This window comes from Diadema setosum, chromosome 7, assembly GCF_964275005.1.
Source record: "Diadema setosum chromosome 7, eeDiaSeto1, whole genome shotgun sequence".
Taxonomy (NCBI): domain Eukaryota; kingdom Metazoa; phylum Echinodermata; class Echinoidea; order Diadematoida; family Diadematidae; genus Diadema; species Diadema setosum.
In genome coordinates, this window is record NC_092691.1 from 4,841,531 (window position 1) to 4,913,619 (window position 72,089).

Consider the following 72,089-nt stretch of genomic DNA (forward strand, 5'->3'; position numbering starts at 1 on the left):
GGGGTTACTTTTTTTTTCTTCCAAATGTCGTGGAAATATAATTTGTTTCTACAAGACAATAGCATATCATATATTATACTCTCGCTGATCACTGTTTTCACTGCTCCAGATCAAGTTTCATTTTCTTAACGAATTTACTATGTAGTTACATATAAATCTATATAGTTCTTCATATTCATTACTTATATTACTTATAATTCCTTCTTTTATTTTGTGTGATGCTCGCTTGCCGCTTTTGATGTCTTTTTCATTTTGTTATAACTTTAATTGATGGAAAATGGAATGTAATAATCTTGCGAAATGTTAATGAAATTCATGGGTTTGAAGAGATTATCGCGGTTAAGATATTTTTCGGTTTGCAAGATATTGATTTTCACAGTGAAATACCGGTTAAGGAAAACCAAGTATAATGATTATCATACGTCGTTGTATGTCAAAAGAAACCGGATAATCCATAGCTCGTGCGCGCAGACGCGCTGAAGAAAATATTGTCGTTAGCAAATTGATTTCGGCCCACGGTGGTTGAATGGAAATTACAACCAGGCCCCATTTATCCGCTCATTTGCGACATGTGACCTGCCTAAATTTCAACATTTAACCCCGATTCACTAGAAATTTCCAGACCTTGCGTAGCGAGAGAGACTCGCAGGCCATTGGAATTTCAAATGCCTCGTGATTCGGCGATCCGATTGTGGGGGCTGGAAGGCCGAAGCGCTCCCTGGGTGCCACGTTTCCGTTCCGGCGTACCCCATTTCCAAATTTGCGTCACAGTTCGCATTGGAGTGCCACGGCCAGCACACGGGGGAAAACGGGAGCATTTTGAGGGTGGATTGCCCACTTGGACACCATGATGGGCGTTGCAAGACAATGCATCAGTAAGATGTGATATGCTAGATGGAGTAGAGAGAGAGAGAGAGATGATGGGGGGGGGGGGGCTAAAGGGATAGAAAAAGAGGGAGTGGGATGGGGAAAGTTAGAGATACAGAGGAGCAAGGAAAGGAGAGAGGGAGAGAGAGAGATGAATAGAGCCAATGGAAAAGAAAAAAACCGAGAAAATAAAGTGGGAAAATAATAAGCCTGCAGCCTTTATGTTATCACCCAGGAGTAAAATCTGGGAGGTAAATGGAGAAAAATAACAGCATATTAAAACAACAACATCAATGTTTGATCTGACTTGAGAGTGGAGACTGTCTTGACTAAAAATAAGAACATAAGAATTGTTTATGTCTAGTTTTTATGTATGTATATATTTTTTCCTTTTTTAACAGAAGCTTGGACTGTTGGATGTTCTCAATCTTAGTCACACTAAAAGCGGGGTTCTGCCTTGCAATTTTTTTATTTTTCTTTATTTTTTTAGATAAGTTTCAAATGGTCCATGAGAAATGATAACTAAATGACAGTATCATAACGTGCCGAAATTTCCCAAGAGAACTATTCAACTGCAATAACAGCATTGCATGAAAATGCAGCAAACAACGGAGAGCTACAGCTGCCATATGTATTGACATTCTAAAAGCAGGCAAGAGAAGTCCAAAATGAACAAGAGAAGTCTGAGCACGATATTGTGTTTCTCTTTTCAATACATGCTTTGAATGGAGGATGAGGTTGGACAGAAAAAATATCGTTTATGTCTAGTGGAGATGACGCCTGTCCGGTGATCAGGAGGTCGTAGGTTCGAATCCTGCTCGAGTATGTACGCCCATGATTTTTTATCATGGCTACTACTAAAACACTGATCAATTCAGTGCTTATTTACGTCGATGTAGGGCAATTTGTCAATCAGTTGCAATGAAAACATCTCGACGGAAGAATTTCATGAATTTGAATAACAAAGCAGTACCCGCTGCATGCTATAAGGATTAGAACCAACACTTGCTGTCGGGCGAAAGCTCGGTGGTCTAGTGGAGATGACGCCTGTCCGGTGATCAGGAGGTCGTAGGTTCGAATCCTGCTCGAGTATGTACGCCCATGATTTTTTATCATGGCTACTACTAAAACACTGATCAATTCAGTGCTTATTTACGTCGATGTAGGGCAATTTGTCAATCAGTTGCAATGAAAACATCTCGACGGAAGAATTTCATGAATTTGAATAACAAAGCAGTACCCGCTGCATGCTATAAGGATTAGAACCAACACTTGCTGTCGGGCGAAAGCTCGGTGGTCTAGTGGAGATGACGCCTGTCCGGTGATCAGGAGGTCGTAGGTTCGAATCCTGCTCGAGTATGTACGCCCATGATTTTTTATCATGGCTACTACTAAAACACTGATCAATTCAGTGCTTATTTACGTCGATGTAGGGCAATTTGTCAATCAGTTGCAAAGAAAAAATATCGTTTATGCCTGTGAATGTGCTAAATGTGGACGAGTATTTGCTGTGTTCTGTGTTTGTGTGTTTGTGTACGTGCGTGTGCCAGTGTCTGTGTCTGTGTCTGTGTCTGTGTCTGTGTCTGTGTCTATGCCTATGTCTGTGATTGTGTCTGTGTCTGTGTGTGTGTGTGTGTGTATATATATATATATATATGTGTCTGCATGTCTGTTTCTGTGTCTGCTTCTGTGTTTTTTTTTTTTTTTTTTATCGCATACCTGTCTCAATAACCATGTTATAATATCATGTAGTTCTTGGAAATCACTCATACTATCTCAAGATCTTGCTAAAAGTGTTGAGTCCTAAAATAAACACGAATAAATAAATGAAACAAATCAAATTATATACTCTTTCGCCTTCAAATGGAGAGAAAAAAAAATATGTGTATTGATTTTTGTCTATCCGTGGTTGGTTTTACGATCTTAATGGTTAAATTCAAAAATATCTGAGTGTGCATTAAGAATTGCCAAACAGCCGTGATTCAAAATGCTCTATTCAAGAAAAATTACGAAGTCTGTAACACGCCGATATATTACATTATTTCATTGTGAAGAACATCTACATATTATATGCGTCTGAACTGTCACGGAAATGTTCATTTTGTTGCAATAGGTCTTTTTCGAAAGAAGCTTCAGCAATACCAAAGTCTGTAACACGCCTGTATATTACATTATTGCATTGTGAGGAACACCTACATGCGTCTGAACTGTCACGGAAATGTTCATTTTGTTGCAATAGGTCCCTTTCGAAAGAAGCTTCAGCAATACCGGTAATACCAGCAATACCAAAGTCTGTAACACGCCGGTATATTACATTATTTCATTGTGAAGAACACCGTCCTACATCTTATATGCGTCTGAACTGTCACGGAAATGTTCATTTTGTTGCAATAGGTCTTTTTCGAAAGAAGCTTCAGCAATATCGGACTGGTAGGGTTAAAGCAGCTCACGCAGGCCGAGATGGCGATGTACTGAGTGACGTTACTTAAATCGTGACAGGAGAAAATGAGGAGAAGGCAAACACGGAAATAACGTTGTGATGGAACCATGAGTACGTGGAGGATTTAAACTGATTGATCGACCAAGTCCCTAACTAGAACTTGGCATTCGCGCCGGGTGCTTCTCCCGGCCTACGAGGAGTTAATGAGTAGCCGAGAGGCAGGGAACTGAAGTCCGGTTCTTTTTCCCGCTAAAATTCAATTCCACGGGTCAGCCCGGATCGAATTGTCGTGACTCGTCGCTGATGAGTCGCGGGATGAGGGAAGATTTTACCCTTGAAGGCCCCTTTTCCCCAGCCAAAGACGGCACTCGTGCCCTTCTTATATATACGACATTCCCCACCCCTCGCCCTTCCCCTCCCCCACCCCCAACCCACCCACTTGTAGAGTCCCAATATTGTGCATTGTTTCACCCTCCACCATCTTGGCATTTCTACTCTTCCTCCTTCAGTCCACCCCCCTCGCGACCGCTGCTTGCTCTTTTCCATCTTGAAAATATTCCCTCTTTCCAGAGTTAACGCCCCTGGTTATTTTCTGCATTGCAAAGAGTTCACGGCGTCATCGTAAGTGTAAGCACAAAGTAAAAAGAAAAATAAGAGAAAAATTGTCTTGACCATAAACTCATCGCATGTTGCTCCATTTTCTCTCCCAATATCTCTTTTCTCTATACATTTCTACTCTCTCTCTCTCTCTCTCTCTAATCACTTCTTACGGTGTTTTATTCTGGGTTTTTTTTTTCAGTTCTGTTTGACACGGTGATAATTATGGTTCGCCAGATTGAAAAACATCCACTCCACAACTAGATGACTAACGCACATGATTACGTACACTACATCGCAGCTCTTACTGGATGTGGATGCCATATTAATGTGCATGAAAACATAGTAGGGTTCCTAATGATGAAGAAAATGCAAGTGAGTTCGTGAAGCAATTTCTACAATAAAATTTGCAAAATTTGATGACACAATGCATTTCAATTCCCAGTCGTAATCATAATACACCCAAAAAAGTTGGTTAACCTAAAGAAAACAATACCAAAACGGGATGACTTTTTTTTTTTTTTGCACTTCTTGGAAACTACAGGCACAAATGTTTTATGTGTATCATCATTCTTTCCCTGTTTTTTTTTCATATTATTTTATCAATAATCACTGATAGATTCCAGTTGTTTTTGTCTGCTCTTTTGCGTGTGTTCTTCGAGATTTGAGTGGCTTTGTATCATGACAGCGATAAGTGAAGCTGTCTAGTAGAACACAAACATGATACGACACTTTTGATGATAACATGTCAGAAAACGTTACAGGTGACACAAACAATGACCAACGAGATAGAGTTATTCAAGTGAATATCATTCAATGTTACTTTAGTTTGCATCAGAACAACTGCGATTACAAATCAGACATATTATCATTATTTTGGTCTGAAAATGATAGGAACATATCATCATTATTGATGTTAATGATCATCTCTGCATCTTACATTACATTCTCTTGTTACTACAGTACTTGGCAAAAGTTATTGATAGCATCTATATTCAACCTTTGGAAGTAATTTTCTGCGTTCAGTTTCTATGACGGTAAAGACTGGTAGTGCTAACCCCGATTGGTAGACTGTATTGCCTATCCTTAATCGTAGCTTTTTCAACGGTGAGAGGACATTTGCTCCTGCGACAATCGCTTCGGTCTTATTTTCTCCAAGGACTTAGGACCGGGTTAGGTTTAAGGTTAGGACTGTGATAGGGTTTTATGTTTAGTTTGATGTGTGGATTAGGATGAGGGTTAAGGTTATGTTTGCAAGTGGACGTGTTTGGCTCTAGAGTGCAGATACTTGATTGCGGCAGCAATCTTCATCGCAGGTCTAGAGCGAACTCATGTCATGGAATCCTTTGAACACACACCTTTCAAAAGCGCACTCACCTTGACATGGTTCGGTACACCTGCTCGTGAGGGTTCAAAGGGCACGGGTGTACGAACGCTTATACAAGGATCTCGACTTGATCCCGAATTCACGAAGGTGATACAAATGAAACCATGGTTTAAAACATGGACAAAATCCATGGAGCGCCAAGTGTCGCACGGAATATTTCCTTATGAAACTTGTCATTTCGTCGACAAAATGACCGTTTCGTTAACGAAATTATCATTTCGTGGACGAAATGTTCATTTAGTTACAAAATGTTGTCATTTCGTTACAAAATAATCATTTCATCGAAGAAATGACTGATTTCGTAACGAAATATTCCATGCGACACTTGGCGCTCCATGGTTTTTGTCAATGGTTTAAACCATGGTGTCATTTGTACCACCCTCGTGAATTCGGGCCTATTAGATAAGACATATCATTGTAATCATTGCCAGTCGCAACCAACGACGTTGCTGTGGAAACTAGTAGTTTGCATGCAGCAATAAGGGGTGAAAATTATTGCACATAGAGAACATACCATCCTAAATTGAAAACAAACAAACAAACTATTACAAGTCCATTGCTTCTTGGTAATTCGATGTTTTCATTGGAATATAGGTTTCACTGTTTGTTTGGTTTTTTTCCTTTTGTAATCGCTTTTGTGTTTGCTCAATTTGAATACGACTAACATGAAATAAATCATTCCACACAACTCTGAAGTCGATATAACCTAATTATCTACATACGAGGAAAACTCTTTTTTTTTCCAGAATTTTATATGGAATATGTTGTCATCGTATTTCATATGGAAATTGATCATTATCTGCAGGGGAGGGGAGGGGAGGCCTTTGGGATTGTTTGCGCTTATGACGAATTACAGGTATCGTCGCTTTTCTGGGATTCATCGATTGCATATTCTGTCATCCATTATCTACTCCTTAATGTCTGCGGAAACGGTTTTGATATCCATTTATCTGATCTGGAATTCCCCGAGCATGAAACCGGGTTGTTTGCATCTTCAATCACAATTCTTAATCATCTCTTGACCGTTTTTTTTTTCAATCTCGTATGTATTCATCTAGATCTTTCCATCATCAATCGTGACTTTCTACGATGTGATTTGAATGTTCTCACTTTAATCTGCAACATCCGATTTTCTAATGGAAGGCATAACGAAGTTCCCACCCCGCGATGTTGTTCAAAACCAGACTCACACAATAACGACGCATTTGTTTCATGACCTGATATTGCGCTATGAAGTGATTTATTAACAACGTGCATCCTGATCTTGTTCTCTCTTCTTTTTTTTTTTACCTATTTAGCAACTCTTGAATAATCTATCTTCAAAGCCACCACATACTGTGAAAACAAATATTCTGTCAATGTTTCTATTTATGCATGCCAGTATGTTCACATCAACATTTCTACGAGACACGGGACAGACTTGCGTGGATGTAGGCGAATTAGGGTGACACGTAATTGATTCACGCTTTCTATGTCTGACGTAGACATACATCCAGCGTATAAACGAAAGGCTATGGCAGCAAAAATCGTGATTGCCCCCTTCGAATTGACGGGCCAGGATAGGGTAAGACTGCCATGGTTCCTCCCACGCTTCAATGATTGGACACGGCTCTTGTTCGAACGAGACAGAAGGAGAGAGATAGAAGGAAACCCAATGCATGGAGGCCAATCTTCTGAAGATTGATTACGTTCAGAGCGATTGCATGGCGGTTGAGTATCAAAAAGCCCGCTGTTAAACCGGTGCGTGTATGTCGTAAAAAAAGACGAAAAAAAAAAAGGAAAAGAAGAGAAATCAAATCGGAAGGAGCTGCAGGAAAAACAAACCACCACCCCTAAACCGGTTTATGGCAAGCAGGAGTGGCAGGTGGTGCAAATTGGAACATTAATCAGCGGAACGCTTTCAGCGAGTGGGCAAGGTAGCCTGGGACATCAAGGTTGCTATAGCCGACCACGCAAGCCGTAAGTAATGGTCATTATGGTACGACGACCGCTGCCTTCTCTAACCCATTGTGATGTCCTTTTCAAACTGACCCAATATTGAATATTTGACGAAGAAACCTTTACCCCCCCCCCGCCTTTTTCCCCACATTTACTTCCCATCAGGCGATAAACAGGAAGCGATTCAGGGCGTACGATAACAAAACAATCAAACAAACAGAAAAATTGTATACTATACAGCTTTATCATCAGGTTTTGAACAGACATCGCTCTCTCGTGTTCGATTGTTGGACGTGTCCAAATTAGATGAACGCGTGTCAAGGTATTGTCAAGGCATTATCAAGATTACTTCTTTCCTCGCTGAATGGACCATCAAAGTCGAAAATACGATCACAATCATTGTGCTAAGCGCAAATGACACTGACCGATGCATATTATTATGAGAGCACAAGCCGTTTCATATTTTTAAGATGATACAGGTACCACAGTTTGCAATTGTTGTGGAGTAAATTAAAGGTATTACGCCTGTCATGACGCCATTTCATGTCCAATCTTTCATCGGCTGTTACTCCACTGACGTTCAAAGTCTGCAGGATTACACGAAAGAAAAGCTGGGGTAGCCAAAGGGGGCTTTAATAATGCTGGAATTGTCGCCAAGCTTCTTACAAAGTTGTACTTCCGCAGCTAGCTACTCTGAGCCTGCGAGCAGGGGCCTGTTCCCATCTTCGCTGTCCAGTCTCTTGTTGACATCATGGTGAGCTTCGACCGCCAGATGATAAATCCACGCCCCGAGGGGTCCGCCCACGAATGGCCCTAAGACTGGAATCCACCAGAATTGATCCCCAGATGGCCTGATTACAAAACAAACAGAAACCAAAACAGAAAAATCATAAAAGAAAACATTACAATGCTAACAAAAAAAAAATGCTGATCTTATAATACCCTCAATTGGACGACATATTCATTGAAGATTAATACACATAATATTTTTAACGAGTTGCATCTTGGCTCAAATAGAAATATTACATCGTGCGATTTAAAATAAGATTTTGATACGTAGCAAAATAGTCAAATCTTTGCTCTATGTTAATCAGATACCGCTAGTATGATGTTGGGGTTGTGATGTCCGGTAAATGAAAATCAACTTACTTTCATTCCATAAAAGCAAAAAAAAAAAAAAAAAAAAAAAAAATGTTACGAATTGCACACACGTCATCAACTTATCAGTATGATTTCTGGGTCTTTGGTGTTTACATAAAATACGTCTGGCCGGCTAGGGCTTATATATACCGAACAGTAAAAAAAAAAAAAAAAAATCGACGTATTCCCCCAAAAGTGCAATTAATTCTGGGATGCAGTCGCACTGACATTCACAGACAAATTTTCTCGAGTGAATCCGCACAAAACACAATTAGGAGCTACTTCTGGGAATATAAGAACATTACCTACGGGGCATAAACGTTTGCATTGATCGGTGGTGCCCGCCAATTCTGGAGTTGATGAAGACCGAGGGAGTTTAACTGTGCGCCATGATTGACGGAATTTCTTAAGTGCCACGAATTGTCAGTGGCGTTTTACGTTCGACACCACGGAAAGTGCACTGACCGCCCTAAACGTCTATTTGTTCTTTACTCTTTATGGTGAGCTAATGATTGCAAATCCGGGAAAGGGAAAAGAAGAGAGAAAATAAACAACAACAACAAACTAGGAGGAGTATTCTGTAACCAGAAAAACAAACAAGCAAACAAACAAATATGAAGTCTCATTCTTCTTTATGCTACAGTCTTTTGCTGTAAAGTAGAGTGTTGGTGTGTGTTTGGTGTGTGTTTGTTTGTGTGTGTGTGTGTGTGTGTGTGCTTGTATGTGTATTATTGCATTAGTTGATTTTGTGCGCACATCTGTGTGTGTGTGTGTGTGTGTGTGAATGCGATTGGGAGGGGGAATCTTCCCATGATCACAATCAGATACCCAACCTACAGATTTCACTATTAAAAGAAGAATAAAAGAGACCATACACAGTGGCCCCCCAAAAAAAAACGAAAAAAAAATGTGTTTTTTCTTTTATCTTTCCCACTGACAATTTGCACTGGAATTAGGTATCCCAGCTCGTAAAAAATCAACTGATGGTATCTCTAAATCTACTACGACGAAAGTTGGTAAAGGTTTAAAAAAGAAATAATGCCAACACCTTTAGGTTAGTGAGCTTCTTCACTTGTTAATTTGCCAAAAATCATCCCCCAATGGAAAATGCTAAGGACAATGACTACGAATTATTATCACAAAGTTAATGTAGCGTGTGGGTGGAATTAATTTCTGCTCAGTTTTGTCTGTTAAATGAATCACTTGTTTATGCTTCTGACAACGAGAGTAAATACCCATATGGAATAAAAGTCCTCACAGGCTGACGAAAAAAATATATCACAGATGACTTGGACGTTTTGCATTTCTTTTGTTGTTGTTGTTGTTGTTGTTGTTGTTGTTGTTGTTTTAGCAAACACACCAATGAGATTAAAAATGAGTTCCTTCAGAAGGAGGCAACACCTGATACCATTTGATAATGCAGTGTGTCAAATCAAATGCAAAAGGTCTTTTCAAAGTGTCTTTAAAATGATGCCATTGCTATCAAGACGAAAAGACAATGATTTCTGTGTAGGCAGAACGTAACTAAATGCGAGAGGATACGTGATGTAACCTTGTGGGAACTCCATTATGAAATATGAGACAGCAATATCGATGAGAATACTTGTTATTATCTCTCAAGTGGTCAGGTTTACGTACGCTAGCCACACTTCTTCGCCGTAGCCAATCATGGCCGTGAAGAGCCGAGGGCTGAAATCTCGCGCCGGATTGATGGCGTAGCCGGCGTTGTAGCCGAACGACAGCCCGATAGCCATGAGAAGGGCGCCAACTAGCGCCGGCTCGAGACCGCTCGGCGGCTTGGTGTTGTACTTGTCGAACACTGCTGATATCCCGCCCACGAGTAGCGCTGTCCCAACAACCTGTTTTATTTTTTACGAGAGGACATAATGATAATGATCGGAAAAGATATAATGTGAATATCTTTCTGGAAGGAAAACAAACAAAGAATGAAGAGACTACGGTAGGAACACGACGAGAATGACAAACTTAATGATATCGTTCAATACGAGTGTTGAGTACAGATACAATAGAATTATAACCTGTTAAAAGAAATCTGTACTGACATTTTCTAATTGTCTGATAATTCTAATATACATTTTTTGATGCCTACTACTGGAAAGAGAGGATTGTAAAACCCAGGATAAGCCTGTAATGATTTTTTGAAAAAAAAAATGAAAACGAGCAAGCCATGGAACGATCCACACAATTTGGCCTACGTCACAGGTGCTCTTGGTGCACAACTCCGACATTAGCAAGACGAACTACATGATGGCAATTTACTGATGAAATCTCACACGAAGTACTGCAAAAGCTGTTATTTAGTATAATTGCAATATGGAACTATAATAAACATGTTAAACAATATCTATTAATCTTTAAAAGCAATCTCTTCAACAGCTTTTTATTTAGATAAAACTTGTGGGGAAATTCCAGATTATGCAAAATGAAATTGGCATCGTTATCCGAACGCAAACTGGGCCAAATGCGCGGCCAATTGCGCGGCCAATTTTAGTCTGGCTTCCAAACCCTCTGCCTGTATCTTTCGCTATTCAGGATATTAACCCCCTCAACGTCGAAAACTAGTATAGTTTAAGGTGGTTTTGTCCTGCAAAGGATTTTTCCTTCGGCAAAGGCCTTTGCACGAACGGCGACTTCGTCGCCACGGAATTCATTTGGCAAAGGGTCTGAAAACCAGACAATACCAATACTGTAAACGGGGTCAATGGCACAGCGTAACGTTACATACCCCTGCTGCCAGAACTTGAAGAAAGTCCAGACGAAAGTCCAGACTCCAGATCTAGATCTGGACCCTTGTTCTGCAGGCACTGTTGTTCCTGTGCTGGATTTTTCAGGTAAGGTATCTGCTTTATGGATTCCCGATGTTTTGTAGTCGAGATAAATCTCATAGTGGTGTTATTTACACCAAGGACTAATGTTAGATCTAACAGTTTGTTTCAGTAGGCCTACGTACTAGGACCCATATCTCGGAAGAGTGGCGTGACCACGTAGATTCTAACACAGTGTCGCCGCTTCGCGATCCCAGCGCTGGTGTAGGTATAGTGCTAGCGTACTTCCGTATCCATGTAGATATCTCAAAATTCACCTTGCCAAATGGCACCAAACTTACGGGAAATACTTTATGATTCATATCCAACAGCTCACGTTAATTGGAAACAAATCACATGTCGGGAAGCTTAAGTGTAGATGTCGACTTTCCTGTCGGCGTCGCTAAAAATAATCTGCTCTACGACTAACACGAGTGATTGCGGCCAGGCCTATCTACCTAGAGTGTCTAGAATCTACCTGCCGCGCACGCACAGACTGAAATTAGCCATTTAATATCATGAGACAAATCTTTCAAGTAATTGGGGGCAATAAATAAATTTACAAATTACTTGTGGTAAGTTGAATGAAAAATGTAGTTCCTATATCACACAAGTCGCAAAAGTCATTACACTTTTGAGTTTAGTTCTCGCGTAAATTCCCCGTTCGCACAGTACTAGTTGGCTAACAGTTCTAGATTGTGCATCTTGCGTTCGCCAAGATCTCTCGCGAAGAGTGAGTTTTTTTTTTTAGTGACGACTTGAAAGTCGACGTCAATATTGATACTTCTCGATTACTGATTTCGTTCAAATATAAGAGAATACTTTGAAATATGCTATGAAGTATATCCTGTAATTTTGGCGCGATTTGGTTTAGTGAAATTTGAGATATCTACATGGATAGAACAGTTATGTACACAAGCGCCGCCTGCTAGCTAAATTAGGCCTAAGCGTCGTCTGCTACTCGATACGAATTAACGCACGCGTATGCGAGCACTTGTAATCAGTAATAGTGAGAGCACCTGTGACATCATAACATCCGGGCTCGTCAGCTCATTAGCATAATTCTCACCTAAAAAGTTCCATTTTTAACATTAAATTACGGACTTAATCGTTTTGAAATTTTGATTCTGTTTGCACCGCTGGGTCTTTTAGAATTAAAAGAACAACATATAAAAAAAAAATTAAAAAACGGTACAATGCCCTTTTAAAGGAATGGTATAGTTTTGGTTGATATGGAGATTCAGGGTTGAAGTTTTTGCGAGATAATTAAGAACCACATATATAAAATTATTAAAGAGCATACAAATCTTAGAGGACTTACTTTATTTGATTGAAATTGGTTTTTAAATGGCTAAGATATTCAAAAACAAAACGAAACAAAGCGGTCCTAAAAAAAGGTGAATTTCAATCCTAATCTCGACAAAAACTGCACCATTCCTTTAACTACACGCTTTTGTAGTGAGAAATCACTGTTGAAGTCACGTCGTCTATTGTTATGAGGAAGAAGAAGAAGAAAAAAACACATTCATTATACTCCGCCCGTCATGTTGATATCATAGAACGCAGTTCTGGCAAGCATTTATCTTTACCTTGAATTCCTAGAGAAGATTAGTTGTTAACAAAAAAATAAAATCAGAAGAAAGGAAAGAGTTACATCAGAGTCTGTATTGAGTTATTGGTATCATGCAACAAAGCTACGCTGCATTTGGGGGGGGGGGGGTATTATTATTACCTTAACCACATGTTCAAGGCTTAGACTTTATATGCTCATAGAATGAGCAAATGTCTTGGATCTTTCCGAATTGAACCAAGATAGGCGGCACTACAAAGTACTTTGAGTGATCGATCACTTCGTATTGAACTATATTCCCTCGCATACTTGTTACAAGTTGTTTAAGTGCTATGTCACGTGGATGCATCCAGTTTCTGTATACCAACTGAAAAATATCGTTTTCATAAAGGCGCGTGTGAGTTGTCAAATAACGTGGCTTTGCGTCTATCCATCTGCCGCTTTGTTTGTGTGTGTGTTTATTGTCTGTTTGTCTTTCTGTATTTCAATTTCTTTTTTCTTTCTCCCCCCCCCTTCTCTCATTTTTTTTCCAGCTCTCATTCTCTTCCTCCTCTTCAAGAAAGTTAGTTTGAACCGATGTGTGTGTATAATGTTGCGTAGTTTTATGCCACTGAAATGAACTGGGTGAGACATATTATCTAACGAAGGCTTGACCACTCATCGGGTTTCGTCGTTGGTGGCGTGCACACTTCAGACTCACTCTACAGATTGAGCAGATTTAGCCGGATGACGTCAGTCCGGTGCGAAGGCACTTAAACTTTCTGCCTATTACGACAGACCCGACTAAAAAAAGATGCAATCTCTAACGGGTATCGGGAGAATCCATCAAATTACACAAAGAAGTACTGAATTGATTTCATTCATGGATCGTTAGCATCGTCAACGCTAAATCATTTGAACTTTCTAATCCATCTTTATCATTGATTTATCATTCTTCCATTCATTCATTCAAATATATTTCTCAATTCATGCACTTATGCGTCTATTCATTCGTTAGTCCATCCATTACTTATCCGTCTATCCGTTCCCTATACATCGACCTGTCCGTTTTCATCTATCCATCTATCCATCTATCTATCTAAGTTGGAAGGGTGAATATTCATCCCCTCTTTCGTACCTGGTCGAAGAAACCGGCTTGCAGGGTGAGGTATGGTTCGGGGTAAGTGGCAAAGATTCCGGCAGTCAAACTTGTTCTGTTGCTTCCGCCTTCAACCTTATTGATTGCATCTAATGAAACGAAGATAACATTTTAATTACACATCTAAAAAAAAAGAGAAGAAATCATCTTTATGAAAGCAATGACAGACAGCTTCGAAATCACTGTCTGTCTGTGAGGCAAGAAAGAAAGGTTCTACAATCACGACAGTCTTCTTGGTACTGTACTAGGAGTTAGACATGAAACAGAGAAAGAAAGAAGACGAAGAAGAAAGAACGGAGAAGTTAAAGAAGAAAGATATCACCTATCATATATCACCAAGAGGAAATGATACAGAGATCGACAAATTTGAAGACAAAGAATATTGGACTATAATCTTTTGATGATGGAGAGGAAGAAGAAGAATTAGAACAGGCAGTAAAGATTTAATCAAGTTAAAGGAGAAGAGAAGGAGAAGGAGAAGGAGGAGGCAAAAGTTGGAGGAAAATAAAACGAAGAGGAGATAAATCAGGAGATAAAGGAGGAAAAAATCATGGTATAGGGAATAGGCATTGCACCAAAATCTTTAAGCTAGGCTTTTTGACTCTCCATTTTGACAACTGTTATGTATATTGTAATTAAACGAGCCAACAATTTTGATAAAGTATACTTGTTCAATAATTTGACCCCCCCCCCAAAAAAAAAAGAGATATCGAGAAGGTTTGTGTAAATATCCATCTAATTTTGTTCAACTGATTTTCCAGGATTAAAGAAGACAGGAGGAAAATGTTATCTCCCCTTCAAATACGTGAGGTCGATTGCACTAGAAAGCAAAATAACTAACACGCACTGCCTATCATCGAAATAAACACTTGCAACCTGTTAGTCCATCGCCTTAAACTCTAAGGCGAACAGTGTCGTTATTTGCATTATTTGCCATGTTGTAAAAGTTAACTCGTGATAACAAATTTGCATATTCATCACCATTTACTCTAATCAAGTCACGTGCCTAGGTAAACTCCGTACACCACAGAAGCCCCGAAAAAGGCCCCGACGAGCTGAGCGACACAGTACACAGGCAAGGCGACCCAACGTAAGCGACCCAGCGTGCACATGCCAAGAGATACGGCTGGATTGACGTGTCCTCCTATATGAACATATACAGCGAGATTTAGTACAAGACCCTCCTTAAAAAGGTGGAATCAATCATAAGTGATCTATGCTCTCCTTTAGGATGAATAGAGACAATAGATGTTGAAACACCGTTCGGCAGAAATATTACAAAATTTCTCACTGGATAAAGATGAAGCATTTGCAACTGAGAGTGCATAGACAGAGGCACGGTGCAAGTAAGCATAGTGAAAGAGATTGAATAAATCAGCAATCTTGTCATTTTGTTTCTTTAAATTTCTGGCATCAAGAAATGATTCGTTCACCATCCAGATTTATTAGGCAAATACATTTTTCTACATTACAGTGCTATTCACTAATCTTCGTTTTTAATCTCAGTTGAACTGTAACAGTCCATAGTCATTCTGTTTTGTTTTGCTGTTCACTTTAAAGGGGAAGGCTAGTAACTGATCAGTGGGAATCAGTGGAAATGCTGGGAGATGATTGTTCCAATCCTTATGGGATTCATTCAAGAGTTCATTGTATATCTATTGTTGTTTGAAAATGATTTGCTTCAGAACGGTCTCATATTCAAGTAATGTGCAGATTAATGCTCCGTCACTGACCAGGGACGCTAACCTGGAAGCATTAAACTGCACATTACTTGAATATGAGACCATTCTGAAGCAAATCATTTTCACACAACAATAGATATACAATGAACTCTTGAATGAATCCCATAAGGATTGAAACAATCATCTCCCAGCATATCCACTGATTCCCACTGATCAGTTACTAGCCTTCCCCTTTAAGCTGGGCTTGAACCAATTTCAAAGCAATCATACGTTTGATAATAAGAACGAAAAAGGTAGAAACTTCAGATAGCATACACTTCGCTCATAAACCGAATGGAGGGACGAGTTTAGGCCAAGGCCGGCCTAAGCTGCTGGTGCATTTACCTGATACCCCGCCGGATGCGTAGACCGCGATGGTAAGAGCGAGGGCATAGCCGAAGTTGATGGAGAGGAAAGACCCCGTAGCGTTGCCATATAGCTTGCTGAGAGTAACCTGTGCTATGGCTCCGTCGCCGATCAACTGTAATTCAATAAGACCGATTGATTTATTTGGCCCCCTTAATGCAGGGGGTGATAAAAGCAGAGGCAGCTTGATGAATTGTTATTCCAAGATTTGTCAATTGGAGGAGCTGCTTCCATGACAATTCTCTGTGCAAGAGAATGTTTAGACGTACGAATGTGTCCTTGAATATGACTTCTTCTAAACATGAAATTCAGCATGTTCAGCCTATACACTTCTGAACCGGTAAGACTGGCTTGTTGTATTAGGAGTTAGATTCAGATCTGAAGACAAAAGAGCATAAAAATGTCCTCTGTCATAAACATAATACACACCAAAGAGTAATTTCTAAGCACTGTGATTTGTGTAGACTGAAATCAAACAGGACTTATTACAATGAGATGGTTGGTCATTGTCCTCAGCGTGCATGATTCTGACACATGAGTTTTTAACCATCTCCCAGCAGTTGACAAATCTGCAGGTTAAACCACAAGTATTAAGGCTTGGGCAACCAATATTTGTCGTGGCTGCGGCGTACTAGTATCGCTTTTACCGATTTCCATCTCTCCCTCCCCTCACTCTCTGTATTTCTAGATGTGTGTGTGTGTATGTGTGTGTGTGTGTGTGTGTGAGAGAGAGAGAGAGAGAGAGAGAGAGAGAGTGTGTGTGTGTGTGTGTGTGTCTGTGTGTCTGTGCATCGTTTACGTCGGAATCAGAATACCATTCTTGGTTGTTGAACTACACACGCGAGTTTAATGGGTCTTGGCATTTATTATCTTGTCTTAATTATTAGTTTCATGATATAGGTTTATACTTTACTTATTTTAACTTGTTTTCGCCAGGTCGACCATGCCTTTAGAGCAGGAATTTCAACCTAGCTCTGGTATCTTCCTTGAAACAATTGAATAATCTATTGTTATACACAAGAGTGCATACATTGTAATCCCAGTGTGTTTTAACTTAAGTATATAATTTCACCTCCTTTTCTTGTTTCTTTTTCTCTAAGTAAATAGTCATGTATGAAGATTTTAATTTGCAAAATGTGAAGTATTGCGCCGTGGTCTAGGTCTTGCAAAGAAACCAGTATTAATAGTGGCTTAACGCTGTGCGTGATTGCGTCAAAATGATGATGGTAGGGATATTATTTCTAATTTTGGATGCTACGGACATGACGGAAGAGAAGATAATGTGCGTGTGGTAGTAATGCAATCCCTTCTGCAGTACGCGTGGTATATATTAAGGAATATGTTCTGAGTGGTCTTGCCAGTATTGGCCAACCAAAATAGATGCATTGAAATATGTGCAAGCTTTGAAAAAAAAAAGTATTGGTACTTTTCCACTTCGTTAATCTGACTTAAAGAAATAAAAAAGGAAAAGATGTCACAGTTGTATCCATTTTCTAGGAGGATTTCATGATTTCTAGCTGCTTGAGAATTATTTTCGACTGGGAGAGAGAGAGCGCGTCATGACAGGTAAAGAAAGATGAAACAGCAACTTCCGTAGTCATGGCAACCACTTGAGACTTAACTCTCGAAATTGAAATCTGACATTCAGATGCGCATACACAATATAAGCTTGTCTGCAAAATGATGAGTCTGCCTTAATATCTTGCGAAGTGCGGAAAGCAATCTTAGATTTTCTCGGCCTCCCTAACCCCACCCTCTCTATCTCTCTCTCTCTCTCTCTCTTCCTTTTCTCTCTTTCTTCTACCTCTATCCCACTCAAGGTCATACACATACACATTAATGCATGAGGCGCAAACATATATGCATGTACATCTTACGTCTATTTTAATATAACATTGTATCATATAATATCACAGGGCGGAACGCTTACATTTTTCTCCGATGACCCGTTCTGGCCACTATAGAAATATTTGAATCTGAAATTTTGGTGGCTCGAAATAGAAATGTATTGGCCCGAAATAAAAGGAAACGGAACAATTCATACTGAGTCTTAGTTGCCCGATCGGGCCACCAAAAGATAGCCTTTTTGGAAATTGTTAGCCCGACATTAAGTTTTAGTGGCGCAGGACAATGGGCAGAAGAAAGAAAGGGAAATTTTAGGTGTCGTTGTATGACGGTGGAAATTGGTTTTAAAAGTTAATAGCCTTGGGGGTGGGGGGGGGGGCAAGGAGGCTCGCCCCCCACTTTTTTGCTTCATACAAAAGAATGCATAAGGTGTCACCACTTTGGGCCCCCACTTTTTTGTTTTTACCCCAAAAGTGCGTAAATGGCACGAGAAAGGATTGGAAGAAATAGACTGTCCAAGAAAGCCGGAAGTGGTACCATGCAGAAGTTGCGTTGAAAACTTTGGTTTTCTTTTTGTTTTTGTTTTTGCTTGTCAGTTGATGAAACCCGGAAGTGGCACCAGATGTCTGAAGTCCCCCCTCCCCCCCCCCCCCCACTTTTGACTACGTGGTGCCGGTCATGTATACTACAACGAATATGAAATAATCTCTATTAGATACACCGTATAACATATCCAGACCTCAATCTAGTCACAAACATTTTTAAGATGATTGATTTCCTATAATTGGATGACGTGCTGTTTGAAATGGAATGGACCAATGTACTTGCATGGCGACGTTCTAAACGTCATGATTTAACGTTATTCATACCAACCACAAATCTCACAGCACAATCACAAAAATCACAATACATGTATCACCAAAAAAAAAATGCTAATTAGAAATAGAATACAATAGAACATGTAAGAGCAAAGATTGTTACTTCGTGTAAGGGAGAAAAATAATATTCTCTATACATTGTAAGAATTCATTATGATGGAAACCTGGAGAATGAGTAGCATATTTAAGGCAGATAAACCGATAATCTAAACGCTCGATCTTGTGTTTGCTTGTTGTCGTTGTTGTTTTGTTTGTTTGTCTGTTGGTGTGTGTGTGTGTGTGCGTGCGTGTGTGCTTTCCTAATCTCGATCAAGGCGTACAGAAGAAATAAACATACTAGGAAAGAAGCAGTAAGTGTTGAACACACGTGTAAACAGGGGAACATTGCAATAGCATTTTGTTAAAGAAGCACCGAAAATCAAATAAAGTGGATGTAGGAGGAAAACAGTCCCAAGTAATAGCCTCACCACCAGCAAAAATGTTCCTAAGAGTTCGGCGAGGAAGCACTTCGCCAGTGGGGAGCGGAGCAGAAGTTTGGCGGTGAGAGGCCCGCTGCCTTCACTCTGTATACTGCTGCCACCTGCCATGGCGAACCCCGTCTACGGTATCCCGCAACCGTGTGTAATAAGTGTTATCCTTCTCTCGACATAGTTCTTCCCTTGATTGCTGTTTGAGATCTTTAACCATGGTTTGATTCTATAGAATGAAAAGAAAAAAAAACACGCTGTCGTGGCTGTGTTTAATTGTATTCCGAAGTTCACCCTTAGGTTAGGACTATTAGTTTTAACCTGACTTTTGTACGTCCTTGGTGTATTTTGAACTTTACTACCGAGGGGCGGGAGTTGATGTTTACCTTGAAACGGAAGAAGGTCACATGACCTCATAAAAGGTATATCCCGTGACGGTGCGAGCTTCGCGTACGCGGCTTAAGAATCGAGTCATTATGTCATACATACACCCATCACTCTAACGTGATCCCCAGCAATAAGGATTTGTTCTATGATTCTGAACATTGACGGTTAAATTTTGAAACTAGACTCTGATTTGGATCAGTGTCCTTCCTTTTAAGTTTATCAAGACCAGCAACTAAAAAAAAAAAAAAAAAAAAAAAAAAAAAAAAAATGTTCTTGCCAATGTAGGCCAACACGCCTTCAATATTGTAGTGACGGAGTTAAGATACAAAGCGAGAACAACGCAAAACTGGGATGGTTCATTCACTAGTCTAGAGACACTGAAAGAACCAGACCTTGGGTTGCATGATCATAGACACATATTAAACAGTGCGTGATCTTTGCCTTCTTTTTCTTCTTCTTCTTTTTTTCTTCTTCTTCTGGTTAGATCTGCCTCCTTCGATAAGCTGGAGATTCTTTCAGACTTTTTTTTTCACAATGAGAGGAATTAAGTGATGCATAACATGCAATGAATTTCGACACTATCTTTCTGAACATGCAGATATACGTCTGATTTTGTGTGAAATCCCCTGGATTGACATTTTTGCACAATTCGATGGTATTGGACAAATTTGGTGAGAAGTTGCCTCTTGGGCTGTGTGTGCTTCTTCAATTGGTAGGTGCCGTTTCTTAGCAATAATATTGCTGTACACATGCACACACACTCAACAACAACAATAACAACAACAACAACAACAAAAAAGACACACACGCACAAACATACAAATACAATGGTGTACACGATGATATTGAGTGTTCGTTTGTTCAAGAGCAAGGTCAACGTATGTGCATAAAGCTTTAAAACCTTCTTCAAATGCAGCACCCCCCCCCCCCCCCAGCAGTTCACCTTTTCCATGCAAACACACTAGAATAGAACCGACAAGTCAATGCGGCGGATAAGAATAGCGTGCTGGCGCCATCTATCAACAATTCTTGGAAAGAGAAAAACCCTGGTCTCGATGTTAATATAAATGCTTGCGACAAATAAACACGACATCATCGCAGACTCGATCCCTTTGCTCTCTCCACGTACGCTGACATTCAGATTTTGAAAGAACATTTAGTTTAACCCTTCTCAGAGAAATTAACCTATTGCCGAGCGCATCTGCCCAAAAGGAACATGGTTCCAGTTTGAACAATGAATAGAAGGTCAATGAGAAATCATGTGTATTTATCAATTGTCTTACCGATTTTATATTTGATATACATTGCATATTCCCTTTATGATGCTCTAGTAAAGTCACGTTATTACTTTTGAAAAAAAAAAGTCTATACACACTCACCTTGAAAAAGACAGAATGCCCTTGAAAAACGTCAGGGACGTCAGTTTAAGAAAGAAAAAAAAATATCCAACTAACAGAAAGAAAATTGCAAAGTTCGAATTTAGAAATCTTCCTTTACTATGACAATATGGAAGAGGATAAAGATACGAATCGAACTTTCGATTTTCGAACACACGTCAAACTTCTATTTTCAGGCAAATAACTCTGCTTCGCAGTTTGATAAGCTTAGATATAACTTGATCAAGCTTCGGGGGTGAAGGGTTACGTTGTATTGTCTTCTTTTCAGACGAACCGTTATATATTTAGTGATTTTTACAAACCCCGAGGTCAATGAAATTCTTTTGTTCAAACGTTCACTTTCTGAACGAAACAAAAAAAAAACAAGTTCTATTTACCACCTACAAAGTGCAATACTTTGTCAAAAACTCTGAATTAAGGCCAAAAATCAAAATATTATCAAAGAAGCAAAATCTAAAATAAACAATAAAGAACAGTACTTAATGCATATGTAAATGGATGTATAATAGTATAAAACAATGTATACAATTCCTGCTATTTCTTCAACTACTTCTACTACTACTTGTGGTAATCCTTCTCCTCCCCCTCCTTCTACTACTGATACTACTGCTACTTCTACTACTGCTACAGGTATAATACTTTTACTATCATCATGATTGTTACCTACTACTTCTACTTCTACAATTCCATCACTTCTGCTACGACTACTATAGGCCCTACTATACCACTGCTATTTCTACTATACTGCTGCTGCAACTATCAATGTCATTACTACTACCACCTTACTGTTCCTACTACTACTTCTACCGCTACCAGTAGTACTTCTACTACTTCCACCACCACCACCACTACTACTACTACTACTACTATTTCTAATAACAATAATAATAGTAATAATAATAATCATAATAATAATAATAATAATGATAATAATAATAATAGTAATAATAATAATAATAATAATAATAATAATAATAATAATAATAATAATTATAATAATAATAATGATAATAATAATAATAATAATAATAATAATAATAATAATAATAATAATAATAATAATAATAATAATAATAATAATAATAATAATGATAATAATACCGCGATGTCTCCAGCTACTGCTAATGATACATAATGCAATTCTGGAAATGGTTGTAACGCTCGAAATAGTGTCAATTTTTCTCTTATCTAAACCATCATATAATAAAGATTGTCAACTGTTAGCAATGTTAGTAAGATTGATGGTGTTAAACCACCTTTCAATAATTTTTTTTTTTTAAAGTCAACAAGGATTTTGTACCCAGTAATGATTTTAATTAAGATAAACGTGCCACACATTGCATTGATTTACTTTGCGTAGTCATAGCGACGGATGTTTTCACGCCATTTGTGATATTGACACCTCTGTGTAACTGCCAGTAAATTTGTTTTTCTAATTTTAGCTGACGGCAGCTGGCCTGCAAGACAGTTCTTCGAGGAACTCTAAAGGAGGCACTTGAATGTCGATTTCCACGAAAATCGATTTAGAGGGGTATGTCAGGATTTGGAGTACAACTTTCTAGAAAAGTTAGATATACCTCGTCATTACACCAAATATATGTAGGTAATCTTGTTAACTCTCTATGATATTGAACCAGGTGAATTCTAAGATGTTGGAGCAGGGGGAGTCCTATTATTGTAATGTATAAACAACATTAATGATCTAGTATTATAGGCCAGTTATTTCTCTGACGGAAATACTTTATTATCGTATTTTCAGCAATGAAGGGGATTTCCCATCCTATCTAAATCGAATCAGTTGGTTTAAGCATTATTTTTCTTTCTTTCTGCTTGAGTCCGATGAACGCAGATCTTTCCTGTTAGCGACCGGTGCCTTTAACACAGAACATTGTTTTGATTGCCCGAGTATTAAACCCTGATGATTACCCTGGAGTGGTGATAACCCCCCCAAACCATTCAATATGACTGTGTTGAGAACCCGTCGATAGCAACAGCCCAGGCGTGTATGCCCATCACCTCTTCATTTGCTTTTGATTAGGGTACCGCGACGCTTTCTGTCAACTTGTGGACAGGCCACGCCAGTAAGATTTTGACGAAATTATCATTTGATAATCTCGTTCACCGAGAACTTGATGTGCGAATGATTTATTTCGCCTGCCAAAGGCTTTCGGTTCATTGAGGAAAGTTACGGTCTAAGCGACCATGGCAATTATTTACACATCCCATTATACCCCTCCCCTTAAAAAGCATTTATAGAGAATAAATGAAAGATATCCGCACAGCTATTGGTGTTGATGATAATGGTGTTCGTGGTAATGGAGGTAGCAAGAGAGTGCATGATTCGGTTTCGGTTGGTTTGTTAAGGTATTTTTTTTCTAATCCAGTCTAATCCATCCATATTCCATTTTCTCGATCGTTGGAAAGTCTTGCCGATTTGCATAGTGGATGTACGATAATGTCGCCACCTCCTCCTAGGGCTCCTGATAGCCAACATAAGTAAAAATCAAGGAAGGAAACCTATTTCCTACGGAAAATGCCAATTTTTTATACAAGGTATATTAGCAGAAACTTAAGAAGTTTAATCATCTTGAAGCAAACTGCTTAAAAGAAAACATGGTCATAGATGACTATTTCCAGTTTACCCTATTATGCCAATGAGTCAAATCAATGTGCACAAATTTCACAAGTATTCCTGCAGACAAGAAATTAATTTGGTCGCAGACGGTTAATACGTGCAGAAATGTGAATTTGTGTTGTTGCTTACCACAGTATGTGCAAAAGAATGTACGTGTGTGTGTGTGTGTGTGTGTGTGTGTGTGTGCGTGTGTGTGCGTGTGGGTGTGGGATGAAACATCGAGATTCTTTACCCTTGCCATATGCTGGCCGCGGTGTGTTTATTTTTCTGTCAACATGTGACATACCTTTATAGATCACTGATTAAGACATGTGTTATAAACATAGAGCCTTTCGTGACATTTGGAATTCCCGTTGCGATGGATTACCCGTCGGGTACTGCAGACTCATCTACCGTCTCCTGTCCTTTCTCGTTTTGAATCGTCCGGGCGTCGTGGCAAATCCAGAAGCCTCTTTTTTTATTGAGAAATTTGAAAATGAGAGGTGACAAAAAAGAGGGAAGCTTGGACTGAGAAGGAAATTGAAATGCAGACCTTTTTCTCCCGCACTCTCCTTTCGTATTTCTTATTCGTATCATTACAGGCGTCGTGTGATTACGGGGACATTCAGTCCGGAAGGGGGGAGATGCATTCATTAAATAGTGATTCGCAAACATGATGGAAGTTTTATCACTCGGATAATGCCTTCCCCGCGTTGCAGCTCGTAATTTTTATTTCGCCGGCTGAAGTTTCTCCAAACCTTGAGGATAGAGGTAGCAAAATGTCACGACCCTTTCGATTTCCTTTCCCATTAGTCTCTGTAATTGTAAAATAAATTGTTAGGAGAAAAGGATCAAGATTCCATTTTGACGATGCCAGTTTGAAAGGTGTGTTTACAAAATTGATATAAATACATAAAAATGCATAATGTTGCGTGTGGCCACTAACTCTTCACATTTACCTTCAAACGCACATTTGTACGTCCAAATATTTGGAAATATATCAAGTTGATTGCCGTGGGACCCACGTGAACACAAAATTGTTGACAAGACGTCACTATACCCTACACCAACATGAGCTACACCTTATGACTAGCATCTGTTCTGTCTTTGTGCTGTACAAACACTGCTGAGCATGTACTAGAGGTCAGCTAGTATTCATTACTTCTCCGCACACTCGTGCAGCGTTCAGTTGACGTTCAAAGAGTCCAGCAGCTACAATCCACGCTCCTGAAATAAAGACACATAGGCTTTCAGTTGCTTTCTACACTCAAGAGTTTTCTTTTACAATATTTACTAACAAGAACAGTCAAACCTCCCGTACCAAAGTCGAATGAAAAGGGACCGGCAGGACTGGTGCTGATTTTGTTAAAGGGAATCTTTTTTTTTAAGGGTGGGTCATCACAAACAAAAAGGAAAAAAAAAATCATCTTCCGAGTTTTTACTGCCACCTTTCACCCCAAAGTGCCCAGACAAGCACAAAAACAACAACAAAAAGAAATGCACAATATCCAAAAGAAAATTAAAAGGTGGATGGGTTAAACCCCTAAACTCCAAAACAAAGCAAAGAAAATAAAACCCGACGAACCTAAGGGGGGGGGGGTCAAACCGACTACCCCACCTACCACAGTCCGAAAACAGCAAAAACAAACAAACAACAACAACAACCCTCGACTTATATTACGTGGATTTCGACAAACGCAACATAATTAACATATGTTTATGTCCACTCAGGTAGAACACTTCTTCGAATTAGCCAAGTTTTCAACTTGCGCGAGGTCCACTTATTAAAGCGAGGTTGACTATACTGAGTTTGTTGTCCGATATTAACCTGTTCCGTAAGATTCTGAAAGCCCCGTGGGCTCAACACCACATCATCTAGGTTCCTGTATATACGTGGCTAAAGGCATTTCTCGGAAGTCGGGGCTGGCGGGCAACTGAAGCGAACCGGTCTCATGTATTGGCTGTGCTTGCGTGCACGTGATGACGTGTGAGTATTTTCGGAGACAAGGAATAGACTGATCTGCAGACGAATTGCATTAACTGATTAATGCATGTTAACATATTGTACAAAGCAAATACACGCACACAAACACACATGCATGCACAAACACACACAGATAGATAAACAGCAAATGCATTGCCGTTGGGATGACAAACTAAGCCAAAAAAAAAAAAAAGCGAGGGGATAATACAAAAAAAAGAAAATATATAAAAAATCATTGTTATGTCAATTAACTCATAATTTGGGGTATATATTCTGCATAATACACACGTACATACATACATACATACATGCTACATACAGTAAAAAAAAACACAGGAGAGAATGCCTAGAGTTCTGTGGTGAGCCAGAGAACCACCGATGACGTCATACATGATTTGAATGTACCCCTTTAAAGAGTAGTACATAGACCGAAGTCATCGAATCACCCAAAGGACCGGTACTCCAAACCCAATCACCGTCCGATTCTCAGCTTAAGATGTGCTACAACAAGTTGTTGTTGTTGTTGTTGTTGTTGTTGTTTCCGTTTTTTTTTCTTTTAAGAGAAAGACAAAATTCAAGAGTTTCATTATCTTCATTCAAGAAGATTTGACGCCATTCTGAGGAGAGCTGCAGAACAAAGAGAGGTAAATACCCACGATTAAAATCAGCATTGCAAACCAGCGATGGCAGAATCACGGCATGGAGATTGGTTTGGAGATTATCGCCACATGGAAGCGGAATGACAGTGATCAGAACATTTTTAACCTTGCGCTCCCCATGGTGCCTCGAGTAAGTCTTGGCCACGTTCGACAAGTACTTTGCTCACAACTTGACCATCTAATTGCAATAAATGTACCCGAATTTCAAAAGATTATCATTATGAATTTCACAAAATATCAATAAATGTCTTCTTCTTTTTTTAAAACAATTAAGTACCATTAAGTGGTCCAAACACATTCACACCCAGCGGGATGCACATTGCACAATTGCCCGCAAAATATTGTCCACTTTGCTTGTTTTTTTTTTTTTTTTTCATTTTCCCTCTTTTTACGACGCCATTCCTAGGCTGACGTTCAAGCATACGTTTACAATGTATGGCCTGCTGCATTTCCCCTTTGTAAATATTTCTTTTATTCTACATTGAAAAGTCTTCTTTGATAACATATTTGCATGTTCTGTTAACATTGTGTTCTGCTGTCAGTAATGTTGAAAATTAATTATCAATCATATCATTTTGTACTGGAATGTTGAAAACTGCAGAAATAAAACCAACCAAACGAACAAATATCAACGCATAAGCTGCGGGGGAAAAGAACAGAAAAATCAAAATTCTCTGTCATACATATCATGTCAGGAACGGTCTTACTTTCCACACTATAATTGATGGCTATGATTTTTTTTTCTTTCAAAGTAATAATGGTTGGATCTGCAATGTTGTTTCTAGCAGCTATGGTATACCAAGGGACATGAAATCGGTGGAAACCCAAGTTCCTCAGACGTGGAGTCGTCGGGCATCGCCGTCACAATTGTTATGCCCAGGGACCGTACCTGGGGAGAAGCTAGAAAATTAATCTTGAAACATGATATCGGCATGGACATTGTCCATCTAAACTGTCTATTTTCACCAAGAATCTCGACGAACTACGCCTTCCGGTAGAATGACATACTGGAACATTTTGACATTCCAACAGAAAGATAGATAGATAGATTGGGAATACAAATATACAGTCAACTCGCTTTGGTCGTCCCAGACCAAGTTTCAAACTTGGCTAAGTGGAAGAAAATTCCCACCCAATGTGGATATAAACATGTTTCAATTTTGTTGTGTAAGTCAAATTCACTTCGTCGAATGACTTTTGTCAAAGGATCTTTCATCGATCCCTGTGGATTCCAATTTTAGGCAAAGTTGACGGTAAATATATTTAATGAACGTATAAATGCATACATAGAGTAAATGATACCCAATTTTGCTCCTGTTGCGTTTTGTTTTGTTTGATAAATGACTAACCCATGCAATGCTTCCGCGTTAAAACAAAAATTGAATAACAGAAAGAAATATAACAAAAGGAAACAAAGCAAAACAAAACAATGAGCCTGAAATCAAAACCCGAAATATTTTCGTTGATTGGGCCGAGATATGATTCTGATATTCGATAGATATAACCTGTCAAAATACGACTTGTCCTTTCCATCAAATTGTACTGACTTGAGCTACTTTCAGTTATTATTGTTCTGTTAAAGGGGCATATACTTGGATAGAAAGACTCATTGTTATCTTACAGTCCAGACAGAGAACATTGCATGCCCTTGTACTGCTAAGGTGAATGCTTTACCATTGTCCTAGTAACCTCGAATCTTTTTGCAACGGAGTTCCCGCGTACTTTCCCCTCTTCTTTCAAAGATATCGATTCAGTCACACGTATAGGGTTGTATAGAGCACGCATCTCTTATTTCTCAGCAGCAGTTTACAATTTAAAACGCCCGAAATAATAATAACAACGTGAGTATGGTGCGAAAGAAATTGCTTCACTGTATGTGTCACTATCAACACCTTACACTTTTACCTGTTATTGATAGCCACGCGAGAACACACACACACACACACACACGCACACACACACACACACGCACACATTATATTAGATATTCATCTATTCATCTATTCCTGTATTCTCATTGGCTGAAAACGTAGCTTGAAAGCCTGAGATATAAGGAACAGAGACAGGGGGAGACAGAGAAGGATAAAGAGAATGCATGAGAGGCGTTAGTTGGGAATAAGAGAGATAGACCGAGAGAGAGAGAGAGAGAGAGAGAGAGAGAGAGAAGGGGGGGGGGGGCAGGGAGAAAGAAAGAAAAACAGATGCGAATAGACCACGGCCAGGGAAACTTGAGGCAACTGAGATAAGATTGCAGTAAATGCCTCACTGCAAAGTAGATGGAGTGAGGGGTACAATTTCACCGTAATTCAATTACGGCGTCAATTCATGTTCAAAGCAAGCATATAATGTTCGGATATTTTTGCCTGGGTGTATGTTTTTCCTCCAAAAATAAAAACAACTACTACTTATACTACGAAGACATGTATTGGCGTTAGCCTATGCCATTTTGGATGCCATAAACAAAGTGGCACCAAAAGACCTGTTTATCTGGCATGGCTGTCCTTGGTTTACTAATGCTATAACAAGGCTTGTGCCGTGCTTCAGAACTCTGATGGAAGCACCCGACTCCTCCCCCTCATTGCAGTATACCGTGTAGGCTCCTAGAATTTGAGGGAATTAGCAGATAGTTCAGGGTCCAGTTTAATGTCCCCCTCTTGCACGCAGTCTGCCAGGGTACACGTCACGAGACAGACAACCCACAAGTCATAGAGCCCATGAGTCAAACAGCCCACGAGTCATACAACCCATGAGTTCGACACTATTACACAGCAAACAAGGCCCACAAAACCGATACGTTAAGCCCCGTTTTGTGATATCGAACTAGTGGGCTGTTTTTATCTAGTGTCGAACTCATGGGCCCTATTTGCCTAGTGTTCAACACTTTGGCTTAATGACTCGTAGGCTGTATGACTCATGGACCTTCTTTTTTTCTCGATATCGAACTCATGGGCTGTATGACTCGTGGATGTCGGTCTCGTGGGATGACCCCGTATGCAAGACACTAAGTCTTTTGACAAGCCACCATTAAGTTAAGATACATTAAGTGTCGTCCTAACAATGACGTGCACACTCCATTTAGTGCTTTATCCTATCTGGCTGTAAGTGTCCATTTATCCGCTCTGTGTAGCAGTACAACCTTAACTGTTGCCGTTTTATGTCATCTCTATGTTGGGGCTTCAAAACTGTCCTCATATTACGCAAGGCATTTCATGCAATGGCACACACAAGATCCTTAAGTGCTGCGTTATCTTATGCTGTGTTGTGATACAGGTGTCATTGATATCATAGGCCATCGTCTTTGTCTGTTTGGAATAGAGCAGTAGACCAATATTTTTGCAGGCCCTTTCCACTGTCAGTAGTAGTTTCCCTGCCTTCTCTGACGTATCTGAAATCAAAGCAATATCGTCAGCTAAGTCAAGGTCAGTGACCATTACAGGTTGAACCAGACGACTTTGACGGAGCACGAATGTAAATCCAAGATCCTCTTCCTTGACATTGATGACATGCCTCATAGCATAGTCAAGGGCCACATTAAACATGAATGGTGCTAGTGTGTCTCCATGAAGTACCCCAGCCGCTATTTCAAAGCACTCTGTCTCTCCATGAAGCGAGCAATCCAAATCATGCGTCTAGGAGTAAGCCGTCCTGATTGCTTGATCTAGTTTCTCATGTCATAAGCACGGAGTTGTCTTAAGGAGCTTCCCTCGATGGTTGGTATCAAAGGCCTTCTTGAAAAATAATGAAAGTGATCACTGCAGAAAGGCCCTCTTTCTTGCAAGTATTCTCCAAAATGTCAGGTTCTGTCCGACAATTGATCGTTTCTGTCCCTGGCAGTGGATCCGTGAAGGGTTTGATACGCTTCGTGATCATTCTATCATAATGTCTTGGCCATGACTGAGTTCAAACAAATCCACAGTTGTTGTCGCAATTGTAGAAAACCCCTGACTTTGGTACAGGAATGATGGAAAATAATATAGACAATTCTACTGGCAGCTCCCCGTCCTCATATGCAATACAAACTGCTGATGAGTTCGAAAATGATGTCATCCACAGGGACATATTTCAGCTCTTCAGGTGTCACCCCATCTTCTTGCACTTTATGCATGCTTCGTTTATTTTCTCCACCATGACAGACTGGGATTGTTCTTCGTCCGGATATGTCATCGATGATCTTCGACATCAGTTCATACCTTTGATTCCCGCAGTGCTAGCCACAGAAATACTAGCCAGTTTGTCCTGTTCCGATAGCGAATATAAAGAACTAAACATAGACACACTGTAATATGACCCCAACTTGTATGGGAGTTTACAAAAAAAAAAAGTGTGGGGGGGGGGGGACTGTTACCTATACAGATGTCGTTACAACGCAACAAGGAGAAAATGTATTGATTGCTATAAACGCAGCCTTTCTCCTGCCCACGAATTTAAACATTGTTACAATAATCTTTTTGCCGGCCGATCAATACCCTCGAAATTTTGCCATTCGAGCTCGTTTAGGACAGATAAATGGTCTGTTGTGTTCATCGAATATGCCATTCTGCTGCAGTGAGGAGGGGAAAGTATCATATTTCATCTAAATCAAAATCGATTTTAATTCATGACGCAGAAGCACGTACGGAGAAAAAGTGTAAGTTCATATCTTCGAAAGATTTCAGCCGCAAAACGTTATGCCATCAGTGCCTATGTTTATGGACTACAGTCTCAGAACGCTCCGTAGTGTTCAGATACTCAGGTACAGTAAGTGTTGATTTCCTGATTTTATCGGTCTCCGACCTTTTTCTGTGCTTAAATAGCTGAGGCGGTAAATGGCGCCGGCACACTAAAGCGAAACATGGATGCAACGTGACTCCACTTCATCTACACAAAATCGTGTATAAGTACAATTCTTAAACGAACGTATCTTAGTATACATAATACACACAAAATAAGCACAGAATACGTACAAATACGCACAGAACCAAATAAAAACGCATGAATGTGTTACACACACACACACACATATATATATATATATATACATACATACATAGACACTAATCTATATGCGTGTGCTTGTGTACATAATGATTCTGTATTACAAAGCCCTGAAAACTCGTTAGGTGTGATTTCATTTAAAGGTAGGGGATACCTTTTACAGACCTCCCAAAATGCAGCAAAACATTAAATATGAACCTCAGGGGACTTGTTTAGGCCACTGCTGAGAAATTTGGAAGTCAACAGTTATCTACAATTTGAATTATGCACAAAACTCAACTACTCAGTAGTTCTGTGTGTCAGCCACACTTAAGCCTTTTTGTTGCAGTCTTCTGTATTTTTTTTTTATCTATAAACACAAATCTAAAAGTATAAGAGCTGATGTAATAACATATAGAGTGTGTGGCAAGAATGTATATAGAAATGTTTGTAAGTTTTGATGAACTTTCTTCACAAAATATACATGATGGACACACATGCAGTGCATGGGTCTGCAAAGGTAGCCTAGTAATGTACTGGAATTTACGGTGAGCCCCGAAAAAAAATTCAATTCAAAATCTAACGGTCAATAAAAATGTACTAAATGTTACCTTCCACTTTCAATACTTTATGGGAGTTTCTAAAATGATACTCTCTTCAACATACCACTGTATTTATACAACTCTTCATTTGAGGCGTGCAAATGGGATTCCCTACCTTTAAATAATAATCATAATAATAATAATAGTGGCTACTTGTATGGCGAACAGGTCCACCCTTCAGTGCTCATGGCGCTTCAAAAATGAAAAGATATATGTACATGCATATACATGTTCAAACATGTCAACAAAGAAGAGAATGGCAAACAAAAACAAATATATACCAAATAAAGAATACAACATATACCAATAAAAAATACGGATGCTGTTCGTTATGCCGAAGGTACGCTATTCCGAAGGTTCATTATTCCGAAGGGTCGTTAATCCGAAACACACAAATTCCCTATTCCTAGAGGTTCGGTAATCCGAAAATGAAAAAGGGTTCGTTAATCCGAACATTTGTGGCGTTATTCCGAAGGTTCGTTATACCGAAGATTCGTTAATCCGAAAATGAAATTCGGAACAATGAGCCTTCGGAATAACGAATCTTCGGAATAAAGAGCCTTCGGAATTATGAACCTTCGAAATAACGAGCTGTAACCAAGAAATACAATATTGTTCTGAACATTAATGACATGCAGCAATTACAGTCCTCAGTGTAAGAAGAACAGATAAGTTTTCAGTTTGGATTTGAATGTCTCTGTAGATGACAGTTGCGTTGAACTGAATAGGTAACTGATCCCACAGTTTTGGTCCCATAACGGAGAAAGCACGCTCACCCCATCCATTCATTTAAGGCAAGTTTCTGAAAAAAAAAGAGGAGATCTATTGACTTGATATGATATATAACCCGGTAAACATCATTGTCAACAAGAATTTATTAATGGAAAACAGAAGAGAATGTTTGAAAGCTATTATTAAAAAGAATAGTTACTTAAAGCTTCTTGATGAAAATTGGGGATGGTTTAATAATCAGATCAGCGGAAAAATTGGTACACTCATCAACGAATTTTGTCCATAATTGCGACAAGAAACCCAAGCTGCTGTTGGTGGGGTTTTTTTACGTTTCTGTGTAAGGATTTCAATGCACACTCTGCCACACCTCACTGACAGGAAAAAGAAAATGAACACCAACTTGAGACCATTTGAAGCAGTGAGTTTTAAAAAAAAGTTAGGGTTATCACATTTGAGGCATATGTGTAGATCTGTGTAGATCACAAGACATCCTGCATACCAATTTTGCAATAAAGCTTAAGATATAAGGAGATATCACTATTTTTCTCAGTAAAAACATAATTGTAGACTGTTTATTCTAGAAACAACTTTACTATAACTGTTATTCATATTTTGTATCATACTATAATTCGAGCAACGTTTGTCTGTCTGTCTGTCTGTCTGTTTGTTCCTCTACTCCTCCCAGGTCCTTGGTCCGATCTCCATCAAACTTAGTGGGTGGATGCAGGTTGACCACGAAATTGCCCTTATGGGGTTCATTTTTGGAAAGGTCAAGGTCACTGGGGTCAAAGGTCAAATAATTGTTTTTCGCTACTCCTTCAATGGGATCTCCCAGGTGTAGGCCTATTAATGTGGGGATCCCCCCAGAAATATTCTCAGTGGGGATTTCCCAGGTGTAGGCCTACTTATGCTTCCAGCAAGTTTGGCCAAGATCGGACCAAGGAGTAGCGCAAAACAGTTATTTGACCCCCGTTGACCCAGTAACCTTGACCATTTCTGGGGGAATCCCCATAGAGGATTTTTGGGCACTGGCTGAAGCCATCAAGCATGATACATGTACTCTCTGATAGTAGACAATGTTGTATACTTCACCATAGCCCCCCCCCCCCCATGCCCCACTTCGGCTGATTCAGCACTCCACGGGTATATTGACTAGTAAGTATGCAACAATACTTTCAAAATTGATTACACTGATTAAGATTTTTACGTTGGTTGTTTCTATCCCTAATTCTAGAAATATTTTTAAGCACTAAAGCTGGGTTTTTTGTTTTATCTGCAAATGGTAAATAATGCCCTTGTCAAGATATTTAGCCATTACATTTCATGTTTACCCATCTTTCTCTTCTTGACGTAACGTCTTCTCCTTGTTAGCTAGTCGCTATTATTATCATCGATCAACTTTTTCCCCAAAGATGATTCGCATGGACATCGCAGGGGAGTATCATTCCATTGCATTACGGCGAAATTCTCTCCTCCTCAAATGTGACCACTCGACAAACTCCGCGCAAAAGACAGACAGTCCAACTGGACATAATGTTGTCTTTCACGTCACGACGTATATTTCCATGAATAAAATCTAATTGATATATCAGCCTCTCAGGCAATTGAAACACGTATTCTTTGCAGGCAATAGCGTCGAGATCGGTTTGATGAAAGATGAATCGCAGATCATTTGTCTCATAGTCAACCCTAATTCCTTTCAAAATGCATCTGCGTTTCTTCTGCCCTTTGGGTATTATGGGTGGCAAGGCGATTCGAAGAAATTTCTGTCGATACAACCCCGCTATCTAAATGAACTCACAGCATGTGTCTCATTCGTGTCGTGTCATCTGTTTATTTGTGTTTCTTTTAAGCCTTCATGAGAAGCAGATACAAACCTCATATAACTGTCAAAGTAGTCTCCAGGAAAAGCAGGACAATACGTCATGTGGAACTTTTGTACATGATAAAGGAGAATAAAGACAGACTTTGAGATTTTGTGTAGTTCTTCACTCTTTTCTTCATTACAGCGCAGGCCTTGTATATGCTTCGAATACATAAAAGTTCTTCTTTTCTTCTTCCTCTTCTAGATTGATTAACTTGTCTCTTTTCGTTTATTGATATTACTTTTTTTTTGCCAGCTCAGGGAAAATGCTGTAAAAGAATATTCGAATGTATTCTCATTGTTTCCCTTTGCATCAATAATCAGTTAAAGTGATAGGATTATGACTGAGAGGCATGATCTTAAATTTGCACACGAGATTGGGATTAGGCCTATATAGTGGGAAATCATGGTAATAACCCTACTTTCCAAGAAAAACATTGATATTAAGAGTCACACTCACGTCCAGCAAATGACCACACTATTAGCTGTGGCTTGGTGGCCCAGGGAAAATAATAATGGATGTCTGGCCACCAAATTTCTGAATTGATTGGTGTGTCTCTTTTTTTTTTCGAGCACAAAAATGAAAGAAAAAAAAACAGTGGCTAGAAACCAGAGAAAAGGACCATATATATATATATATATATATATATATATATTTATATACATACATACATATATATATATATATATATATATATATATATATATATATATATATATTTATATATATAAATATATATATATATATATACATATATATATATATATATATATATATATATATATATATATATATATTTATATATATATAATATATATATATATATATATATATATATATATATATATATATATATATATATAAATTCAATAAGGCGTATATAATGTTCAAATTCACTGTAAGAAATAAGCCTGATGTAGTGTGCGCAGAAAGTCGAAGGAGGACGAGTTCATTGCGACTGCTGCAACTACACTGAAGGGCCCTTCGCATAATGAAGGCAAACTAGAAGGGTATATTTGTAATTGTTAAACCCTACGTCTCTAATGTTTCCACCACTCATTCGACTGTCTACGTCATTTCTCCACCCCCATCTCTCTCTCTCCCTCTCTCCCTTTCGTTCAGTTCACAGACACCTTACTCCGGGAGGGTAACGGATAAAACATGTAATTCTGAAGGACAGCATTATTAGCCTTGTGATTTACGGCAAGCGATTTGCAACACGACCTTAATTTCTATGCAATAATCACGGCATGAATGCATCTGCAAAAAGGTGTGTTTTTTGGCTCGTCCCTGTGCATAACTAAAAGCACACATGTAGAAATAAGCATTACGACACACCTTGCTTCATTCTGCAATTATACGTCCTTTGCGCACCTGTGCGCCAATTATTGTGCCTCATTCTCTGTCTCTGTTGTCGTTATTGTTTTCCGCCTAGTTTGCAAAACACTTACCTGTCTACTTGGTTTCTCTCCTCCTTTTCTTTGCTAATCATAGATAACCTACCCAGGAGGCTTGCCGTAGTATGTTACTTCACGTAGCCGAATTAAGTCAGACTTGGCCTCATGACGCACTGCACTCGTACGTGATTTTGGCAGTTTTACTCTCTCAATCTGCGCCGAACAAGGATGCATGTTATATCTATATATATATATATATATATATATATATATATATATATATATATATATATATATATATATATATATATATATGTATATGTATATATATATATATATATATATATGTATATATATATATAATATATATATAATATATATAATATATATATATACATATATATATATATATATATAATATGTATATATATATATATATATATATATATATATAGTACGTATATTATATAATGAAGAAACAAACTGGTAATGCGTTTTTGATCAATTATAAAGCATGAGTTTATTCGACTCAAATTGTCTGCGTCCTACGCCTTCTTCAAGTCTTGGCAAGACTCCTGAAGAAGGCGTAGGGCGCCAATAAAAATTGAGTTGAATGAACTCATGCTTTATTGGTCAAAATGCATTACCAGTTTGTTTCTTCATTATGTATATCAAACATGTATTAATATTATAGTATGTGTATAATATATCTATATGAATCCCCCTGTCCTTAAACATTTGCCCTACAATTAGAGTACATCTCTACTTTGCCAAACCGATCTATATATGGAGATACATATTTGTCTCAATCTTCCAACGTCCATGAAATGACAAGAAAAAAAATATAATTTATTGGAATGTTGTTATCTCACAGGAATGGTTTGGAGGACTACATGCAACGACGTGTGCGTTTTCAGTATCGATCATGACAGAAGACGACGTTCTTTGCGGAGTGCAATTTATCGCATCGAGAACATTGTGAGACAGTTTGGCCTGTAGTGTGACGTCACAAGATGTGATGATACGAAATGGCAAAGCCTTGTTTTGGGGACTGCTTTGTTTGTTACGCTTTTTTCTTCTTTCTTTCTTTCCTTTTGTTGCTGTTGTTGTCATTGATTTCTTGATGGGCAGGTGGATCAGTAGAAAGCAATGCAAAGAATGTCATTGACCCGATATCATAAAGCCCTCCTTACACTGTGCGATTTTGTTTCGCGATAACTCGCGATTCATTTCAAAGCCACTCGAAGCGATATAGCGATATCTGAGCGATATCGATATCGCCGTTGTTCTCCACTGCAGGGGAGTTGAAAAATCGTCGACTGTTGTACCGCACACACCTCCTCAGAATGTTCGCCATCCGACAATCCTCTACAATGCGACATCGCATCGCGAGAAATCGCACAGCAGTGTGAGGCGGGTTTTTACTGTCTGCCGATTCTCCTAATTGGCCTCGAACCAGCGATACATCCTTTGCAGTAAACATGGCACTGTTAATACTTTGCATTGTGCTGTAACGCATTTCGGCACCCTCTAGCGTGTACTGACCTTCTCCAAATACCGATCGGTTTCAAACTTATTTCGGGCATTGTTTCAGTGCTTCTCCTATTGTCATGCAGTGTTGTGCTAGGCTTCCCATGGCAAATTTTGCAAGTTGGGGGAGGGGGAGGATGAATAAGAGAAAAACACCTTGTCGCAATTTCATTACCAGTGTTATCAGGGCCTTACTCCTGATTTGTATTTGCCGCTCGCGTCGGTGGCGTGTATTTACCCAAGCGAACGTTATCGAGAGATAAACGAGAATAATAAGGCGAGTGTGTGACAAGGCGCGTCAGCTAAAACCAATAATGAGGAAGAAATAAGTGCGGGTTAGAAATACCACGCACACTAATTTAAATCATTAACCGTCTCTAATTCCAGTAGAAAACAGAGAGAAAGGAGAGATGGGGAAGAAAGAGAGAAAGAGAGGAAAATGTAAGAGGGGGAAAATAACAAACAGAAAGGGGATTTTGGGAGGAAGCCGGTAAAGAGAATAATTATAGGACATGTATTAAAGAGGAAATCCACCCAAAAAATAAATAAACTTCAAACATTGTCAAAAGAAAGAGAAAAATATTCCCTACAGAATGATACAGAAATGATTAAATTCGGATAAGGAATGAGGAAGATATGACATTTTGAAATTTCAATTTTTTTTTTCGAAAAACATTTCTTGACCAGTCCTCACGAATATTCAAATCAGCTAGTTGACAATGTCATACCCTCACAATTTCTTATTCATTTCATATACAGAAATGACAAAAATCTAATATTTCATCTCTGTAAATATAAAACTTGTCTCACAACCACCCAAAATAAAAAAGGAACACATGTCAACTTTGATATGTCTTCGTATGGGAACACGCTTTTACGTATATTAGCTAAGAATAATTTTTTTTTTCCAAATTTCACATAATAACACACATGAAAAATTGCGAGGGTATGACATCATCAACTCCCTCATTATTTGTAAGCACTAGTCAGGAAATGTTTCCCAAAAATATGTGAAATTTCAAAATGCCATATCTTCCTTACTTTTTATCCGATTTTAGTCATTTTTGTATCATTCTGTAGGGAATGCTTTTCCTCTTTTTTTAAGTTTATTTATTTTTAGGGTGGATTTCTTCTTTAACAGAGAATAGAGCACTTGTAACAAAATTAATATATCGCAATGCAATATCTAAGTTTGCTCTTCACAGTATAAATGCCAGCCCACAATCATTGTAAGCCCCAAGGTGGCGGGCCTCATTGTGTTTTGGTTGTGAAATGCATTTCCCTTTATATAAACACACACACACACACACACACACACACTCATACACAAAAATAACACATGCATAATTGTACATAGGCCCTACATGACATTAGAACTAACACAGTATCTGCACTGAAAGCGGAATGGATGAAAAACTCCCTTAAAGACGGCCCCTCTCTCCTCTCACGAAATGGCCAATTCGAACTAGTAAATGGTGAATAGCTGTAATTATCCCGCTATGAGGAGAGGCTCATCTTGGTCAACACCAGTATAGGGTCAAGGAGAAGTCGATGTTACAGTTTTGTTCTCAAGCGGATGACCAATTCATGATGATCAGTTTAAGCGTTGTCTGATATAGCAATGGTATGTTAATAATGCCATTTTTGTGTGTTTTTGTGGGGGTTTTTGTGTGTGTCTGTGTGTATGTGTGTGTGTTTAGCAGTATAAGCGTCACCAGTAATTAGCGATGGAGCAGTCAATGCGAACTAACGCTTTTATAGGTCATGCAATATTCATGTCCAGAGCAAAGAGTGATTAAAAACATCAAATAGAATGATGCTTCGCGGACTTTTGGGCGTGCTTTCCTGCGATCAATTTCCATTTCGAAAGTGCAAACATGTCAGGAAGGAGAACGAAGTGTATTCAGCTGACAAGTGAAGTGCAGCTGACTGAATTAGATTAATTTGCCATTGTCCACAGACATCAGCCGATGTACGGATGATTTCTGATGATATCTGGGTCAATTCTAAAAGGAAAAATGCACTCCAAGGGCAAGGAGTGACAAGAACAATTAAGTATTTTGATAAACTTTGATGATTGTGACGTTGTCATAATGATCTCAAATATTCCCAAAGGCATAGATGAATAAGGATACAACGTCTGGCATTTTCCTGGCCTGTCTGGTTAATTTTCACCATCAGAAACTGCTCTTCACACAAAAAAATAGGGAAAAAGGAGAAAATAAATGCTTCAAAGGGAGACAATAACAACAAAACAAAACAAGACAAGACGATGCGCCAAACAAACACATAGGCATACATGCGACTTTATGTGCACACGCACACACACGGACAACGCACATAGTGACACACAAGCACGCGAAACCGTAACAGGAAAAGCGGATCACGTTCCTCTCTCATTGCTCACAGGACGTGAGCCCCCCCCCCCCCCCCTCCTAAAAAAAAAAAAGGGCGCCAAAGTCCAAATAAATCTCCTCTGACTTCGGAGATGGATAATTTGGGCTTTCGCATCTAGTATCCGAGACCGCCGATTCGCACTGGCTTCCAAGGTTTGGTACGGCCGCCTCGTTAGCTGAACAATTATTGTCCCGTGAAAGATCGGTCATCGAAGCAGTTAAGGGTCATCAATAGAGCTCGGCCTGCCTCTTTTTATCGACTCAAAGCACCCTAGCCAGCTCTACAGACATCCGTCCGGCGACAAATGGGGCTCATTTATAACTGCAGTCACGATGCTACATCAGCGTCCATGACTGTGCCTGTAGATAAATAACTTCTATTCAAATATTTTGCTGCGGCAGAGCTGGGGCGTTTCCAAACAGACATGGATATTTAGGGCCTTTGCACGAGGTGATGTCAGTATTATCACTCTAAAAAGAAACAGAACAAGAAAACACTTACTACAACTTTTTTTTCTTTTCTACGTAAATACGGAACAAACAAGTGCACCAATGGACGCAGCATATCCCTTCATCACTCTGTGTGTGTTGTGTGTGTGGGTGCGTGCAATAATATGTGTGTGTGTGCATAGCTTATATATATATATATATATATATATATATATATATATATATATATATATATATATATATAACTATATATATATATCTATGTATATGTATATATAATTATATACATATATACACATATATATGTATGTATATATATGTACATATATATATATATATATATATATATATATATATACACATATAAGTGTGTGTGTGCATACACACACATATATACACCTATATATATCTGTAATTTCTTATCTGGACATTTCAAAAGAAAAAAAAAACAAAAGAGAAGAATATCGCGAAGCAATAATCATCAATGAGTATAGGCTATATAAGGACTGACAAAGTAATATGGCAAAGGCAATATGCTCTCAGAAAACCTTCCTACTAGCCGGTATGGACTTACCTATTGATTTGATGTACTTCCGTGAGCATCAAAGAAAAAAAATGACAGAAAAATAAATAAATATCATACCCCGAATATAATGCAATGATGGCAAAAGAATTGCTTCTCCCAATATCACTTGCTATTGAGGTAGACAAAATATATATTACCCGGCATCATATTGCTCTGTGACATCATCGGACAAAATTGACCGGTCAATAAATTGGGAAACGAAAAACGAAAGTCCACCGGTGCTTCTGTCGACCTCACACAAGAGTGCATTTCCCAGAATCTTCGACGACAACTGGCCCAGTTGCTAAGTCGATGAACTCTTTCGTCATCGTTTGAAGTTCGATAAATTACCTGTTTCAAATTCTACAAAGATTGATGCACGCAAACGGTGAATCGGATTGAGTGGAGATGAAGATTGAATTGTTTTGGAAGCAAAATTCTGTTCCTGTAAGATAAAGCAAACCAGTCCTATCAGTTTGCCTGGCCTCTTTTATCAAATTCAGTCCACCTGAAAATTGGCGTCAGTCATTCTATATTTTTGTTCGTGTCATGTTAATGAAACAATTCACTTATGTTATTTGAACATATTGGGGTGTTATTCTCAATTAGCCAGAGACGAATAAAAATTAAGTATGCGTTGAACCATTCAAAGCATGCCGCAAGGAAATGGACACTACATTTTCTTATCAATTTCCATGTATCTCCGATATCTTGTGATCAATCAGTCACCTACACTTGTCCCCTCATGCACAATTTGATTTCAACCAGAGAGAAATGAATAACATTCAATCAAAACGTAACAACATAGCGTAGTCCGATATGAAATCGCGTTCAACAGTTTTACTTCCTGATAGCAAAAATATGTCGAAGGCTATATATATATATATATATATATATATATATATATATATATTCATCTATTTATATAAAAAAAAGGCATTTAATCATTTTAACATATAAAATAATATGTGGCGACACTGGACTCACCCTGAACATCAACTGTCACCTGACTTGCCTGTGGGAAGCCGTACATAGACAATACCCATATTTTGGATGGTGCAAACTTCGGTTACAATTACTATTTCTAAGAATCGTTATTCCGAAAACGAAATAAGCTTCATAATTCCAAAGGTTCAATAGTAGACACCTTCTTTTCATTTTATTATCAACAAGTCTTATATGGTTTTCGGATTAGGGAACCTTCGGCGAAACGAACCTTGGATATAATGCACACAAACACACACACACACACAAAAAAAAATGCACGGATTAACAAACTCTAGACTTCACATTCGGACTAACGAAAATCTAGATAGGGGGAAATTGTGAGTTTAGGAATGACGAATCTTCGTAATAACAAATCTCATTTCATCGTCGGATCAACGAGTTTTCGGAAAAAACTTACCTTCGGAGTAACGCACCATTCACTGTCAGATTAATTAACCTTCGGAATCACGAAGATCACCCCAAACTTTTACCTACCTTGGTAGCACTCTCTCCAGTGACGTTGACATTGATTCTGAAGGACAGTAAGGGATCGCCATCTCTAGTACTGCAGGCCATTGAATGACTCGGTATAAAAGTTTGAGATTATAGACGAATCATACAGAACGACAATTAATCTAGCTGTACACCGTTTTCTTGTTTTCACCACAGAATCAGGTGGAAAAACTAGCAATCATGACCTGGCTCCGGAGACTGCATTGCAGCCGATAAAAAGGCAAAACCGCAGATACTGATTAAGGAGCAGGGCTACTCTCCTAAGATCTTACACGCTGTCCCGGAGAGGATTGTACTGAGTTGGGTGCCGCTAGTTAACTAGGAGAGGTAGCATAGAGATTGTGGTGGATAGACTGACTGCTATGCACATATTATTGTGTCAGGTCTTTGGGGAGAACAGGTGGTGAGTGCATATCCATCTCTTACAGCAGATTCTATAGTTTGATTCCGGGATGGCTGCATCCACGAACCAGCTATTGACCTTAATGCTACAGCATCTATATCCACAGTACCTGAAAACATCACGAGTGAGATTGGTGTGTCACATGTGACAACCACTTTGCTAGGGAGCTTCTACATGGTGATTTTGTCGGGAGCGCGTGGTTCACAGAGCGCCAGAGGACCTCCGTCAACGATATTATGAACATCAGTATCAACCAGTGGAGAAGCTTGGCCCAAAGAGATCCACCTAGAGGAGAAGCATGCAAGTCCCCGAGGAGCAACGAGACAGTGTAGGAACGAAGACAGCGAGAAGGAGAAGATGTCCTCCTCCTAACATATGAGCCACTTCTGGTATGTGCAGATAAGGTTACAAGGTCCAAATATTTAATCCTTTCTGGATCCATTCTACACTTACCTTAGAATAGACTACAGTGCTACTACCACCACCACCACCAATAGCAACAACAACAATTAAAGATCCAATATAGATATACACGAGTACGATTGTTTGAGTGTGTTTCTGTGCGTTTCTTTTTTCTTATGTTCTTTTATACAATGATTTACTTATCAACAACAACCACAACAACAGCAACAACAACAACAACAACAAAATGTACAGTGATTTGAATACTGTTGCAATTCGAGTATGTTCAAAGAAAGTCTTTGGAATTGATGGGTTACAGATTCCGCCTATAGTTGTTGGCAGTCAAATGCATATGTTTTCCGGTCCCGAATTCGAGGCCACAGTTCAGTGTCCAAGATGCACTGAAAAGCCACTTGATAACCCAGATACATTACAGTGAGTCGAATCTATAGCATCAATGAGTGAGCTAACGAGAGCGAGATGGAGAGAGTGGGGGTGCTTATATGGAAACACTTCCGTCTGATACCTTTTCCTTGTCACGAGTGGCTTCAGAGAAAAGCAGTTTTTCATCCATCCCCCTCTCCACCCCACCCCATAGCCACCCCCTCTCTCTTTCTGTGTATTTCTGTGCCAATACACAGAGGCGTGCTCGTACATACATCGAGCAGTTTATGTCTAACTGCATTACGTAAATGGCACGTGTCAATTCTTTACCATGATAGCAGTGACTACTGGCCTCTTTATGATGTGAGTGGATTACAGGCGGAAAACATGACGTAGTGGAGACACTAAAGAATAATTTTGACGTTAAGTGATAGGTCAAGAGGACCCTTTCAACCACAACGAACGCAGATGAATTTCTACAAAGTCTGGGATTTAGAACATTCAAACACTACAAAAGAAAATAAAATTCTGTGCAATTCAACAATTGAAAATCGTCTTGGCCTGCATTTGCGGCTTTTTAACATTTCTCTGGTACATTTCTCCGCCTTCTAGTTACATGTATAACACGAAGAATATGATTTGATATTGCTCTTGTCTATATTGTATTTTTATAAGCATATCTATATCCAATTTCATATTCCTGTTGCTTGTAAGATTTATTCATTGAGAATAGTAATGTTATATTTCGTTTTATGACCCTTCAGTACAGGGCACATATTCCCCGGCGCAGGTTCAGGAGCATTTTTAGGGGTAACGAACCGTGCTCTTCGTTAGTAATAGACCGTACACTGGTGTACTTGTCTTGCAGATTAACGGAAATTGAATAAATATACAGATCATATTGCGAACACGTCACAATTCACCGCGAACTTTGTACACTGACTTGTATTTGTATAGTTATATTCAATTGTATATGTCATTGAGTATATAATGCATGCAGTTTGTAGTAGTGTCATTGTTTTGACTTTAAATGTGAATGAAAGTTTGGAAGATGTAAACCTGGTGTGTATTCAATGCCTTATGGTGAATGGTGAAAGTGTAAGGGTAAAATGAGTTTGGAGTAAGAGATTGTCAGCTATTGTTGAAATCAAATTGGGTAGCGTCTTGGTAATTCGTAACCAACCCATCAAAATAAACGTATGATATACCAACGCCCAAATTCTTTGATATTGCCACACATCTTATTTTTCCCCACATTTGTTTCCAAGGTATTATTATGTTGGACTATTATATTCTTAAACATCGTTCCATTGTTACTTAAACACAGTATAGCATTCTAATGCATCACTGCTATAGTTAATAAGCTGGTGTGACTCGGTGGTAAAGAACACACAAACTAATCAAACTTTTGACATCCAGTTTCGGCAACCACAGAGCCAGAAATGAGGTCATTGCCAATCATGTTAAAAGGTTCATATTTGTAGCATCCGGTTCAGGTAAATTATAATCATTTTTCGTCTCTCGGAAGGGTGGAAGATTGATATTCTGGTATGGACATGAATGTATTCAGTCAGGTATGACACATGCATCTGTCTGTTCAAAAGCATTATAATCTGTATTCAATATTCTGTCTTGCTGGCATAAGAACCATTATTGCCAACATTATTAGACACGTTAGAGGCAAAACTTAGTTCTCAGAAAGTCTCAAAATTAATCTGCCACTATTTGGAATTCAATTATAATACATCGAAAGGGTCTACCAAGAGATATGTATGGCTGACGCGAGTTGCCAGAGCAATGAGTTGTTTAGGAGCACTTTGAGATCAAAAGAATGTAATAATTTCAGTCGTCATGGTAGTTGGTAGGTAGAACGTTACTACTTTGTGATGATCGGATCGTCCGCGACCAGTAGCATCGAGTCGCATGCAGCTAACAAGCTGCGAATGCGATTCACTCTCGAGCGATGGATACTGATATGGCCCGATATCTTATGTGTATCGATAATCGATTATTAAACATCACGTAGGAAATACCATAGGGTATGCTCTGAGATCACAATACATATCTTATCCTTTTGGGGTAATATTTCGCTTTTTCGTCGTTACCAAAATGAAATCGTGTTATTAAAGCGTTGGCTCACATATTTCTCATGTTTATGACTCCATTTTTAGAGCAGAAATTGACACTTTCTTCAGTCATAAGGGAAGTATATATTTCACCTTTTTAAAATTTAACTTGTTGCTCCCGCGTTGTTGTTACTTAACGTTTGCACGATGCAGAGCATTGTGTCAGAAAGTGCTTACCATCCCTTTTGCGATTAAAAGCTTTGTAATAGGGAAACTGGCAGCATGCAGCTCAAATTACATTTCAATTTGACGCAAATATGGAGCGGAAAGTCGGCCATTGAACGGTATCAGGGTAAGCAACACGCTTGCATACATGGCGGATGCATGAGCTTTTATGGCGAGGCCCAGATCAAATATTGGGCAGAGTTGCAGTGGCTGATCGTGCAAGAAGTTTGACACACGGGAGATTGTTGCAAACATCAACCTATTTCGTGATTCAAATATGGGGAAATGGGTTTATCCCCCGAGTTCACGACGCAAATGTACTTTGAAAAGAAGGGTAGGGGTAAGGGAAGGGAAAGGGGGTGGAGAGGGATTTTGTATTGAATATATGATGTAGCATTAGTCATTCAAGTTACAGGCTAAAAAAGTGTCTTGAATGATGCATGGACCTACCTCCACTGTACTTTTTTTTTCTCTTCTGGAGGCATATCACTGCAGGGATTTTGCTCTTGTGCTCTTATATATGCAGCTCCCCTTTTGCCTTATCCTATACAGACGTCACTCGAAAGGTGATATGGGCTTCAGATATAGTTACAATCTTTACTATCTAAATATCATCACAATAAATTCTCTTAAATGTTGTAAGAACCTTGGAAAAAGAAAGCGAATCAAAATATAATCTTTTTTTTCCTAAGTCAAAAAATAAAAGAAGAATAAAACATAATTTATAGGACCTAGTATAATCATTCCACTCATCTTGCATTGCTTTGTAGTTTTATTCATTCATTTTCTTTTGTTTTTTATCTTCTTTTTTATTCTGAACTTGTGTTTACCTACATCATAATTTGTCATTCCTTAAATTTCATGTAAGAATTCATCTTAAATCTACCCTCTACAAGCAATCTTCTATGTAGATTCCTCATATTTCACATGTCTTAATTGTCTTACATGCTGTTTCGACAAGTTCGCTCATTCAATTTCTTGCTATGTTGATGGTTTATTTGTTAAAACGTCTAATACGGAACAAAAAATAAATAAAACACAAAGTTTTCGACACAGAAAATACGAAGCATATTCTCAGCATTAAGTGCCTCCCATTATTGATATATTGATTTGTGTGTGTATGAGTGTGTGTGTGTGTGCGTTTGTATGTGTGTGTGTGTGTTGAAAGAACTTGCAGTTAATTTTGGACAAGCAAACACATGGCGTTTTGAGGATGAACGTTAAGGGGTAATAATGAAAAAAGGGATAATGAACCTGAAGTTCGTTCAGAATAGATATCATGTTTGTTATCTATGGTAATTATTTGTTTGCCTTTCCGTTTCCTGTGTTGCGGGCGAGAAGTGACCGAACGTATCTGCAGGGGACTCTCTCTTCTTCCCGCGTTATCTTTCAACTCGCCGGGTGACGTCAATCCCGCGCTCTGCCACAGGACGATCGGGGGGTTCGCGCCGCCATGCCCGCGGCGCTCGCTGGAGAACGAGCGGCAGGTGAAGTATAAGCCGTCAGGATGAGTCCCGATTCAGCGGTAAGGTAAATCAATTCATACGACGTTTGACAATTCTCTAGGTGCCTCCCGTAATGATACAGAGATCGCCTCACTCTCATGGAGAAATGAAAAGAAAACAAGTACACCAACACAAACAGAGTCAAACAAACAAGCAAACAAAACAAACAAACAATGCACAAATTCCAACATGGGCTTGTTGATCTTGTTTGAAGATAGGATCACTTAACAACTTCGTGGATAAAATCTTTTTCTCTGTTGTGAAGAGTTGCTGTTTATTAACAGATTTTTTTCCCCTTCTACTTCCCCTGAAAGGTATTCAGCAATTTCACTTAAAGATCCGGTTGTTGTCGTTTTTGTATCGTCATTTTGAGTACGACAATCAGACGCATTATTTTGACTTTATTTACGGCACAGACATGCGTAGTATAACATTCATTATTACGGTTATTGACATCAAGTGATCCACGTTGTAATGATAAGACTCTTGCCATTAATCTATCTGCTATGTGGTTGATAGTATGCGTACTAGGGCATAATTGCTGTGGAGTGGGACATATCGCGAGGCAAATCGCACAGATTGTGGCTCGACTCCATACACCGCTTTCGATTTAATATTCTGGCGCAATCCAAATTGCGTTCGTGACAAACATTTGATTGCGCGATTTCGTCGTAAACAGAATCTCGCGCGATGAAGACGGTCATGCTTCTAAAAGCTGCCCGGCCTGACAGAGCCTTGTGAATATTGCTTCAGTTGATGAATGTGATTGTAATTTGAGTAGTCTGTGTAACATGAGCTGGTTTTTCGTGATTGATGTCTAGTGATGTACACTAGCACATTAACGAGTCCATGGATAACGTATAGTCATCCAGTGTACCAATTCACTGGTCGAATATTGCGATACGAATCTTGCCACACTAGACCAACATTATTACAATTCACTGTTTTTCAATTGATTAATTTAGGCTCCTTGTGACACACTGCGCGCGAGACCTGAAGTTACAAAATATACACAACGCGTGCTGATTTGCCAAATAAGACGATGCTACGGCGCCGGTTTATTCTATTTTGTCAATTTTAGTAGGAAATAATATGTTCAATGAAATGTTCAAATATGTGCGAGCATTTTTGAGAATATTCTTAATTAGCAAGAAATGCATCCTCATCCAGCACACACACACACACGCACACACACATACACACACACACACACACACACACACATACAACTGGTTTGATGCTGATGACATGTCCCTTAATGTATCAGATATGATATCATCAACAGATCAAGCCATAATCACAGAAATCAGATTATCACGCATGCGCGCATCTGTGATTGAGTGTTAATGTATAGGGGTAAAGAGCTTATAAATATCAGTATCATGTGAGATAATTTTATATGTTTATTATGATAACAAATACATAGATGTATCTTCTCTGCCCTTATTGGCTTCGTTAGTGTAAGGACAATGTAGCAGAGGACCCATATCACGACTGCTCCACCGTCGCAAGTTTTCCATTCACATTTAAAGGCCCTACTTGTATACCTGGGCACAGTTTCATAAAGAGTCGTGCAGATATGTAAAAGCACTATAGCAGTGCTTTCGTTCCTACTTGTCCGTTGTTGCAGCTCACCAGCAAGCTGCTGAGCCAGGCGCTCCATCCCTCGAAGTATTGAAATAATTTTGTAATCGTCATGTTATGTAGTTTTGCAATGGGTCCTTCCTAGGCAAATAAACGATTCTCTCCCCCGCAGCCATTTCGGATTATTGTTGCTGTAAAACACTTAACGCCCAACTTTTCGCACAGCCTATGGCACTTACGCACTACCCTGGCCACTCGAACAAAATTTGGGAACTTTCGCATATCTTGTTCGGATATGATGGCATATAGGGTGTACACAGAACTAGATTCGAACCTATAGGTCCGAATTCACGAAGGTGGTACAATCTTTGTCCATGGTTTAAACCATGTTTGTATGGGGCGCCAAGTGTCGCGTGGCGTATTTGGTTACGAAATCGGTCATTTGGTTACGAAATGATCATTTCGTTAACGAAATGGTTATTTCGTCGACGAAATAACTGATTTCTTAACGAAATAGGCCATGCGACACTTGGCGCCCCATACAAAACTACGGTCTTTGTCCATGGTTTAAACCATAGACAAAGATTGAACCACCTTCGTGAATTCGGGCCTTTACGTCCGGACTGAACTTCCAGAACGGTTTCCGCACTACCACAGCCCCCCCCCCCCCCCCAATGTTGCCCCAGTATTATCAATAAACACCAACGGAAATTGTTCGAAGTTACTTTCTATTTCGAGACCCCGTTTTGCAGCAAGTTTGTTTGTTGTTTGTTTGTTTGTTTGTTTTTTGCTTTTGTCTTATGCTGCTTGCTTAAATGTTACCGCTCCCAGGCAAAATGTAACCCAATGAATCGTCCTCACTATATACGTGCCGGACCTACGACACATGATAAAACCCAGAGAGTCTTGTTTATTGGAGTTTAGAGTTTCATCCACCACACTGTAGGGATTCCCCTCACTTGTTTCCCTGTTTGTATTGATCTGTATGTATTTCATTTATAATGTTTACATATCAGAGTGACCTACTTCCAACGTCCGGACAATAATCTTGCTGGATGACCTACGAAAGTATCCGTTGTCATGCACGTCATGGTGCACGTAGAAGCTCAGGTATCGAACACAATCTGTGTGCGCTCACTCCCGTGAAAAACAAGATACATCAGTTTGTCTCTTTTACATTATATCATTTTTTTTTTGCTTCTCTTCACTATTTTGGGCCACGTACGGAACTTAGATACATTTTGGGAATTGAATATTATATATCCATAGCTAGTTACTAACTTTTCAGCTCATGGCTTGGTAATACAATTATTGTCTTTTCCGTATACGTGGAGGTCAAGTTTCGTGACTGTACTACCAAAGATCGCACATTCATCCAGCCGTCACTGCATATACCTACACATGACACGACCACCCACTCGAAAGAAGAATAACAATCATAGTGGAGTGAGGCATGGTTCATTTATCCCCGGATGAAGTTTCCCCAAAATTTCTCTTTCTCTCCTTTCGTGCGACCATCATGGAGAGGAAGCAGAAGTTGAAGAAGACTTAAAAATAAAGTCACGTGGTCGGAGGTGTTGATTTGGCGCAGGCGGGCTCGGTCAGCTTTCTGCAGTGCGTTTATTTTTCGTCATGCGGCACTTCACCTTGCGTCCTTTCGGCAATCCGGGGCTGAGGGTCTTCTGACAAGTCGCTTCGAACGGTGCTGAACGACGAACTGCCAACAGGCACGCAATTATTGGAACAAGGAGGATTACAGCAGGCCTTCATGTGGCTTATGGGACGAAGGAGTGAACAAAATAATATTTCTTATACGACCTAGACATCCTCCACGCAGGGAGCATAACCCAGATAAGTGGTCTGCCCCGAAGTACTCACAATATTTCTGGACCCCACGGAAGATCAGTAAATGCGGCTGATTATGAGCCATCCAGCCATCTTCTCAGATGGACATAAAGATTGAACAAAGAGATAAACCTCGCATCTTCGAGGACACCACAATTTAGGTACATCTGCTTTTTCTAAAAAAAAAAGAGTTGTATTTTCTAATTAACATACAAAATTCAGTAGTATAAGATGCATTTTGTGCTCTTGATAGCTCATTCTGCATTGAGTCCATATTAATGAATATTTTTTTTTCAACAAGAGCAATATTTCCATTTTTTCTGAATGTTTTCATGCTTTTTATCACAATTCCCCCAAACTATCATTTATTCCGCATTTCCCCATATGGCTGGAAATAGCTTATTTTATGGGTAGATATCAGTCAGCTACATGTAGGCCTATATAACTTGCTTTTGAAAAAGCCATATGTCGGAAGAAGTGTTCCAGACACACGTACACTGGTACTGCACACGAAAACTTGCCTACTGCGCGCTATGAATTGAAACCGACTCAATGCGCTTTGCTGAAGTATGCAATTGGCATGTCATTGAGCGTGATTAAGGCAAGCCACAGCTTTGCGCGTAACTCTGAGCGGTCTTTAGTACCGGTCACTCATAGGCGGTCAAAGGTAAAAACTAATGACCGCTGGGTATGTTAGGCAAAAATTAAAGACTTGTCACGTGATTGCTCTCAGCCAATCATTTGATTAGGATCCAAATAACCATTTTATAAAACCTTCTAATCCGTTCTATTTAGATTTGGACGACATCTGTATCTGCATATCATATTTATATATATATATATATATATATATATATATATATATATATATATATGTATTTTTTTTTTATGGAAACGCAGGCTTGATTCTCCATGAACCGTGCAGGGTATTGGTATGTGGAACGGCAACAAAGTTACATTTCGTAGTCGGAAGCTGGAATTCTGATCTACGGGACTAGCGGTCCTGGTCTTGATCGTCCTAGGGCTAGAAAAATAAGTGTTGAAAATACAATTTTTTTACTATGACAAGTTAGTAGGACAACATGCTCTTACATGCACTATCCTAGCCACTAAAAACTCCAAATGCACAATTAACCCTCGTGCAATTCTATTTCACCTCGGCCTTCGGCCTCGGGGATATAAAACTACACTTGGGCTAATTGCAAATTTGCCGCGTATATAAAACCTAGTGTCAGGATTGTTTGTGTATTCAAAACCATTGTTATAATATAAAACTGTTGGTATGATATATAAATATACATATTCCTATGTGTGTGTCTATGTATGAAAGCATAACGTTGTGTAATTACAGCGAAGAAATGAAACAAAAGAAAAACATGTGACGTTGCAAAGAAAACACAAGACTCATTCATTTTTCCGCATAATTGTACGTCAGTTCTACATGATAAAAACCGATAAAATATAATCACCAGACATAAAGAAATAACAAGGTTTACACAACACAGGTTTTCTTATTGTAGAACGGAAACGAAAATCATATCTCCGTACATCTTGTTGATTATTACGTCCAGTTATTTTAAGCTTCCAATCGATGATTGCAAGAAAATAATGTAGTGCAACCGAATAATCAAAATTGCATAGATTTTCATGAAAATTCTGCGTTGAGCAACAGATCACGTAAGATTGGGGGAAAATGAGAAAATCGCAGATGAATATTTTGAAATGACAGCGCCCTGTGGGAATTGTTGCGCGACATGCATGCTTGCGGATGGCAAAGACATGTCGGGTACTAGAGCGGGAAAACTAGACAAATAGAAGCCATGGGCATTTCATACATCAACGGCACTTAGAGCGAAATTCGGTCTGGCACAGTGGAAGGGGTAATGCATGAAAATGTGTTGATGCATACCAAAATCGTTTTGATTGTTGCTGTTTTGTTTTCTTTCCTGTCTTTTTTATGTAACATTTTCCCCCTAGGGAATCTCATCCCTATAGCCTTTCAAACCATCATCACAGTTGTTTTGATAGTTCTTGAGAATCTCATGAGATTTCGAAAACAAATTACAGTGTTCCTTTTCTCATTGTAGATGGCAGAGTGTAATACGCGCGCGGTGTGGCGATGGGCTGAATGATAATATTATGCACCTTAAAATAATATGCACCGCATCAATTTTCAATTCGAATTCAATTTCATTTTGTCATGTGTCTCCTAAGTGCGCGTGGAAATGAGGGGCGGTCTGCAATATTGTTTAGTCGTCTAATATTGTCCTTCCAGCCCGACGTCGAGAGAGTTATGAAAGGAGGTGATCCGTACAATCGAGATGAATATGTTTGCCCATCGGAGACAGGCCAATATTAGCTGCAGGAGATTTATTACCCAAGAGCTAGTGTTTACCAACCTGTTCAGAAAGAGCGCCCCCAGAATAGAGGTGGGTCACTGTCATGCCAACTCCCCCTGAGCCATCACCAAACTGCCCTATTAAAGTCACACAACATACCCACCCACACACAGACACACACACACACACACAGACACACACACACACACACACACACACACACACACCTCAAAGAGACACAAAAGCACATACACAAACATGCACATACATACATGCATGCATACATACATACATACACAAAACACACACACACTCATGATACATACACGTCCTGCAAAAACACGAGTTTATTGTGTAAGTAATTTGATCAAAATTCACGTAAAACGACATGAAACAACATCGTAAAATGTGAACCATTCAGCATGTTAAGATAATGCATTGTTATGTTGACAGAAAACAAATTAAAGAAGTGAACGTTATATAAACTCTGTAACAGCAACGAAGAGCTTTTTGATTAGTATCATAAAATTATTGAAAACACTTTGCCGACTGTACCAGGTGATCTGCATAAACTTGTACTAATTTGGTGGTTCTATAGAGGAACAACACTGAAAAACAGTTCCAAATTGTGTGTTGGGTTCCAATCATGAAATACGCAAGGACATCACGAGGGACGTTCCCCTGCCAAGGCAAACAAACATAATTGTGTTACCGTACGAACACAATATCCTCCACAAAAGTTTACATCATCAGCAAACACACTGCGTTTTCTTCAGCAATTCTTCTCGCAACACACAGCGACACATGATTCTCTTTTGAAAATGTTTTAACATCTACCTTTGAGTGTGTCGTCGTTGATTTCATCCATCATTTGCCTATCAGTTCATCGCCAAATTGAATAATTTTCATGTTCGGTTCTCTTGATGTTGAGAAGGGGGCATCAAATTACCCCCTGTGGCGGTGCCCTCTATTCCCATGAACTGCTTCCTCCGGTATAAGACCCGAACGCACGGCCGGCCGAAGGACGGGCGGGCTGATGGATGAAGAGTCGATCCAAGTCCCTTGCAATCACGTTTCGCTTGATAAATCACACTTGTCAGGGACTGAGAAAGAGTCGGAACGCTTCTATTCTGATAAGTCACGAATAGATAGTCATCCCCCCCCCCCCCACCCTCCCATCCAAACCCTTCACAGTCCATTTTTGCGTGTTGCTGAGTGGGCGGTCAGCACAACATCAATGCGACTCCAGACGTTGTCCATTACAAACGACCGATATATTATTATCTGTGATGTAACAATTGACTGTTAAAGCCCATTGGAGCCGAGAAAAGGCGAGAACCTCGAACACCGGAACTGGGAAGTTATCTTTTGTTTTTTCATTCATTTCTTTGTTACAAACTGTTGTTTTTTTTTATAATTATCAATTGTATTACTACTCAATCTTATTGTCTTTGCTGTTAATATTACAGTCGTTGGTAATACCGTTCTCCAGAGGGATTCATTCTACACAGCACTGGAAGTGCATAGACATTTCTCCCCATTCTTTCTTGAGGAGCATGTATTAATCAGCATCAGAGCATGGAGCTACAACCATGATCGGAGTATACCAGTCATTTAATATATCTGTACAACTGGTGCTCTCTACCTGAATATTGGTATACTTGTTTGCATCTGTAGTATCTCTGTAATTTGAAATGTCAAAATCTTATATAGGGTTTTATTCGTCATTATTGTCATTCCTTCATTTACTTATTCATTATTTTTTCATGTGTTCCGTCTGGAGACTTTATCGTGTTTATCAAAGTTTAAGGTTCTCTACATTCAGAATTTGGAATGCCGAGCACCTTATAACAGGAGCGTGTGTCAGTGTGTGTGTTTGTGTATGTGCATGTGTATATGCGGGATGATGCTTATTGTCCCCAAGGCTAGTTAATCCAAAAAATATAATAAAACTCGTTATTTCGAACACATGCCGAAGGTTCATTAATCCAAACGCACAAATCCGCTCTACCTTGATGTTCGTCACAATCCGAACATTTGTGAGTTGTTGTCGTTTTTTCGAAGGTTTGTCATTCAGAAGGTTCCTTTAATACAAACATTGTGGCGTTTTCTCGAAAGGTCGTTAATCTGAAGGTTCATAGATTCAGAAATGTGATAAGGTTTTTCTAATCGATAAACGAAAATACGGTGCGTACTAACGAGCCGAGGGTGTGATTTCACGGAGCACGCGAACGATTTGCGAAGGACGCGAATAGCAAAATCCAGCATTCGTATTTTAGTCTGGAAAAGATCGCTAAACAAACGTGAGGGTTCGGAAGTGTCGTCAATTGTTCGCGAATGTCGTTTTTACTTCGGCGAGAATTTCAAAAAAGTTTGAAATTTTTTGCGCACCTTTTCCGCACACTTGGTCGTGATTTGCTCGTGAATTGTTCTCAAAAGTGTCTTTAAAGCCTCGTCATACGCGCGAGAACTTCGCAAGACACGCGCGATGTTCGCAAAATGTTCGTGAAACCCCAAACAGACTCCGAAACCTTGGAGAATGTCTCGCGTATGTTACGCGAAATCTGCAAAGTTTTTCCGATCATTTTACGACGTAATCGCAAATTGTCCGCGTATCTTTTGAGACATTCTCGCGAACGTTTAGCACACGTTTGGGGATGTATGACCTATACGTTTTCTACAAATAACAATCGTAGCATACATCTAAACATCAAACAGTTATTAACAACTATAGTAACAAAAGAAATTAAAGACTAGCAAAGAGAAAGAAATGTTTGACATACAAAAAAAAATGCAGAATACACTTAAAATCAATCTAAAGTAAGTAGAATTTCATTTGAACTACAGTGATTATGTGTTGGAGGAACTGCAAAAAAAAAAAAATCAAATGCTTTACTAGTGGGGATAGGTCCTAGGGAAAAAAAAATGTAGGCAAGCACACGATGGAGAAATGAGAGAAAAAGAAAGGAGAAATAGAGGAAAGAAAAAAAAATTCAACTCAAGACAGCTTCCACCTCTCCTTGGGTATATTTTCTCCCATGATCATTGAAAAATTTTCTTTGTTCGCATTTCCGTCGCGTGTTCTTCTTGTACGTAACATGCTGTACTTTAGCAATGATACACACGACATTCGCACATACGTCGTGGAAACTTCGCACAAATTGCGCAAGAATAGTTTTCGGCTTCATTGTCGGAACACATTCGGAGAAAAACTTTTCAGAATGTTGGATTTTGTCATACGCGTCCTTCGCAAATCGTTCGCTTTCTCCGTGAAATCCCACCCTATTACTAATCTTATTTCGTAATGATCAATAACCAGTCGGAATTACAAATATTCTGAATAACGAACTGTAATCATCTGCATGTGAGGGCGTGGGTTTGGTTGTGGTAGTTATATGATCCCGTAATTTTGCTTTTTAATTGTCATGAAAAAAATACTGAAATATTATGCACATTCATTACATTGCTTTTTTGTTTTTGGTGTCTATAGAATTGAACACTGAAGTATAATATATATATATATATATATATATATATATATATATATATATATATATATATAGTGTATGTGTGTGTGTTTATTTCTATATATTAGATACTGTCATATATATATTATATATATATATATTCATAATACATATATATATGTATATATATATATATGTCTTTGTGTTTGCGTGCGTGTGCTACAATTTTCAATTCATGTACGTAAGCCATACGCAGTACACATAAATTGGAAAAATGGCTACTAAATAGAAAACACATCATGGAGTCCTTGAAACTCAAATCAAGTTTTATTTCGTCTTGCAAACTCAGTGTTTTGACATTTACAGATCATAGATAATTACACAAACGTACATACAAGAATGGACAGTAGACTTTAATATATACAGCATTAATGTGGATTTTGACTCAGAGGGAAATATAACTTGTACTTAAATATATATCTTTCTCGTTCATTCCCACAAAATAAGAAAACAGTAGATACACTTCTAACGTGTTGATGTGGCCGATATTCAAGAACAAAATGTGGGTAAATTCACAGGCTATGAAAATGAGCTGTGAGAATCCCCCTTACCAATTTGCTTAACTGCTGCCCATACCTTATTTGTTATCTATAAAGTTTGGAGGGAGAGAGAGAGGGGAAGGGAGCAAAAGAAAGGAGTCAAAATGTATAACAACGCAGGCTTTCAGCAACTTTGTATCTTTTATTCATATTTTTTCTTCTGTTCTTTAGCTCAGGATGTATGCTTCAAAGAAAATGGCAAGTTCCGCATTTCATTCAGTTTGCGCTTGCCCTTGCGATGTTAATGAAATTATATTGTTACGGTACACAAATTCAGCATCACGGAACGTGTTCACGGGTGAATGCCTACATATTGCACAAAGTCATGTCATTCGTGGCGTCATATCCTCTTGAATCACGTAACGTAATTTATCTTTATTTAATACTTAATATATACATTGCTAGAATTATAAAAAGAAGTGATAAACAAAACAGACGATGACAAAGTCTCTTTAAAAAGTTTATATTTCCTTTGATTACCTCCAGTGGAATGGTTTTTCTTTCTTCAGTGGATGATAGATACATAAATCTGAAATATGTGTGTAAGTACATATCTACTCCTGATTATCTTTATTCTCTTTCGTGCAGGATACGAGTTGACTCAAACGTGGTAACAACACTATTTCTTCTGCGAGATTAAATGTAGCGACAAAAACAACAAACAAACAAACAAACAAACAAACAATGACATCCACAATAGTTGCGAAAACAATATGAATGACGATAAAGAAAAAATAGGAGGAAACTAGAAAAACAATGTACATTAATACATGTCTCCGTTTTATGCTTCTACCATCTACCCTTTGCACTCCCCACGTCTGGGATAGCTGTCTTATTCAACCTTGCACCTTATGCTGTCTCCTTGCATGCAAATCTTTGCCATTTCCGTGAAGCCGATTATGCTATAGGTTTAAGCTATTATGTCTTTAACCATCAATATCACCACTCATTGATATTTATCTCTTAATGGACACTGTATTGATCCGTCGAAAGAGTGCACAACACCCGCCTCACGGAAGGAAGTTTGCTACACAGCTGTGTCAATACCTTCGGCATTCGAGTGCATAAAATAATACGGTTTACAAACACGATGCCTAATGGTGCCTGTCTTTTTTCCTTTATAGAAAGGCTCTCATTTTGTCATGCATCCGAATTGTAACCATGCGACTACTCGAACATCACGGCTTCCTTGCACTAGAGCCTTCTACCCATCGAGATGTGTACTCTCTACGCGTGACAGCGCATACACGTTGTCAGAGAATTTTCCCGTCTAGGGGGCTGCAGGGTTTGCAATTTAAACGTACCTGTCGTGCATCGTGTCACACTTGTCGTCGAAGAGGGCTGCTGCATCGTCTCTTTCGCGCTATTCGAAATTAGCAGCCGCATGAAAGAAAAAAAAAGGAAAAAAATCTCCACTTACAAAGTCAGGCATCTTACAATGCTCTCTCTACGAAGAATGTGTATGTGCATGCATGTCATACATATGTGTGTGTGTGTTTGTGTGTGTGTGCGTGTGCGTGTAATTGCGTGTAGTCTGCTTGCTGCTGGTAAGTGATTTTTCGACACTTGCCTAAACTATCAAGGGAGATGATTTTTTAGTTGACGCACACGTTGCATTATGCACCTCTTTATAAACAACGATACAGATCGATGTGGAAGTGCAAGGTTTGGTCAACCAAGAAGAGGGTACGGTGATAGGTGCAGAGGATACAAATTATCTTGCTGTGAGTGAGAGAACTGCGCAAACATCTACCGGATTCTCGTCATAACTCCGGAAACAACTAAGCATTCTGGTTACAAATCTTTGCCAGTTCATGTAAGAGACTCGGAAATTGCATGAAATCAGAAAAAAAAAACTGTACGGAAATGTCAAGACTTGTACCTCTCTGCTTCTTTATAACTTCACACGAGCCTAAAAAAACCGGATGGTATTTTCACTTGTCCTTCACAGTGACCTTCTTCGAAAACGTGGCTGTTCTGGTGCCACTTAATAGAAATGCTGATATATCTTGAACTCTCATGTCTCGTTCTTTTGTCTGTTTGCACAAGGATTGGGGACTACGGGGATTCAGGTCCAAGCAAAGAGAAAGGAGAATCCACCGAAAGCCTCTCCCATGTCCTTGGTGTACTGTATCTTTTCATATAAGTATATTCACGACAAAACATACAGACGTACAACAAAGAAACGTTTCCCAATCTCTTTATCTTTCTCTGTGTCCCTTTCCATTTTCTTCCTTTTTTTTATTCCGTGTCCGAGGGGGAATCTTTCCACTCTGGGACAATTCCAGGGCCAGTCCTGAGGAGCACAAGAGAGGTTCAATACTTGGCCATTGTGTCACAATTTGTCATCAACACGGTCCTAAACCAAAGTTCGGGTACGAGCGAGTCAAACGTTTTTTGTACACGCATTTCATTGGTTCGGGCTCGGCTGGAGTCCTCTTTATCGCCCGACTGCCAACCGAGAGTCCACGGGCTAAATGTGGCAGCCTGGCACTCTAGAGTACCTGGTCCAGGTCCTACCGCGATGCACACGATCTTGGTTCGAATCGTTGTTCTTTTTGCATCAACAGGTGGCGTCCCGTTTATCTCCCAACTCCGCTGCACTTACTGTCTTGCAACAGAAAGATCACACAATGTTGGGTACGAAGGAAAGTACAGAGAGGCATGTTCTGACGTCATCTGACACAGGAATGATGTTCATAGTGCATCCATGATCGGTGATCGATGGAACAGCCACCAACAACGTGCCCATCTCCATACATTCGGACTATCTTAAGCCGTGCCAAGGTTCAGCGGCGCCTAGCGGCTAGTTAGTCTTCATACCTCGTCTCCATCTTCCCCTCCATCACCGGCATCGTCCACAGCAGAACCGTGCCCGAAACACAATTTTATTAGTCACAAGGACGAGTCGTCTTTTGACGGATTTGCTGAGATCCTCTCCGACTTCGTTTCCATGCTGATGCTCATGGTGTGTCCCTCCCTGGAATAGTGTCCGCAAGCAGCCCCAAAGACCGTCTTGAAATATTTCTTGAAACTTGTCGTGGTAAATGCGTAGACAAACGGATTGATACATGAGTTCGCATACGCCAACGTCAGAAAGAAAATTTTCAGCCACGCGGCTGCGATGTGGTCCCTAAGGAGAAAATCTCTTGCAGCAATGTCTAGTATGTTGAAGATGTGTATCGGTGCCCAACACAGCGCGAACAAAATCACAACGATGAACACCATCCGGGTAATTTTCTTCTTCCTCCGCAGAGCGCGCGCGTGCGCCTGAGCGCTCTCTGTACCACCCGATGTCTTCTGCCATACTTGTAGGAGAATCTGCACGTAGCAAGCCATAATGATTGCGAGCGGAATAACGTAGAGCTCGAAAGCCGAAAACACAGTGTACATGCCCCCGCCATCTTTCCACTCGCACGACGTAATGTTGATCTCATTGATGTAGATTTTGGTGAAAATAGCTTGTGGAAGATGGACAAGGAATGAGCCTGCGAAAAAAAAAACAAAGACAAAGACAAATTATAAACAAACAGACAAGCAAAACAAATTAGAGTTATTGAAAAACCTATTACTGTCAATCTAGGCTGAGACATAAATAATGTCATCATCGTACCGTTTACCGTTTGAGCAAAAGCAAGACTGTCTGCACTAATGTGTGAATGTTTGATGAAATTGATGTTTTTTCTTTCACTGATGATGTGATTGAGAAGAAAAGGGAATTAAATTTGCCCCCCTTTTGAAATGGCAACTAATTTGTTAATTCAATCTACAAATTAGTAGACAAATTGATGACTGTATTAATTTATTTCGCAATATTGTACATAAAAAGAATTTGTTGAAGACATAGGTACGTACTTATCAGAAAACTTTGGCAGGGATTTCTCTGCTTGGTTTGAAAAGGCAATGACACGTGAGTCCAATAAGTAAATAATTCTCTATCACGACCAAGTTTGAACATCAAAGAAAGTGATATGACTATCAATAGTGCCGTGCACCAAGACAGACAATAGGATTTAAAGGTCGCCACTTTTTTCCAGGTTTGTACAATGAGATAAAAAAAAAATCTAACTTTCTTTTGCTCTGATTATTGAAATGACACGAAATTAGATCTTGGTTGGGAAAAGACGGCATCACCTATGCTGCTCGCGTTGAGAATTTAAATGTATTTGGGCTGTATGTGATCAATTACACTGGAATGGTTCATTTTGATTCTTGCCGCAACAGTTACTGTTGGGAAAATTCGGCGCACTATTCTAAAAAATAAAGAGAAAAGAAAAGGGGGAGGGGTATTGATCATCGCTAAGCAAGACAAAGAGTGAATCGCATTTTATCGCCACACCCTAGCCACAAACCCGTTAGAAAACCGCATGAGTTTATGAAAGAATAATATGTTGTTTGTTACCTCATGGGTTTATTATTATCCCGGTCATTTTGAAATATCAAAAGAGAAATAGGTCACTTGATTTGTAGTCAAACAAGCGTTTTTGCAACTTGCTCTCAATGTAACAGAGATTTCTGGTCCATCTTTTAGGGTCTTCATTTCCTATATAATCGTTTCAATGTTGTTTGCAACCGTATCATGTTTCAGGTAAAATATCGTTTTCAACTCTCCATGAATAAACGTGCGAAAAACCAAAACAACCGAGTTGAAGAATCAACAATGAATCTGGCATAATTCTTCCGGCTTTTGATATTTGAGTGTGTGTTAAATAGTCACAATGGGAAATACATAGACGTAAACAAACTCACAGGATTACCGACACTTTGTTCCTTGTTACTATCATAAAGAAGAGTAATCCTGTTTGGTCATTTACTACGACGTGATGATTTTAGTGTCTCGATATTTGCAGATTTACTAAATTTACAGATACTATGATATGGATATGAATAATATACACATATATCTTTTGTATAATGTGTTTATAATATATATATATATAATATATATATATATATATATATATATCGAAAACTATTTATTATTACAATTGTTTCTGGTCAGTTTTTCCTTCCTTGTTTCAATATATATATATATATATATATATATATATATATATATATATATATATATATATATATGTATATATATATATATATATATATATGGGCTCGACAATAACGGTGGCCCGTGGCCCGGTGGCCCGGGACCACCAAAAATGCACGTCGCGCCACCAAAATTCAGAAATGAAGAATTTGGCGGCCTGATCGGGCCACCAAAAATAAAAGTTAGTGTGGAGCCCTGTATAAATAAATATATATATCATCAATCTGTAAATGTAGTACATCTGGAAAATATCAAGACACTAAGAAGAGTTTAAATGCAGAAACAAATAAACGTCATTTTCATATCTCTTCTTTAAGATAACCATCAAATATGTAGAGAAAACGGAATTCTTTCCGATGATATTCCACTCATTACAAAACAAAACAAAATCTTTTGAAGATCTTGTTGAAGTTCTCTTATACATTTGTACATTTGTCACGTAAATTCCTTGTTCTCAACACACTAGATTTTAAAAAAGCTCAAAATTGAAGTGATCATCTCTATCTGTTTTCGCATTTAAATTCTTCATAGATACCATGTAATATAGATAAATACATAAATTAAAACATATATATATATATATATATATATATATATATATATATATATATATATATATATATATATATATATATATATATATATAGAGAGAGAGAGAGAGAGAGAGAGAGAGAGAGAGAGAAGGAGCCCCGAATTTGCTTCAAGGAGAGGTTAGGAGAAAAGCTTTTCTCCTTTTGAAATGGTATCAGATATTTTATTTTTCATGAAATGAATTTCCATTGACAAAAATTACCTATAATCTTGATATTTTCGACATTGTTGACTACAAATGTATCAAGATGTAATTCATGTTTGGTAAATATTAATGTGTGTATAAGTGTGTGTGTGTGTGTGTGTAAATATTATTAATGATATGTAAAAAATAGGAGAGAAACCTACACGCCCATATCGTGACATTGATGACGATTGCCCTGAAGGTGGTTCTAGTGTTCCTCGACTTCACAGCGTGGACGATCAGGTAGTAGCGATCTATAGTCATGGCGGTGAGGGTGAGACATGTGGCTTGAACGGAGGCCTATGAACGAGAATATATGCAGAGAGAGAGAGAGATAGAGATGTCAAGATAGATATATACCATAATTAACATGTCTATATTTAACACATACACGCAGTGAAGGAATAATAATCATACGTGATATTAAACAGTATGGTCGCTCTGTGGCTTGTGCTTGTTGCGTGATGCCAACACCTTGAATCTGAAGGGTGACCATGTCTATCAAGTCCATCTAAAATAACAAGAACAAAAGCAACAATGGAAGTGGTGAAGTTATGTTTCAGCAGCTCTGCAATGACACAAGCCCGATTCGATGAATATGATCAGGTATTATCTTTTCCTTGTGAAATTGCTACTGTTTAGACAGCCAGTATAGTCTACTCATTTTGAAAAAGATGCGGTTGTTTGTTTTGTTAGTTTTTCTCCTTCTCTCTGAAAAAAACTTTATTTGCAATATATCAGTTTAATAGGTTGTAACATTATAAGATTAGTCTGAATTTAATAGTACGGAAGATGTTCATCATCGTGGTAGAAAGTGAAGGAAATAAAGTTGATCTTTTGTCTCACGAAGCGAGGTCTTCTTTGCCAGACGAAGGCCAGCAGATTTCGCGACCGAAACGTATTCATTCTTTCGTGTTTAATACCTCGCTTCGTTGGACAAAAGATCAACTTTATTTCCTTTAGTCTGAACTTGTTTTTATTTTCCTTTTTGTTCTTAATGATCAATGTTTATAATGATGATGCTTCGTTACATATCACTACGTTATGGGTGGTGCATGTATCACAATTAAGCCTTTTTAGTGGATCTCTCTTTTTCATCATTTTCGGCCAACCTTTCAAAATCTGCATTGATGTTCTTAGTTTTCTGATTTGTTGTACATTCTATATCGTATCATACTTTACGATTATTCATTATGCACTTTCTTTTTCAAAGTGATCAAACAATGTGATGGTGTAATGCTTACTTTGCATCTTATTGTACTCTTTCTTAGATGTCGGATGGAAAATAAATGAAATTGAACTAAACTGAACTGAATTGTTTAATCCATTATTACATGTGTTTAGAGAGCATGACTTAAATCATTTTAACCCCATTAGGCGACATCACTATTAGGGCAATTGGATACGACAACACAATCCTGAAAAATATTCTACTTAACTGACAAAGGAGAATCTGGCTTTAAGAGCCCCATGTCGTGCGTTACATGATATCGCATTCAATTCGGGTGCGTAGGAAATGCGCGCAGACGGTTAGCGGGAATGCTAATTGATTCCATCAATTTCCCACGCGCCACATTCAGAATACATCGCTTTTCAACGCGCCTATCGAGATACACCCTGGGGAGCCGAATTCCCCGTGAAACTTACATTTGAGTATTGACCGTTATGTAAGTGTCCGGTAAGTGCCATTGCCGACCCCTCAGAAGAAAAAGAAAAAAGATAATCAATCGTTTAGCATACGGAATAAGCAGTGGGGGGGGGGGAGGGTGGAGGGGGGGAGGGGAGGGTTGTATTCACAATTGTTTTGAGCTTGAAGAAAAAAAAAAGAAAACTACAAGCCTAGGAAACTCAACACTTCCATCGTAGTGTCATTAGTCACGTGGTCATCATGACGTAAAGGCTTCATATTCCCCTTCCTCAATTGCTGAAATGAATTATTATCATCTCTGTCGTCCTTCCTCTCCACCTATTTCTCTCGCTCTCTTTCTCCTCCGACACCAAACTAAAAGCTGTATCAATTACGACAGCTATCATTGACTCATGTTCACCACACTAGCTTAGATTTGCAAAAATTGCAATTTTATCTTGCTGTGATGTGCTCCATTGGGTCATGTTGATAGTGACGCTAGAAAGTGAGACATTTATCAATTTTCCCTCGTTCGACCCAAGAACCCAATTTCCGAATCGCAACGCTGCCCGCTCAGATTTCGAGAAAAGAGAAAAAAAAAATCCGCACGGAAGATTCTGGCTGCTTTAAAGTGAGGAGAAGAAGCCGCGTCCCCTAGAGCGTATGTTTTCCCGTCTTTCCCGGCTATTAATCTAAGAGGAAATAGCGTGCATCGAGTAAGATTGAAAGTCCCGCTCGGCTGATGCTAAATGACGGATCGGCCGAAATGTGTGCGAGAGGTATTGATGGGTTACATTCCGGGGAGTGGCAGGCTTTCTCAGGGAAGTAATAATTGCCCGTCTTCCAGGCAAGTACTGAGAAATCGTCTCCTTGCAAGAGCACCTCAATAGCGTTGTTTAAAGATTGTGAATCTAAGTGTGGCTGTGCTTATCAAAATGACTAGAAGGAAAATGCACACTTTCCTGTTTTTTTATAGATATATTTTATTCTCCCATTTTGGTTGTGCATGTTTTGTATATCTTGCTGTACAGCTGCTCACTACTTACAATGCTCTGAGTTTGAGAGTGTTAATTACCTCAGCAGTCTTATTCGATCGATGCCGACGTGTAGAAGCTTTGCAGTCAAGAGCATTTAGGCAACTCTCTCGTTAATTGCGGAAATGTTGTGGTTGAGCGGAGTGTTTTCTTTTTTCCTCACAGAGTGCTCTCTTTCATAGTCCACCTGTAAAGAAAGTGTGTCTTCCAACCCTTGAGGTTCATGAAACCGTCTCTTTTTTTTTAAATGCGTGAAGTTCATGTGATCACATGACTGTTCCTAAGTGAAACATCATCTAAGCATGAGCTCATTGACCCACTTGTCTCCTTGCAGCTGCCTGGAAAGGACCGAAGTGAAAGTAATATGCTGCCAACCGGCACTGCATTTTGGCGCCAAAACTAAGGAGGTCTTTGAAAGGGTTCACGCCTCGATCACTGGACCAGACACACCCTCTCCCCCTCCTCTCCAACCACCATCCACCATCCTTCATCCCGTATGAGAATAATAACTTATCATACAATCTAAGCGACTCTTTCCTCTTTTACTAGAAGCACATTCCCTCGAGATGACATGTTTTCGTCGAGGTATGTATGACGTGTTGGGGAACATTAACCGATGTGTCTACAACATTTATCAGAGACACATCACGTTGTGCCTACGTTCTGTTTTTTTTTTTCCTTTGAAATGTATTACAGCTTCATCTCCAATGATTTCCAGATGTTTATACCTTGTTTTATGGCTGTTAGGAAAGAAGGAGTTAGTACCTTTTTGTTTTGTTGTCGTAGATGCGTTAATAAAGATGAAATTTTGATGTATCCGTCGGGGTGCGGTGACCAGCTTGTTCACCACAACTGTCTCTGATGACTGCTACCCCCTCAGACCGCTGTTGCGGTGATGTGAAAATCCACCTGCTTCATATAAAAACTTCACTTTACATGACACTTCCTGATATCAAACATTTGGCTCCGATCAAGGTGAATGCCGTAGTGGTAACGGAGCGTGAAGGGAGGCGGCGGTACTTCCGTCCAAAGCCACAAAATTCCGTGGTGCGAATGAAAACATTTTCTTCGCGCTTTTACCTTTGCATATAAGCTTGCTAAAAATGGCACTTCCGTTCAAATAAAAAAAAAAAAGAAAAGAAACGCCCAAAACATTAATGTATAACTGCGTTTGCACAAAAAAGAAAAGTGTGTAAGTAGACTATGTGTACATTCTGTATAAGATTTACTGGCGTTTCTCACTGCTTTCCCTTTCAATTCCTGTCTCTACCTTTCACAAGTTAAATACGTACTGGAGATCAGAGCTAGAAATCGGTCGTCATTCCATGTTTTGTTTCGTTTGTTTGTTGGTGTTGTATTTTTTTTGTTGTTGTTGTTGTGTCTTTTTTTTTGTTACTCAAAACGCTTTCGCTGAAAACAATATGAAGTAGAAAGCCAACATCGGAAGACTAAACAAGTAACAAGTAACAAGTAATAGGCAAGACAACACTCCATCTCAACTCCCCATCTCCCGCCCCACAAATTTAGGGGGAGGGGTGGGGGCTGTGGTGCAGCTTTTTGCCGAACTTGGGAGCATATATCCTCTCTATGTATTACCCGTAGATTTTCAAGGCAACGATATGTGCACAGATGATATGCGAGTGGGCCACGTGTTTGAAGAGCGAGATGGGGCAAGGGAGGGCGTGCGAGGGGCGCCGCGGGAGGGATGCACGTATCAGCACGCAGGTGAATTCGGCTTCTTCCCGCAGACGCTGTAAGTTAAGCCCTCTCATACCAGAGGCGACCACAATGGGAGTGTCACTGGACGCTTATAGTAGAGGCTCTAGAAGGATTAAGGCAAAACTATACCTGCCGAGAAATGACCATCAAAGATTGCTGATATCCAGGTGGACATACATTTTCCCTCTCCTAACAATCCATTTTGGACAAGATAAGTTTATTCATCTTTTGACAAAATCTACTAATCTTGATATGTGCAAATTGAGGAGCAAACTTTCATTTCATCTCTAGTGTAATCCGATTTTGACAGAAATAAATGTAAACCACTCTATTCAATGATTTTAAAAAAAGTTTGAGAGAGAGAAAAAGAAATGTGTAATATGAGACTGTTAGCTAACAAGAACACCGTCTTTAACAGTAACATCCCTTCGGCTGTCGAAGCGCGCATTAAAAGGCGTGATGAAAAGAAATTATTTAATCTCCTGCCGCCGGGGAGAGGGCGAAGAAAAAAAAAGACATGTATCTAGAACTCTCACGTATGTATTATTCATGGAAATTTAGAAGAGAAGAGCTGATACACGACACGTTCCAAACGAATAATTCGGCTATGAGAAAATATACGAGCACTGTCAATTGGTGGTGTACGAACACCCAACTGTCTCCAGCTTTATGAGCTTTTTTGTGGATGTTAAAAAGAAAAAATATGAATGAACAAGTAATGACCTTCTTGTCTCCTAAAACACCTCGCATTGGATTTTGGTTGTGGTGTTTCTGCGAACAATGCGCTCATCTCACTCAGCGCTACCATGGCATAACGTGCTATAAGCAACATGGCAAAATCACCCCCCCCCCCATTTCCATGATGTACCCTCTGTGATGAAAATGTTTGAGTCGTCATTCCTTTCACACCCGAGGAAATGACCTGTAGACAATGGGACCTTCGTTATCGACTTGCCAATCGTTTACGACATCCTTTCCGGCCTTCCCGCCAGGACAAATTGATTTTTCGAGAAATCATAAAGGCTTACGGAATCAAACATAACGACAAGCAGTAATAAATGTTGTCATCATGCAGGCGCGGGATAATGACGTGTATCTTTTTTTTTTTTTTCGCACACACTGTATTTTCTTTTTTTATATATCACCTCGTGCACAGAGGCCCCTTTGCGCTAGGGAGTTCACACATTATTTTATGACACCTCGGCGGACTCAAGACAGTAACTATGTATATATAATATTGTGATTTGTGTCTCTGGTATGTCGATGATATATGTACATCGCCTTTCTAACGAAAGCGTTGTATTATTTTGTGCATGTGTTACGGTTCAGACCGACTTCCGCCCTTATGACGGGCAAGACGGGTCGTATATCCGGGACGTCGTGTCTCGAATCGCGACATCGAGTTTAGCCTGTCTGGGAGTGAAGGATTACCAAGCTATACTAATCAATGATGCAAGCAACAAGACGGTTTACGCGTCAGTGCAAACAAGTTTCTTGCTAAATGTCAAGAAATGCTAACCATCTTTAATTGGATTTTTTAGCTTAAAGAGGACACATTTCATCATGTTTGAAGGAGAAAAGGGGTATAACATGACCATTCTTGAATTTGAATTAAGAAAGGACTCACGAACACATCTTGGCCTTTTTCTGGGCTCTTGGAAAGATATAGACTTTGAGATCTGCGAAAGAAGTTCATAACCGGACATTAACACCAATACCAACTACATGAGATTGTGATAACTTCACCTTATCATCGGCTGCAAAAAATGTGTTGTTGTTGACTTTTTTTTTTTTTTCGTTGCCCGCTTTTTGCTTTCCTTTAGGGCACCAATTCGAAAACGGATGGTGCACCCCCTTTACCTTGAGAAGTGCGAAACACTCCGGGGCCTATGTTTCCATCTAATTTGGCGGGATATTTTGGAAATCCTCCGGGGTATTTGCGATAGGACATCGTTCGGGAACGACGATTTGGCGGCTATGAAATACAATAAAAAAGCAAGTACGTGGGCTGGCGATATCATTCGTTTCACATGAGGAAATCCTACACTTTCACAACACAGTGGGGGAAAGAGGAGCATTCTCCAAACTCCGATGGATATCTTGTTATGAATGAAAACAATGGGACGAATGACACTTCTTTTTTTTCGAAGAAAAAACAAATCAAGCACTTTCTTCTCTTCATCCATGCATCGGGATTCAAATCGCAGGGGTGAAAAAAAATCTATTCTGGGTGGCAGATATTATACATCATAAAATAGATAGGAATAGAAGTGAAGAGGGAGAGAGGGGGAGGGGAGGGAGAGAGAAAGAAAGTGAACACTCACAGTGTGATTGTTGTTGCGAATGTTTTACGAAAAAAAAAACCAACTCAAACATTATTTATCACTGTATTATTCCTAGCCATTTTTCAAAGTGATTTTGATAAACAGAGTCAAATCAAAGAAACGAAATGGAGAGAAAAGGCCTTGGCATGCACACCGGGCGCGGTAACGGTCCGGGTTTTTTGCTTTGGTCCGCCAAAAGGAACCATGTCTGGTTCTGTTACAATATCACTTCCCTGTTATTGATTTTGTTACAAAATAAATCTTCAACTGGTGATTTTGGTGGTCTTGATTTTGACATAAGATATAAGAATACAATCTTGGTTGATTTTGTACGGAATTATTGATTTTTTTTTTCAACAGAGGCAGACATCGTTTCATTTTGGCCCACCAAATCCAGTGATAGCAAAAAAAAAAAAAAAAATCGGACCGTGCTGAGGCCTATTACCTCTAAAAGACCATCAAAATCAGACAAATGAACGTAAACGAAATGTAGTGAGTAATATCAAAGGTATTTCATGAATTATTAGTCTGCTGAATTTAATCAAATACTCATTTATTGTCTGCAGTATTTCATCTTGCTGCCATAGTGTGTCTGTTTTTATTTTTTTTTCTCCCTCTTTTGGTGTATTTCAAAATGTATATATTAATATTATCTTACGTGGGAATCTCGCCGTAGAAAAACCGATGGTCTCATTTTCTTTCTTTCTTTCTCTCTCTCTCTCTCTCTCTCTCTCTCTTTCTCAATATGTAGTATATTTGTTTGTATAGTGTAATCCAATGTAATATTATGTTCTCACTTTTGTTCTTTGTATTTTTATAAAAATTCGGAAATGAATGAAATAAGATGAAATGATATAAAATGGGAATGATAATACTGAGATCGATGAGTGATTTGTGAGATGGTGACAATGAACATCTCCTCGTATTCGCAGGATATGTGCGCCTGTTACATCGTGAAACCGTGTGAAATTCTATAACCTCCCTGTTACTAGTACGATTTTGATAATACCCACTACTATGTCGTTTGTTCTGATCTATGTTGTATTTCTTTTGTGTGTGTGCGTGCGTGTGGGTGTATGTGTGTGTGTGCGCGCGCGCTCGTGTGTGTGTGAATGCGTGTCTGTATGTGATTATAAATTTTAACAACTAAAAACAGCACCCATAAGATATCTCATAAAGGACGCATTGCTCAATCAGCCTGTCATAATACATCAAAGAACCTGGAGGCGGATTTTAGTTACGTACGACGTGTCTGTACATCAGATTTCAAAACAATTGAATTAACCCCTTCATGATCCACTGACTGTTATGTACATCAAACTTCGAGATTCACAAAACAAAACAAAACAATACAAAGATAATACTTAACCCTATAAAGCCCAAGGGGGGGGCACATTGTGCCCCCCCCCCCCCCCGCACCAGATTTTCATTAGCCACTTCTTCGCCCTTTATCCAATTTTAACCAAATTTGGTGACTTTTCCTAAAATCTTATTCCGAACGTTTTGATATATGATTTAGCTATATTTGATATTGCTGGGCGTTGGAAGGGTCAAAATAGCTTGGACTTAATAGGGTTAAGGTAGAGTAGCTATACAGAGAAAATATCTTTAGGAAAAATTCAGACAGGTTATATAAGTTTTACGAGCGAAAGAATGAAAATTTTGTCAAAATTTTAATAATTACGCAGTACCCGCTTCATGCTATGCAAAATGGAACTACCATTTGCTGTCTAGCGGAGCGCGATGGTCTCATGGATAAGACAATTGTCCGCTTATCAGGAGGTCAGACGTTCGACTCCTGCTTGAGTATGTATGCCCATAATATTTCTTTCGTCATGACTACTAATAAAACGCCGATCATTTCCTTGCTTATCTACATCGATATAGGGCAATTTATCAAGCAGACGCTAGGTTGGGAGAGTTATCCAATTCCGTACTAAATTCTAAAATATCTATGATTACCGCAGGCCACCAGGCCATGGTTCCCGTACGGAACAGGTTATAAAAATAGGAAGTTTCGCTTTTGCAAACCAGTTCACGAATAGCCGATACGAAATAACATTATACTAACGAATTAATTGATAATGTTATCACCTCACAATTTTCAAATTATCGTGTAATTAAGAAAATGACGGAAATCCAAAATAATTGCTATATTGTGCACAACAAAATGTTACTCTTAGTAAAATAACTTTAACTAATGGTCACTCAGATATATTAGGCGATGAGACTGGAGTATTTTAAAAAAGGACATTTCTAGATTTTCTTTACGATTTATAAATGGCAAATTCCTTGGCGATGACCTCATTAACTCTCTCATTTGCATATTCACGTCTTCTGTTTCAGAAGTGTTTTGTGACATTAGCGAAAACTTACAATATTTCATAACTTCCTTACATAATTCTATCCGATTTGATCAAATTTTCACTGTTAACTTTATGCTTACAAAATCCCACTCGTTCTCATTAGACTAACTTCTAACTGCAATTATTTAATTGCCCTTCAAGAAAACAATTCTGTCAACTTATTATGGAGAG

The 72,089-nt window shown here is 39.1% G+C and overlaps 2 protein-coding genes across 2 annotated transcripts in view; both read right to left on the minus strand.

Annotated features, from left to right (window-relative positions):
* Nucleotides 1-7,917: 7,917 nt before the first annotated feature.
* Nucleotides 7,918-42,273, minus strand: LOC140230593 (aquaporin-9-like). The gene is given in 8 exon segments (XM_072310735.1): nucleotides 7,918-8,080; nucleotides 10,008-10,228; nucleotides 13,882-13,991; nucleotides 14,909-15,046; nucleotides 15,969-16,104; nucleotides 19,180-19,240; nucleotides 22,562-22,632; nucleotides 42,193-42,273. Coding segments are annotated over 8 exon segments (981 nt in total).
* Nucleotides 42,274-59,924: 17,651 nt separating this feature from the next.
* The window catches only part of LOC140231281 (G-protein coupled receptor 54-like), a 46,912-nt gene continuing 34,747 nt past the window's right edge, over nucleotides 59,925-72,089 (minus strand). Inside the window, exons 2-3 of the mRNA XM_072311426.1 lie at nucleotides 63,013-63,148; nucleotides 59,925-60,517 (exon numbers count right to left, since the gene is read on the minus strand). Coding sequence (XP_072167527.1) covers nucleotides 59,925-60,517; nucleotides 63,013-63,148 — 729 coding nt within the window. The remainder of the gene's footprint in view (nucleotides 60,518-63,012; nucleotides 63,149-72,089) is intronic.